The 64,801-nt window shown below is 40.5% G+C and overlaps 1 protein-coding gene across 1 annotated transcript; it reads right to left on the bottom strand.

Annotated features, from left to right (window-relative positions):
- Nucleotides 1–22,234: 22,234 nt before the first annotated feature.
- Nucleotides 22,235–49,528, bottom strand: LOC310643036 (uncharacterized protein; the record flags this gene model as incomplete). The annotated part of the gene is made up of 7 exons (XM_083367063.1): nt 22,235–23,977; nt 24,665–25,002; nt 38,788–39,387; nt 39,484–40,312; nt 43,950–44,861; nt 47,742–47,789; nt 49,475–49,528. 7 exons carry the CDS (start codon nt 49,526–49,528, stop codon nt 22,235–22,237), a joined length of 4,524 nt encoding a protein of 1,507 aa, XP_083223189.1.
- Nucleotides 49,529–64,801: the final 15,273 nt, after the last annotated feature.

Here is a 64,801-nt window from a genome sequence, read left to right on the forward strand (position 1 = left end):
TTAAGAGATTTGTGCAAGAAAATAGAAATGGCTCTTCAACTTCTTACTTAGAAGATCTTCCACTTTTCCCAAACTTGTACCTATTTACCTGTATCTATTTACTATTCAACTATTTTATAAATGGCAAGTGTATTTTAAGGAGCAGTTCACAGTGAAAGTAAAGCTTAGGGCAGGGGTGTCAAACTGCCGGCCTGCAGGCCGGATGCATCATAACAAAACCAGGCCCACCCCATTGCCGGCAATGGGAAAAAAAGTCACGATACGTCACGACACATCACGTGACGTTGCGAATTTGACACCCCTGGCTTAGGGAAATCTCACTAATCTCATGAAGTTAGCAAAGACATTTGTGTGTGTATGTGTGTGCATGTGTTTGTGTGTGTGTGTATAATTAAACAGATTCAGAAGCCCAATTCACCCCATATTGTGTTGGGTGAAAATGAGGCATTAAATATTAAAAGTTCTGATCAGGTTTATGGAAACTTTCTGTCCAACGAGGAACATGTCTGAACTACTCTAATGGTATGTGGGAGTGACCTTGGGAAACAGAGGAATAGTTGTAGTCAGAAAATGATTGGACAAGAGGCAGCTTAAGAGAAGGAATGTGGACATTGTTGTGTAGCAATAAGCGAGACAAGAGGTTGCAAACAGGAACATGCTTTATTTAGGCAAACAGGAACAGAACTGAAACAGAGGCTGCTGCGCAGCTACTTATACAGTTGGCCACTAGGCGGCGGCCAATAAAGGAACCCATTCCCACCCCAAATCATCCAATGGAGACAACAAGTCTGTCCTAGTCAGTGACCGTTACACAGACACAGCATGGAGCAACCTTAAGCAGCCTTCAAACAGACATGTAAAACAGTTCAAGTAAAAATCCCAATACGTTACAGACAATATGTTCCAGCGCGATCTAAAAACTTATTTATTTGAGCAATCTGACCTGGTTTGATGGGTTAGGGTTGGGGTTTTAATATGTTTTTAATTACTGTTTTAAACTTGGGCATAATATTTAATTGTTTTTTAACTTTTGTATTTTGTTTTTATATTTATTGCCCTGTACACCGCCCTGAGTCCTTCGGGAGAAGGGCGGTATAAAAATATAATAAATAAATAAATAAATGTCCTGCAAGATTCTGTTAATGTAGCCTTACAATAAAGTAGAATTAGTTTATCTACATGTGCTTCCTGTCTGCCCCACTTTGCAAGGCTGACAGCAGCTTAATTGAATGGGGACGTGCAGAAGTAAGCCAGAATCTCCTGGGAGATCTCTGTGTGATTTGCAGGAAATCACTGAAAGATAAAGAAAAGAAAAAACTCCCTCCAAATCAGGTTTCTGAAATCACGAAAACTGTTCTAATTCTGGTGCAGGCAGTCCTCAACGTATGACCACAATTGAGCCCAAACTTTCTATTGCTAACTGAGACATTTGTTAAGTGTGTTTTGCCCCCTTTTACAACTATTCTTCCCACAGTTGTTAATCGAGTCGCTGCAGTTGTTCAATTAGTAACACAATTGTTAAATGAATCTGGCTTCCCCATTGATTTTGCTTGTCAGAAGCTCACAAAAGGGGATCACATAACCCCAGGACACTGCGACAGTCATAAATATGAATCAGTTGCCAAACGTCCAAATTTTGATTACGTGACCACGGGGATGCTGCAATGGTCATAAAGTGTGAAAAACGGTCATAAGTCACTTTTTTCAGTGCTTTTGTAACTTTGGACAGTCACTAAATGAACTGTTGTAAATAGAGGACTATCTGTACTGAAAAGTTATTCCCAAACTAAGTTTCTACTCAATGCACTTTTTTCTGCAATCGTGTCAGCTTTTGATTTGATGAGTCTTAACTATGGTAAGTCCACATCGGTTGCGATAAAGCTTTTTGGTTGAGAAACAAAATGTCTTCTTCCTAAAGGAAAAAACAGTCCAGCTGCCTTTTGGAAAAAAAACCCTTTGAGACAGCTGTTTAGTACAGAAAACAGCAGGATATAGTTATGTAAACTTTGGCCTCGCAAGAGTTTAGAATTGAGAATAAAATTGGGGTTGCTAGACCATTAAAGTGATGCTGAAAAATAACTAATAAAGAAAGCTCTTTATGTGCTTTCATCTTAAGCCTCTGTTTTGCCTCTGGTCCCAACTGGGTTCAACAAAGGGCAAATGTGGATTCTTCCTTTAAAGAATTTATCTGATTTGAGACAGGTAGTATTTTAGGAGCTGGTGTTAAATTTGCTTAAGCCTTTTCAAATATACCTTTCTAAGCTCTAGGTTGTTTCTCCTAGCTGACAAATATTAATTCAGGATAAGGAGTTGCACAGAAGATGAGTAGAGCAGGAATTAAAATATTTGGATAGCCTTGGGGCCAAACCCAAAAGTGTATTTTTGTGCATGTTTAGATGATCACTGCAGTAGGAAATAGCATTTTATGTAACTGTCCCCTCTTGAAAGTATTTACAAACCAAACACAAGTGCTTTTTTGAATAAATGTGTCTTAGGGATGGGCTTCCAATGAGCCACAGCTCACTCAAAGCCCTCAGCTCCTTTTTCAAAGTCCCTCGATCTCCTTTAGTTTGTACTGTTGCAATTTGGTGCTATGATTATTCAGGAGTCCTCTTTACTAGAAATAAGGAACAAAGCAGAGAAGCTTGTTCTCCAGGTATTGGAGATTACAGGTAGTCTTTGACATATGACTGCAATTTAGTCTGTCATTAAGCAGACAGTTGTTAAGTGAGTTTTGCTTACAATCTTTCTTGCCACCATTGTTAAATGGATCGCTGCAGTTGTTAAGTTAGTAACATAGTTGTTCAGTGAATCTGGCTTCTTCATTGACTTTGCCTTCACAATAGTTGATCATATGACCCTGGGGCAATGCAAGCGTCATAAATATGAGCCAATTGCCAAGTGTCTGAATTTTGATCACATAGCCATGGGGATGTGCAATGACTAAGTGTGAAAAATGGTCATAAATCACTTTTTTCAATACTGTTGTAACTTTGACTGGTCACTAAACAATTTTTTGTAAGTCAAGGATTATCTGTATTCTTTAACATTTACTGTACTGTGAAAAACTCAAACATCAAAAATGTCCACTGCTATCCCCTAAAAATTAATTAATTCTTTCTTCTGATGTTACAGTGTCACTGCCATTATCCTTTGGCCCTCTAAGTAAAAATAAATCCTCTTTGACTCAAACATGATTTTGAGTGGCTTCCCATAATTTTCTTTACAACCGAATAGAATGGTTTGCTGTTTCCTTTCTATAGTTTTGGGATTTCCTAAATTTTTTATATAATATTTTGCACACACGCACCCCCCAAAAAGCTACATTTAGAAATAGACACAAAACTCTGCTGCTACTGTGTTTAGGTTGCAAGTATATGGGATCCTTCTGCAAAGCAAACTCTTTAAAGAACCTGAAATGTGACATGGAAAGGCAAGCTGTGGATAAAAATAGAACAGCAAGCAAACATCAGAGAGCACTTGTTCTTTTTGTGCAACAGTGGGAACACAATTTTTTAATGAAAGCAGTGTAGTTCTTGAAGGAAATAACCTTGCATAGGCAAATAGATGTGCAAACCACCAAAATTGTTGACAACCATATAATCACAGCTTTGCAATTTGAAAATGTGTGGGTGATTGGCAGGTCAAGCAATATGATATTGCCTAAGACTCACCAATAATATAGGTATTGCATCTGCTTTATACATAATAATTGCTTAGTATAATATAAATTGAAGTACGTTCACCATCTAGTCTGGCTCCCACTTTCAGCTATATTTGCAAGGAAGCCTTTTTATATGTATAAAAATGAATTTGAAGCCTTGTAACCTTTCTTCAATTATGATTCACACACCCCCAAAACCCCCCAAGCTTATACTTAAAAGTGAAAGAGAAATGTTCATTGTATGTATTTGAAACACAGATAGTTCTTGACTTACAATAGTTCGCTTAGTGACTGTTCAAAGTTACAACGGCACTGAAAAAAGTGACTTATGAACTTTTTTCACACTTACGACCATTGCAGCATCCCCATGGTCATATGATCAAAATTCGGATGCTTGGCAAATGAGTCCCTTTTGCAACCTTCTGACAAATAAAGTCAATGGGAAAGCCAGATTCATTTAGCAACTGTGTTTCTAACTTAACTGCAGTGATTCACTTAACAGGCTTGGCAAGAAAGGTCATAAAATGGGACAAAAGTCACTTAACAAATATCTCACTTAGCAACAGAAATGTTGGGCTCAGTTGTGATTGTTAAGCTTAGGACTACCTATACTTGAAAGTTGGGAAGGGAAGGGAAATGTTCATTGTATATATTGGAAGTATAAACTGTCCAAACTGCAGATTAGGCCCCCAGATTGCTTATAATTTGCGGTAATTTGTATGTTTATTTATACACATTTTCATAGACTCTCCATTTCCTGAGGCTGAGGCTGATTTATAATCAAGCAATAGGAAGCAATTTAAAAAACTATAACAATGTCCCCTAATTTAAATAAGCTAAGGGGGTCAGGCTTCCGGCAGTGCAGCAGGAAAAGGTTTTCAGTGCCTTCTCAAAGACAGCATATAAAGTGTTCAAAAAAGTGAGCAGCTATGAGAAGGCACGTTGATCGGCTTCCTCTACTTACCTCAGCTGTGAAGCTTCATCATACCTGCTCTCAAAGAACACACAAAGTGGGTGGAATCTAGTTAGGACGACAATCCTACAAGTACCTTGGTGCCAACCTTGTAGGTCTTTCAAGAGAATCACCAATACTTTGAATTGGATCCAGAAGCTATAAAATCCAGGCACAAGAGATCTCAGAAGGAGAGACCAAAGTGGACAAGAGTGATAAACTTCCTATCTTTGACATTATGGATGCGGCTGCTTTGTGTGAGGCTTTCTCTGGTGACCAGTGAGTTTAGTATGTTCTGTAATGTACTGTGTCTTTAATAAGTTCTGGCCTTTACAGCTGCATTACCTACAGTATAATAAAGGGTGCTGAGAGCTCTAAAGGCAACTCTGGAAAAGGATGTTAACCCTCAGCACAAACTTGTCTGTACGGAAAAAAAAGGAATTCAAAGCCTTTGAGTTCAAAACTATTTGCTTAAAGGTACTTTTATTCCTGAGTGGCTGTATCATTTTTTCTCTTTCACTGATTATAATTGCTATAAAATGGTTTTGAATAAGAACAGAATAACAGAATTGGAAGGGATCTTGGAGGTCTTCTAGTGACCCTATACCATGTCATTTGTTTTTATTTCGGTTATTTGTAATTTCTTGTTTTATTTTTTGTTATTTTTTTTCTCTGAGCTGCCCAGAGTCATGTATATGAGATGGGTGGTTATATTAACAGAATAAATAAATCAAAATTTCTGAGCTACTGGTTGAACTCACCAGAGAGACAAATACAAATAAAATGCAAATACGATCAACTGCAGATGTTAAAGTTACATGGTCTACAACAGGGGTCAGCAACCTGAAATAGTGAAAGAGCCACTCGGAACCAGTTCCCTCACAAAAGGAAAAACTGGGAGCCGCAAAAAAATGTGTGCGCATGTGTGTACATGCATGCATGCGCAGAACAGGGTTTGATTGAAGAGTGGAGCCAAGGTGAAATATGCACCTACCCTGCATATTTGAATTGATTGGTTGAAATTTTTTAGTCCCACTTTTTTTTTTTTTTTGGACTGTACATGGCAGAGGACTGGGAGCCGCGGGAGACGGCTGAAAGAGCCGCATGCGGCTCCGGAGCCGTGGGTTGCAGACCTGTGGTCTACAAGAACCAACAAAAGTAAACCATCCATTTGTCTGTCTAAAAAAACCAAGTTTCATAGATGAACTAATGCAGAGTAGAGAAAAGCAAAAGAAGAAAGAAACAAATCTGGACATTTATTTCATTACTTTCAAACAGAAAATCCATAGGTTGAAAGTGAACATTCAAAATCAAACCTAATGCAGAAGATGACAAAAGCAGACTTGAGTAGTTGTGGTATGTTACTCACAAAAATACAATACAGATGATAATGAGACATACATTCCAATAGTTAAACACACAACCAGAATGCTGCTGAGCCTAACAATGGCAAATGACACAAATGAAACATCTGGACATGAAAAAGCCATTTCTACATTGTGAGCTAAAAGAAGTAATCAATATGGAGAAAACATCAGATTCAAAGACTCAGAAAGAGAAAGTTCTGTGGACAAATTACAAGAGTATATATGGATTTAAACAAGCTACCACAGCATGGAGCACAAAAATTAAACAAAATACTCCCCAAAGAAATCACTCAAACCAAGGCCAATCCATATCTATACATAAAGGGACTGAATAACAAATGGAGTTTCATAATAATTTATGCTCCTGGCTTTGTGAAGCATCTATGGCCGTCTACAACCTACGCTCTCTCTATGAGAGAGAAGAGCTGTTCCTAAATGTGATAAATAAATTTGCTTTTAAAATTTACAGGACCCCAAAGGCTGCCTGCCTCAGTGTACTTCATGCAAGAATCCTGGGGTGTCTCTGTCTTGCACTCTCTCGGCTTCAGAAAACTTTGATGACTGAAGATGAATTGATTTAAGAATAAGAATAAGAACAGAGTTGGAAGGGGCCTTTGAGGTCTTCTAGTCCAACCCCCTGCTCAAGCAGAAAACCTGATACCATTTCAGACAAATGGCTGTCCAATCTCTTCTTAAAAGCATCTAGTGTTGGAGCATCCACAACTTCTGGAAGCAAGTTGTTCCACTGATTAATTGTTCTAACTGTCAGGAAATTTCTCCTTAGTTCTAGGTTGCTTCTCTCCTTGATTAGTTTCCATCCGTTGCTTCTTGTCTTGCCTTCAGGTGCTTTGGAGAATAGGTTGACAACTCTTTCTTCTGGCAGCCCCTGTGCACATTACAAAAACAATATCTGAAATCCTTTAATGTGCCTGGGTTGCTATGATTCACGCATCTACTCACAAGGTACAGCAGCAAAGAGAGCCTGAGGCTGAAAAAAAGGTCCTTTTTAAAAATAAGGCTACATTCCTGTGGTGTTCCCAAAATATAGTTCTCAATGAAAGGCCAAATGAAAGAGTGGTCTTTTGTACAGAACACTTTGAAATCCTTTTCCTTTTTTTTTGTTGTTGTTGTTGTTCTTGGTGGCAATATACTATTATATGGGGGAGGGGACAGGCATTAGGGATACATTTGTCTGGATAATTAAGTTTTCACATTGCATTTTGGTGTCCTAAAAAATAAAAAAATGGGAAGGGCCAGAGGCATGTATTTATAACAAAATAACAACAACAACAACAAAACCCCCAAAAATGACCACAGGACTATGGTGAAAAGCAAGAAACATATTTAGAACAACAAGAGCCCTTAGACAGAATGAACATCAGTGAGATACTGGTATTTTTTCATCAAAATAATCCAAGAGATAATATATTTTTTGGAGGGGGGAAATAGAAACTGAGAGGAGAATATAAGGGCTGCAGGAGTGTGATAATTTAAAAGTAGCTTTTCCTTTTTGACATGTCAAAGTTTGATTAAAAATACATGGAGCCGATATGTTTCTGAAAGACCCTGTTGTGCCACAATCATAATTTATCGGCAGTAATCATCAGGAACAAAAATCTTGGACAAATTGTTCATATCTTGCTTTTCCATTAAGATACTGTATTTAATAGCTGGAACAGTTCAGTGTACAATAGGCCAAAACACACAGTTGTAGCTGATTAATTGGAGAGTGCTGACTCATGCATGAGGCAATCTACGCTATGATTGGTTACGGTAAGTATAAAGGGGGAGTTTCCCTTTTTCCCCCGCCTTTTTCTTCTGTGTGTTCGGTATACCGTTTAATTTACCTCTTGATATTCTTGTATTCCTGACTATCTTGTGTTCTTTCTTTTGGGATGATGACAAAGACTGCTCTGTGTGTGTGTGTGTGTGTGTGTGTGTATACATGTTGTTGTTGTTAGTTGCGAAGTCGTGTCCGACCCATCGCGACCCTATGGACAATGTTCCTCCAGGCTTTCCTGTCCTCTACCATCTTCTGGAGTCCATTTAAGCTCACGCCTCCTGCTTCAGTGACTCCATCCAGCCACCTCATTCTCTGTCGTCCCCTTCTTCTATTGCCCTCAATCTTTCCCAGCATTAGGCTCTTCTCCATATACATACATGCATGTGTGTGTGTGTGTGTGTGTGTGTGTGTGTGTGTGTGTGTGTTAGATGTTTGTTAAGCATTCAGAATACACTTGCTTAGTCCCAGACACACGGGACAAATCTTATTTCCTGTTTCAGCCTAGCCCAAGGCCATCTACAGGCAGTAGCCACAGCAGTGGCAGCTCATATTTGTGTAAATTTTTTTTTTTGCTTGCTAACAAAGGTCTCCCTTTATTCTTTGTTAGCAAGCCAAAAAAAATATTTACACACACACACACACACACACACACACACACATGTTTGTCTCAGTGTCTCCAACTTCATATGCTTTTGCGCAATTCCTTGATACTATCCAATGTCCCAAATTTTAAAAAGGACCATTTGTTCTCCCAGCAGCTGCAGTTCACCTAAGAAGAACATGAAATTTGCCATAAGGATCTAATTTTGTATTTTGCCCATTATATATTTTAACATGTTTCTTTCCAGTTTTAGCTATAGAAGGGGGGGGAGCTTCAGCTCAGAAGTTTGTTTTTTCTTGAATAATATAGCAAACCAGGGTATTTTTTAAATTAACCAATAAAATTCTCAATTACAAAATGTATCAGTTGATAATAATATCATACTACTACCACCTCTGAACTGAGATTAATATGATAATATCTAGGACCAAATAGTTGAAAAAAGTTTTTAGATGAAAGGTTTTAAAGCACTTCTTTTGAAAACATCCTGTGAAGCAGACACCACCATGTCTCTGGGTGTCACTGAATTAACTGGTTCTCTGACAGTGCTTTTATAGTTTTCAAGATTTTCTACATTTCAGTTTAAAGCCATTCATCCATGTTGTTCATTTTGGAATGATTGAAGATATGCCTCAGCCATCAGTGTGATGTTTTTTCAGGTATTTGAAGAATACAGTATTATCAAATGGTCATATTTGCTCAAGACTATCTGCATCCAGCTCCTTTGTCTATCTAGTAGGATGGGCATAAATCAGAAATCAATATGGCAGCATTCAAAAACAGGTTCTTATTCTCTCTTGGGGGGTGGGGTTGCTTGGGGAGCTTTCCTTCAAGTCATCTGGTAATTGCCTGGACATATCCATGCTGTTTTCTTCGCAATATTTTTCAAAACGTTTTGCCTTTGCCTTTTTCTTAATATAGATAAAAAGGTAAAGGTAAAGGTTCCCCCACACATGCGTGCTAGTCGTTTCCGACTCTAGGGGCCGGTGCTCATCTCTGTTTCAAAGCCGAAGAGCCAGTGCTTGTCCAAGGACGTCTCCGTGGTCATGTGGCCAGCATGACTAGATGCCAAAGGCGCACAGAACGCTGTTACCTTCCCACCATAGTGGTCCCTACTTTTCTACTTGCATTTTTTATGTGCTTTCGAACTGCTAGGTTGGCAGAAGCTGGGACGAGTAAAAGGCGCTCACTCTGCTACGTGGCACTCGGGATTCGACCCGCCAAACTGCCGACCTTCTGATCGACAAGCTCAGCGTCCTAACGCACTGAGCCACTTTGTCCCTGTTTAATATAGATAGTGACTAAAAAAAGGTAAAGGTTTCCCCTGTCCAGTTGTGTCCGACACTAGGGGGTGGTGCTCATCTCTGTTTCCTAGCTGAGAGACTCAGCATTGTCCAATGTAATCCAGATGTCTTCATGGCTAAGACAGGATTTGAACTCATTCTCCAAGTTCCTAGCCCATTGCCATTAACCCTACACCAAACTGGTTTTCTTCAATCTTCCAAGACATTCTAGACTGGGAAGTCCCATGCTTTGGGTGAGAAGAAAAAGAAAAGTTCTTTTGTGAAATTGGCAAACTAGAATGCTTTCCCAATGCTTCCCAATGCTATTAAGAAGACCTCACTCAATGCTATTGAGTGAGGTCTTCTTAATAGGAACTATACATTCTACCCTGTTAGAAATGTTAAACTGAGGGATGGCCATAATTAGGGGTGTTTTTCTAGTGGTTTATTCATATGTTGCATATAGTATGTTTAAATGTGTGTTATGTATGTGTACACTTTTGAGAGCAAGTAACAAAATTTCATTTTTAATGTGTGCCAATGTGCCCACAGTAAAACATGACAATGAAGGTTATCTGTCTGTCTGTCTGTCTGTCTGCCTGCCTGCCTGCCTGCCTACCTACCTACCTACCTACCTACCTACCTACCTACCTATCTATCTATCTATCTATCTATCTATCTATCTATCTATCTATCTATCTATCTATCTATGGAATGGGACAACTAGTCCTGGCCAATTCACCCCAGCTGTCCTGCTGTAGCTGACTTGCTGTGAGTGACTTACTACAGCCAACTTGCCCATGGGACAACTTGCTGTAAGATAATTCAACATGGGATAACTCAAGAGCGGGAAGGGTAGAATTGCAGCTGACACAAGCCTCAAGGACTCCTAACTTAAGAAGGTGTCAACTTGACAGAAGGTTCAAATCTAAAACAAGACAAGGCCCGCTGCAATTCACTTATCCCTCTCTTGAGTTATCCCATGTTAAATTGTCTCTCTGTGAGTCAGCCAGGGTGAGTTGGGCAAAGCAAATCAGCCACAGCAAGTTGTCTTAGACCCACTTGTCTTGAATACAGAAACATTCAGGCTCTTAACATTCTTAGAAGAATCTGATACCAGGATATAGAAAATTGTCTTGTTACTGGAGATGCTGGAGAGCAGCCTCTAGTCTGAATAGCTACTTGTAGGCTAAATGAACAAATATTTTAACCCCATTAAGGTGTTCCTGTATTCCTACCAGTGTAGTAAAACTACAAAAGTAGGAAGTTGGTGATGTATTGTCATCAAATGGCACAGACATTTTAAGCATTGTATGGGTACAGTTCACAACAGAATTAGACATACTGTCCAAAAAATTGAGAATTTGGATTTCAGCCTCTGTTATGGGTAATTAGCAAGGAATTATGGGAGCTGAACTTCAAACCTTCTGAAAGGCATCAAACTGTCCTGTTCTTCCCCATTTCCAATTTTACTTTTTATACCAAATGACAAAAACTTGCACTTCTGACATTTGGAAAAAAAAATCCCCAAAGTGCATGGTATACATTTGTTTGTCTTTGGAGGTTTTATTTTGTTTTGGGTTCCTTTCAATGTCATATATTATGGAATGGCTACTACAGTGACAAATCTTCAATGACATTTTGCATAAGCCACAAAGAAATTCCTAGGTTAAGGATCAGTGAACTGAATTAGACTGTAGGAAAATCTCCTGATTGTTTGTGCACCACAGTTAGGACTGTGTTACACATCAGTCTGTTCCATATTTATGTGGTTTTGAGCCAACTCTAAAAAAGAGCCAAAGCATACTCAAGGTCACCAAGGAACTCTGGAAAAGCCAGAGTAAATGGAAGTATCCTTATTTTAGGAAATTGCTAATAAGTGCCTATAAAACAATTGGTAGGTTTCTTTTCAGAAATTTCAATGAGACTCTTATTTCAGCTTTACTGATCTGACCCAATTGCCACAACAGCCAGGCACACCGTCTTAACCACAATCATTCAGGAAGAATCCCTGAAGTCATTAATATTATAACCCACAGCACCCCAAGTATTTAATCTTCTGGGCTTGCCAAAGAAGGTAGAGGAATTCTGCTACATTAATCTGACCACCGCAGGGACCAGTCTAGGCAGTTGGCAGGAGTCAACCCTGACTTGAAGGCACCAGAAAACAAACAAATAAATAAAATTTGAAAACCCTAACACAAACTCTATGATGTATCTTACCACAGAGATCCTTTGGCCCAGTCATCTCAGGAGATTACATTTTGTCTGATTTCTAGTCATTACCAGGACTTCTCTTCCTGGTAGCTTGAGGCTCTAGAGCAGGGGTGTCAAACTGCCAGCCCATGGGCCAAATGCGTCACGCAGAAGCCGTGCCCACCCCAGCTCTGGCAAGGGGAAAAAAGTTGTGATACGTTGTGACACGTCATGTGACGCGGCAAGTTTGACACACCTGCTCTAGAGTCACCCAAGGTCCACAAAGCCTTGGTTCCATCCTCTGGAGAGCAGCCTCCAAATGTTAGCACCACATTATACTCAGTATAACAGAAAAACAGTTACATTATTAAATATATGACTGACAATGAAACATAAAATATATTTAATTTTAGCTAAAGGTGTATACTAATGATTTTTTTTCTTGGCATGCCATGCACTATTTCTTGGAGTTCAACCACCCAGAATCCTACTCTAACACAGCTCATAGCCTGGAAATGTGTGCCTTAAGCACAATGCTGGTGGGAACTACTTGTTTTTTTGTTTGTTTATTACAAGGTTTCTCTACAGCCCAGTCTCAAGATTCCACAACTTTGGTACTGCGATAGAAATATCTCCTATAGGTAGACCAGATGGCTACCACCACTTCAGGGATTAGTAAAGCATTTCTCATAAAAGGCCAAGTCTTTTTGTCAAGCTCCATCCCTGATGATTTTGTGGACACGGTCATGTTGTTTTTTTAGCAGTATTATTTATTTATTTATTTATTTATTTATTTATTTATTTATTTGTTTGTTTGTTTGTCTGTTTGTTTGTTTGTTTAAATTTATATACCGCCCTATTCCCGTAGGACTCAGGGTGGTTTACAGGGAAAAATTAAAAAATTAAAATACATCACATACAAAATTAAAACAAAACTAAGATTAAATTAAATCCCTGGATTTAGACCAAAACCCCATTAATTAAATAATTAAAACCCCTCAGTCTGGGCCAGACAGCTCGAAAAACCAGGTTTTCAAGTCCCTGCGAAATGAGCGAAGGTCGGGGGCAGTCCTAAGCCCCGTGGGAAGTTGGTTCCAAAGGGCCGGCGCACCCACAGAGAACACCCTTCCCCTGGGAATAACCCGCCGGCATTCCTTAACCGGCGGTACCCTAAGAAGGCCCACCCTGTGGGAGCACACAGGACGATGGGAAGTTGATGCCGGCAGCAGGTGTTCCCTTAGATAATCCGGACCTAAGCCATTTAGAGCTTTATAGGTCATTACCAGCACCTTGAATCTCACCCGGAGGGCAACCGGAAGCCAGCTCACGGAGAAGAGGTGTTACACGGGAGTATCGGGAAACTCCCATAACAACTCGCGCAGCTGCATTCTGCACCAGTTGAAGCCTCCGAGTGGTCCTCAAGGGCAGCCCCATATCGATGTGCTTTGCCATTATCATTATCAAGAAGTTCAGCTTGCCAGCCTAATCTACAATCCTGGTTCTTCTTAAAGTCTCTCAATCAAAAACAACTTTTCAGGGACATCCAGGAGATAATGGACAAAATCAGTTGGCTTCCATCCAACCTAGCACATTTATTTACTTTTTAAATATCAGGCATTAGAAGTTAGACATTCTTCCCATTTTTTCCTGTTGTGTCATAATGTAACTACTTTCCCCTTATAGACTATCTTCCTCAAGTTGAGTTCAAAAGTAAGAGATTTCATAAACAATTTTCTTGGCAACACCTTGGAAGTGGTATGGCATATTCATCTAGGAAGATTTTTCAAGCACTCTAGACTTCTACATAACCCTGATAATTTCAAATGATCAAAGCACTACATAGTTTAATCCAACATTGCTTATATCTTTAAAATGAAGTAAAGCCAGCTAATTATGGAACAAGGATGTTTTTAATAGATCCAAACCTGAGTGCCCAGATCTTCAGAATATGGTAATATACTGACACAGTCATCTAGGTATTACAACTTCTATAACTTCAGAAACCCCAGAACACCCTCCCTTCTCATATATAGATGGCTGACACATTACTTTGATGTGAAAAGTGAGTTAGAATGTTTTTTCTTTAGAGGATACATTTGTGAAATTTGCTGCTGTTGATTAGACACAATGATAGGACAGAGCATGACTGACTTGTCAGTTTTCCTTCCAGAAGAGAGATATAGAGACAAAAATGCAAATACTTGTAAAGTAGCATATGTTGCTTAAAAGACACAGAAATATATATTTTCTTATACACATTCAGTTCAGAATAGCCTTCTCAAAGATGAATTGGACATCAATTCCCAAATCCCATGCAAGTTCCAGATTCTGAAAGTTTGTTTGCTTGTTTATTCAAATTTATATAGCTTGTCTTCTCAAGAAATGACTCTGGATGGTACACAGAGTTAAAATAAAAACAATTATAATATTATAATATTTATACTATTTAAACCCCTTCATGGATTACTGCCTTGTCGTGGTGAAGGGACTTGTGTAATTCAATGAAGCTATGAGCTATGCTGTGCCGGGCCACCCAAGACGGACAGGTCATAGCAGAGAGTTCTGACAAAACGTGATCCACCTCCCTAAAAAACCTTGGTCCAGCTGGCCCAGCTGGTAGCATCTCATAAGGGCCCCTTTCCAGGGTTACAGGAGGAGACGGTCAATGGTTTTGAAGGCGGAAGAGGGCTCTATGCCCCAACAGCAGATAAAACGACAGAACTATCTTCTAGGAGAAGGGAAACTCTGATTTCAAACCTCCACTGCCTTGTGGCTATATCTACTACTGGAAAAGGCTTCAGGAGTCAACCTTGAGGTAAAATCTGGAGCTGGAGTCCCGGAAGCAGTTCATGACTGTGTACAATCATGTTCTGGTAACTCCTGTGACACAGCTGGAACTAATCGTATCGTCCTTGCTGTTCCATTGGACTATTTCAGCGACTTGGAGAGGGGGGATCTGCTGCTTGGGTAACAGTCTATCTTCCATATTAATCTACCCAGGCCTCATGCTCTGGAGAGGACACTCCAGCTTTGCATACAGCATTGAAACAACACAGGAAGTGGCAATTACCAGTTATAAATCTTTGCTTGATTGGCATAGAACGTGATGCCAGGGGCCACTTTCGACGGTGGGAGAGGTCATTGTACCTCACTGGGCAGCTACCGCCCGCCTTAAGCTGGGCAGCCCCCAGCCTGTAAGGTGCTGCCCTGCCGTGGTCTGCTAACCCACAGGGTGCGTGGGGTTTAGGGTCAAAGCCGACAAGCAGACTGATAACTCTGCACCATGCAACAAACATAACAAAATTTTAACCCTAAAGTTGGGCACTTGGAATGTTCAGACAATGACCCCTGGCCTTTCTGATGATTTGCAAGAAATAGATGATGTACGTAAGACAGCTGTCATCAACATGGAGCTGAGCAGACTGCAGATGGACATCATTGCCCTTCAAGAGACAAGGCTGTCAGACTCGGGATCTGTTAAGGAGAGAAACTTTTGGCAGGGAAAACCATCAAATGAGACTAGGAAATATGGGGTTGGCTTTGCGGTCAGAAACACCCTACTAGGATTCATTATTCCACCTGCTGCAGGAAGTGAAAGAATTGTGTCCCTGAAGCTCCACTCATCAACAGGGCTGGTTACTCTTATTAGCGCATATGCACCGACATTATCATCTTCAGTAGAATCCAAAGACAAATTCTACAACGATCTGGCTGCTACTATCAAGAAAATCCCTGAGAAAGAACCATTGTTTATCCTTGGCGATTTTAATTCCAGAGTTGGAGCTGATTATAGTTCTTGGCCCACCTGTCTAGGTCAGTTCGGCATCAGGAAGATGAACGAAAATGGCCAACGCCTGCTGGAGTTTTGCTGCTACTATGGTTTTTGTGTTAGCAATACATTCTTTAAAACAAAGCCTCAACACAGAGTCTCTTGGAGACATCCAAGATCGAAGCATTGGCACCAGCTTGACTTGATTCTTACTGGGCACTCCAACCTTCCAAGTATTACAATCACACACAGCAACCAGGGCGCTGATTGCGATACAGACCACCCCTTGGTGTGCAGCAAAATAAAACTGAAAACAAAGAGATTGCATCACTCGAGGAAGGAAAAAAGACCACGAATTGACATCAGCAAGACCCGCAATCAAGGCAAAGTGGAGGAATTTGCACAAGCACTCAAGGAAACTCTCCCAGGCCCGGCTGAAGCAAATGCATCTGAACGATGGGAATATTTCAAGAACGCTGTTTATAACACCGCCTTGTCAGTATTTGGTAAAGAGATCAGAAAGACAGGGGACAGATTGTATCTTCCCTCAGTGTGGAAGGGACTGCCACTCTTGAATTGGCCTTTTTAGCCACACTAGATGCTGCTTTAGGTACAGAGCATGATACCATAGTCTCTCGAGACTGAAGGATGCCAGTGAATGATAATATTTATGGTGGCCAGCCAACATCAGCCCAAATCACTAGCATAACCAAGAATCTTGAGTTCATAAGCATAACCAAGGATCATAGTCTTGGGGCTCCAGATCCAGGTTCAGTATCAGTTCTTCAGGGCTTTATGAAAGACCAGCAAGGACACTACAGCAAAATCCAGCATGTCTTATAGGTCCTCCCAACCAACATTCTTTGGCCAAGAGGCCAAAATCATGCCATCTGACTTGATCGAATTAGATAGGTTGAAACAACTGTGGAGAGAAAGTCCCTCAAGTATCCATGTCCAAAGGCATGAAAATCTTTAAAGGTGACAACCAGCACCTTGAATTACCTTGAAGTACACCAGCTACCAATGCAGCTCATGGAAAAGTGGTATTACATTTGCCAAATAACTGGGGCTATTTACTATCTGTGCCGCCACATTCTGTACCAGGTAAAGTTTCTGAATGCTTTTCAAGTGCATTTGGAGTGACCAAGGCCCTCCAGTCCAAACATAGACACAGCTGTCACACAACCCAAAGGTGTGCAAAGGCCCTCTGAGCAGGAGTTGTGAGTCCAGGAAGACACCCAGATTACCCACTGGGTTTGCTATCCAAGAGCAACAATGGAAGGTTCCAGGATCAGAAGGTGCAAATTCTGAAAGCCTCTTAGTTTTGCTTGAATTGAGCTGAAGCCTGTTCCACCCCATTCAAGCCCTCACAGCTTCCAGACACACTGGGACAGGACATGCATGGCATCACTCAGGTGGCCAAAGTAGAGATATAAAGCTGGGTATCATCAGCATAAAGTCAAAGTCCAACTCATTCAATCTTTTTTTCCCAAACTACTTGCAGTGAATTGCCAGGCAAAGTAAGGATGAAGGCTGGATAATAGGCAAGAATGGCAAGAAATGAGATGAACATTTACAATGAATGTTTGTAAATTAATTACATACATTAATATGTATGGTGATGACCTATAAAGCCCTAAATGGCATGGGTCCGGATTACCTTACGGAGCACCTGCTGCCAGCATCAGCTTCCCATCATCCTGTGTGCGCTCATAGGGAGGGCCTCCTTAGGGTTCCGCCGGTCAGAGATTGCTGGTGGGTGATTCCCAGGGGGAGGGCGTTCTCTGTGAGTGCGCCCGCCCTTTGGAACGAACTGCTGATGGAGCTTCGGACTGCCCCCAACCTTTGCTCATTTCACCGAGATTTAAAAACTTGGTTGTTTGAATTGTCTGGCCTGGACTGAGGGATTTTAAGTTATATAAATTAAATTAAATTAAATTAAATTAAATTAAATTAAATTAAATTAAATTAAATTAAATTAAATTAAATTAAATTAAATTAAATAAAATAATTAAATTAAATTAAATTAAATTAAATTTTAATTTTAATTTTAATTTTAATTTTTAATGTTATCTTAATTGTGGGCTGTATTTATTTTATTTTATTTTATTCTCTCTTTTGTATTGTTTTTAACTTGCCCTGTGAACCGCCCTGAGTCCTTCGGGAATAGGGCGGTATATAAATTCAACTAATAAATAAATAAATATATTTACATACATGGAAAATCAAGATGCTAACATCAGAGGTGTTTTCAAGTTTTGTGATATATATGAATTCCTTGCAAGTAGAAGACAGATTGCTTGGATATGGAATGCAGAACTGTAAATATTATAAAAGTTTATACTGGAACTAGCGTAGATTTGTCTCAATCAGTGGTGCTAGTGGTCGAAGTGGTCTTGAGAAAACTGTGTTTCATGCGAAGAAACTAATCATTGTGCATTGCTGTAGGGACATTTCTAAGTGGGCTCAGTTCTATAACTCCCATTTTTCATCATTTCTCTAGAGACAAAACATCTTGTATGGCTGGATGGAAACTTAATTAAGGAGACATCCAACGTAGAACTAAGCAAACATTTCCTGAGGGATGGAGGTTTACAAGAAGAGATTGGACAGCCATTTGTCAGGAATGGTATAGGTCTCCTACTTGAGCAGGGGTTGGACTAGAAGACCTCCAAGATCCCTTCCAACTCTGTTATTCTACATTCTAAACTTCTGTGAAATGTTTGCCCAGCAACTATTCAGCTCCAGCCAAAAACAGCTGGATAGTTACAAAGCTTGATTTACACAGCAGTGCCACTTTCTGGCTGTTTGCAAAGTTGCAATGAATTTTTACAACAGCTTTTTGGGTTAAAGTTAAATTATAGGCTTTTGACAGTGTCGTTGTCCTCTTGCAACACTGTGACTTCATGCCTTGCTCTGAGGAAGCATCCATTACTCAGGGTCAAATCTGTAAAGGAATACTTGAAGGGACTCCAGCACCGTGATGGAATCCTACTTATATGACAATACTTTGAAAAACTAGGTTTTCATACTAAAACCTAAACCCATATTAACTAAATACAGTTACTCTGTTAATGTAACATGCTATGCCCAAATAAAAAGTAACGGTAAAGGTTCCCGTGCACATGTGTGCTAGTCGTTTCCGACTCTAGGGACCGGTGCTCATCTCCGTTTCAAAGCCGAAGAGCCAGCGCTTGTCCGAGGACGTCTCCGTGGTCATGTGGCCGGCATGACTAGATGACAAAGGCGCACGGAACGCTGTTACCTTCCCACCGTAGTGGTCCCTATTTTTCTACTTGCATTTTTACGTGCTTTCGAACTGCTAGGTTGGCAGAAGCTGGGACGAGTAACAGGCGCTCACTCTGCTACACGGCACTCGGGATTCGACCCGCCAAACTGCCGACCTTCTGATCGACAAGCTCAGCATCCTAACCCACTGAGCCACCACGTCCCTTTATGCCCAAATAAAGAAACATTATTAGGCCTCTGCCTGCAAAGTTTCCTAGACTGGAATCACTTCTGGCCAAGGGATATTGTAATGTTGTGTGGTGTGGAAGAAGGAAATGATGGCATTTAATTTATATGATCTCAGAAATATACCAGATTGTTTTCAGTGAGTGGGAAGGAAGGGCTAACCCATTTTGTTTCAGCAGACGTACAGATATTGTGATACACAGTTTTTCCCCAACCTGGTCTTCTCCAACTCTATTCTAAAATTCCCAGCTAGCACAACTAATGATTTGCTGGGAATTCTGGATACTGCCCTCCCAACAAATCAGAAAAGTGCCAAGTTGAAAAAGAAAAATCTGTGTTATCACAAAACGTCTAGGTTGCTTGATGTCTATAGGTAAAGGTAAAGGTAAAGGTTCCCCTGCACATGCATGCTAGTCGTTTCCAACTCTAGGGGCTGGTGCTCATCTTCGTTTCAAAGCCGAAGAGCCAGCGCTTGTCCGAGGACGTCTCCATGGTCATGAGGCCGGCATGACTAGACGCCAAAGGCGCACGGAACGCTGTTACCTTCCCACCGTAGTGGTCCCTATTTTTCTACTTGCATTTTTTTTTACGTGCTTTCGAACTGCTAGGTTGGCAGAAGCTGGGACGAGTAACAGGCACTCACTCTGTTACGCAACACTCGGGATTCGACCTGCCAAACTGCCGACCTTCTGATCGACAAGCTCAGTGTCCTAACCCACTGAGCCACCACGTCCCTTGATGTCTATGGAGACACTTAATTATCCAGGTCATGGGTGTCCCAAAAGTATTTTTCAAAAGGCAACTGGACTTCCTTTGTTTTTCACTGAAGACGTTTTGCTTCTCATCCAAGAAGTCTCTTCAGTTGAAGAGGCTTCTTGGATGAGAAGCGAAACATCTTCAAGGAAAAAAAAAAAGTCCAGTTGAAGAGGCTTCTTGGATGAGGAGCGAAACGTTTTCAAGGGGAAAAAGAAAGTCCAATTGCCTTTTGAAAAGCACCTTTGGGACGTTCTAAGTTGCTTGTTCCAATAAATTTTGAAATGTTATCTAAGAGAATTAGATCTGGTTGTAGGCCTAATTTTTGAAAACCTGTTTCCCTCAAATTTTCATAGAATCATAGAACTGGAAGGACCTTGGAGGTCTTCTAGTCCAGGGCAGGAGGCAGGAGTCTTATATCATCCCAGTTAAATGGTTGTCCAGCCTATTTTTGAAAACCTCCAGTGATGGAGCACCCACGCCCCCAGGAGGCAAGCTATTCCATTGATTAATTGCTCTTACAGTAAAAAAAAATTCTCCTTACTTTTTTCAAATGTTTTTGCTTAAAAACTAGTATACGAGAAGGAAGCATTTCTATTTCCCAAATATATACGTGTTCTGCTATTATTGTGACACTCCAGAATTCAAATCTTAATAAAATATACTAAAGTCTCTCCTATCATAAATGTTAAAGCAGGCAATCAATTATTTGGTTTTAAAAAAACTTTAATTGCTAAGAAGAGGATTGCTTTATTTTTAATTTAAGTCCACTTGTATAAAAAGAAGGGATTAAAATATAATATTTTCCAATACAGCTATACATTTATTACAAAATATTACATACATCCCATATTATTAATGATATTTCTAAGGCTGCAGACCAGCTGAAGTGCGTTGGAATTTAACATGGGACATGTATTCTCTTGGTCTCCTTCTGTGCAGTCCCTGTAGTAACTAAATTTCTTTAAGTGCCACTTAGTCACAAGCCATTGAGTCTAATCTTAATACACAAATGTTGTACATATGTTGTTCTACTGTCATTAAGCATTCCGTGAAAAGGTGCAAGGATTCCTTATGAGGATGGGTTTGCTTCAAGGGGTAGCCTGCCCCTAAACACAAATGAAGCATGTTTGAGCACCCAGCCAGACAACCCATCTTGCAATAGATTTTTTTCATCTATATATTATCTAACATTTCAATAGAAATATTTATGACAAGCATTCCATGATAGGATAGCAAGAACCAAACACATTCTAAGATATTAACCTTCATTCTGACGGGTGGATCTTGATGGAGAAGATGTTGCATTAAGAAGCTAGCATTAGACAACTTTATGTGGCCAAGGGTTATTCCTCTTCTTCCTCTAAACCCATAGGTAGTGTGCTGACAATCTGTTGACATCATGACAAAGAATTGGGACTGAAATCTGCATTTTTTTAAAAAAGGTTGGATGTTTTCCAGCATGGGAGGATCTGTGTTGTGCCATCAGATTTCAGCAGTGCAAATTGGTGGAGCAGTGGGCTAATGCCTCCTTAAGTAACACCAGCTGCCTGCAATTATTGCAGGTTCGCATCCCACCAGGCTCAAGGTTGACTCAGCCTTCCATCCTCCCGAGGTAGGTAAAATGAGGACCCAGATTGTTGGGGGCAATTAAGCTGACTTTGTAATAATGCCGCTTGGGGTGTGTGTGAAAGCCCTAATAAGCAGGCATATACATAGAATGAAGGCTACTGCTAAGCTTGTAAGCCGCCCTGAGTCTTCGGAGAAGGGCGGGATATAAATGGAATTAAAATAAAAAAATAAAAATAAAAATTAAGGGACAGGGTATCTACGCTTATTAAAAAAAAATAATGGTGGTGGTGATGGGAATATTTAAGGAGAAAATTTCCTATTAAATTGATCATAGGCACAATTTACAACAACAGTCACCCACGTGTCTTTGGATTGTTGTGAACACATATGTGCATCTGTATGTGTGTAAACTGAATCTTTTTTTAGTAGGCCTGTGTGAAAGAAATGAATATCAGCCCCTGAAAAAGTATTGAATGACAGCTGAGTTTGTGAAGGAAACATACTGGCAGCTGCCATTGTTATCCAAACTCTCGGTTTCTGCAAAATTTCTCAGCTGTTTATTCTGAGAATTATAACCCAGCTTTAATTCATGTTTCCCTTTGAACTTAATTCCACAGCCATCAAAGCACATCAAATCTTGCAGAAACTGATTTCATCTTTGACATTTCTCAGGTGCATTTGTGCTTCATTGGAGACTCTAGAATTACCATTACTACCTGGCAACTTTCACATTCCTAAAACAATTAAATAAATTAAAAGAAAGAATCCTGACCTCCAACTACTGAACAAAGTTGGGTTTCTTTGTTTTTCATGCATTAAATTAATACCCATCCTGGCAATCATTATCATCATAATCACTAAAAGGTTTGTTATGGTAAAAGTCAAGCATTAGTTTTCGACTCTCAAGCTCCTTGCTTCTTGACCAACTGTTGTCTTCCATGCTGTCAGATTGGCTCATAGTATCCTCTCTGGATTGACTGGGTCTTTCAACAGAACGACTGACTTCCTCTGTGGATTCACTGGATTCTGCTGATCTACTCTGCTGATCGTTCCCTTCATTTGAATTACTGTCATCACTGCTGGCACTTTCTTCAGATACTTTGCTACTCTCAGATGATGCACTTTGAGACAATTTGCTGTCATCCTCAATGGATTCTTTTGTGTCTTCAGCTGACTCTTCGCTCTCTTCCATAGAAGAGCTCTTCTCACTTGATCTGCTCTGGTGCCACTTGAATTCTCTGGATTCAGCAGCTCTTGGTGGCATGCTTCCTGATTTTTCCACAGAGTGACTCTCCTGAGATTTGCTAGGACTGTGCTCGTTTGATTCCTCTTCTGTCTCTTTAGACTTTTGCAGAACTTTTTCTTGGGAGTTTCTGGTATCTTCAGTGGAGTCACTCTTTACATGTTCTTCAGATACTGTGTTTTCATTCTCTCTTGATTGTCTAGAGAGTTCTCTGGACTGACTATGAACATCATCTTCCTGTGGTGGGCTATGTTTGTCTTCTCTGGAATGGCTGCTCATGTTCTCTTTAGACTGGCTCTGACTATGCCCTCTGATTGCATCTTCTTTGGACCAACTGTGCTTATCATCTTCTCTGGACTGGCTGTGCTTATCATCTTCTCTGGACTGGCTCTTCTTATCATCTTCTCTGGACTGGCTGTGCTTATCATCTTCTCTGGATTGGCTGTGCTTATCATGCTCCCTGGAGCGGGCGTGCTTAACATCTTCTCTGGATTGGCTATGCATATCTTCTCTAGAATGGCTGTTGAGGTTCTCTCTAGATTGTCCCCTGCTTGAGCTCTCTACAGACTTCCCAGAATGACTGGTTTCATCTTCCCTGGATTGACTGGAAACATTTTCTATTGATTGACTAATATCTTCCACAAGTTGGCTGTCTACTTCAGAATTATCATCATCTTCTTTCAAGGATTTGTTCTGTTCATATTCAGGGCTGTTATCTTCATCCGAATCACCATCAACATAATGGTATGCTTTTCTTTCAAAATGTTCTACTGTTTTGCTATTGCTATGGATTTCCTGGCTGCTTTCTTTTGAACGAATAGCCTCAGGAAGCATGCGGGAATCACTGTCATGGCTCTCAAAAGTCCTTGGCTCATCTCCTTGCATTTCTTCACTTTGAAAATCATATCTGTCCTCTTGGCTGCTACTGTAACTATCACCTCCATGCCTTCTGCCATAATCAATAATGTAGTTGTCCTCTTTCTCAAGGTTTCTGCTTTCACTGCTGCTACTGCTACTGCTGCTACTATCATCAGAATGTCGGCCTCCGGTATGACCACCATCTTGTTCTCCATGAGTTGCTGGAGGTCGCAGAGCATCTGCCTCACTTGGAGATTTAGTGTACCCAGGGTCTTTATCATTATTTCCATCTAAAGAGTCATCACCACTGGTTTCTTCTTCAGCTGTTAGATCACTTCCCCCTTTCTCCACGAAAGTATAAAGGACTTGTTCTGGGGTATAAACCATGCCATCATTCTCGACATCAAACTGTTCTTTGGATTCTTTGTTAGCCCCCAAAAGATGGCCGTCACTTCGGTCCTCCTGTGCGACAAGACAAATAAAGGGAAAAACAACATAGGCTCATTATAAGACTTTATAGGCTTCATAGAATAATTGTAGCTCTGGCTTCTACTCAGCTTCATTCACAAAAGTGCATCTCATAGCTGCATTTTTAAAGTATAGAACATTATTTCCTATTTTACTGAAGGGCCTTCCTAAAACGATGGCATAAAATTTATGATTTATAATCATAATAATAACACTGCATATTTAATAATTTATATTTACACTATTATTTTTGTTTCTGAATAGCTGGCAGCCACTTCCACTTATATCATCCATGGTGCCCCTTGAAATTCATTTTGCAACTCTAAAATCTTTCACAAATCATAATGTCAAAAAATAGGCACACACCTTCTTATAGTTTTTCATATACCTTTGGTCTCCTTCCCTATGCCCTAAATCAGGAGTGTCAAAGTCGCAACGTCACATGACGTGTTGCGACGTATCGCAACTTTTTTTCCATTGCCAGCAATTGGGTGGGCGCGGTTTCTCCATGACACATCCAGCCTACAGGCCAGCAGTTTGACACCCCTGCCCTAAATTAATTGCATTTTGAATCACTAAATATTGACTATTCTTAGCTTCCTAATTATTTTTTTTCTAATGTCAAAATAATTCCATCCATTGCACTTCACTGCTTATACAAGAATGTTTTTTAAGACCTACCAGTGACATTCTGCCAGCAGATTCGTCAACAGAGCTCTCCTTATTTATTTCCTTTCGGTGATAGTGGGAATCCTTGTTGTCTGCCCTTTTCCTATGGATCATCTGATGTCCAAAATAACCTCTCTCTTCATTGTCTTGAGTGCTCCATTCGTGAGCTTCTGAAAAGCTCTCAAGGCTACTGCTGGAAACCTCCTTGGTGAAGCTGTTGCTTTCACAACTTTCACAGCTGCTGTCACCGAGATCTCTTCTTCTGTCTTCTGTGCTTGAGCTTAGTCTGTTTCCAGCATCTTCATTGCTAAGATCTGTGGAATCAGCTCTTTTGTTCAAGCCTTCTTCAACTGAAATAGACTATCCAAGAAATGGAAATAAGAGGATGCATTGCTAGATATATCTTGTACATATTCATATGATAATATAGGAACAAGATAATCTTATTGTCATTCCCAAGAGCAATTGAATTATCAGATGTTTCAAGGAATATACCCCACCTGATGATGTTCTGCTGGCAAGACAGAACTCAGAAAGGAGATTTCATCACCTTTTTTATGTAAAGAATCTTATCTCATTGCTTACAATTGTTGTTGTTGTTAGCTGCGAAGTCGTGTCCGACCCATCACGACCCTATGGACAACATTCCTCCAGGCCTTCCTGTCCTCTACCATCTTCTGGAGTCCATTTAAGCTCACGCCTACTGCTTCAGTGACTCCATCCAGCCACCTCATTCTCTGTCGTCCCCTTCTTCTATTGCCCTCAAGAGCCTTGGTGGAGCAGTGGGCTAATGCCTCCTTAAGTAACACCAGCTGCCTGCAATTAGTGCAGGTTCGCATCCCACCAGGCTCAAGGTTGACTCAGCCTTCCATCCTTCCGAGGTAGGTAAAATGAGGACCCAGATTGTTGGGGCCAATAAGCTGACTGTAATAATGCCGCTGGGGGGGGGGCAAAAGCCCTAATAAGCAGGCATATACATAGAATGAAGGCTATTGCTAAGCACATTGATTTGTGCTTAGATTGTAAGCCGCCCTGAGTCTTCGGAGAAGGGCGTGATATAAATGGGATTTTAAAAAAAATCTTTCCCAGCATTAGGCTCTTCTCCGGTGAGTCCTTCCTTCTCATTAGGTGGCCAAAGTATTTGAGTTTTAGCTTCAGGATCTGGCCTTCGAAAGAGCAGGCAGGGTTCATCTCCTCTAGGACTGACCAGTTTGATCGCCTTGCAGTCCAAGGGACTCGCAGGAGTCTTCTCCAGCACCACAGTTCAAAGGCCTCAATTCTTTGGTGCTCAGCCTTTTTTATGGTCCAACTTTCATTGCCATACATTGCAACTGGGAAGACCATAGCCTTGACTATACACACTTTTGTTGACAGGGTGATATCTCTGCTTTTTAGTGTGCTGTCTAGATTTGCCATGGCTTTCCTCCCAAGGAGCAAGCGTCTTTTAATTTCTTGGCTACAGTCCCCACCTGCAGTGATCACTGCATCACTTGCTTACAATAGGAGTGAATATATCCATAGTATCTTTAAGGCTGATTCAGAATCTTGGCACACCACAATCCATTGAATTTGCAATGCAGCCCTCATGAAGAACAAGTCCACCTCACTGACTCTGCATGTTAGTCTCATTACTACAACTTGCAGTCTGTGAGCTGGGAGATAGGAGGTGAGGATTATTTAACAACTTCCCTCCATGTCCACTTGGCTGAGCTCACAAGAAGAACTAGTTAGGCACTATAAGAGTTCTGAATTCATTAATTAATTAATTTGCCACCTAGCTCACTATCTTGAGTGACCCTGGGCAGCTTACAATAGCATAAAAAATAGATATACAAACATTGAAAGCATTAAAATTAACAACAGTTAAACAAAAAGGTTAAAATCAAGAGCACGAACAGTATGGATTTTCTCTCACTCAATTCATCACCTCCCGCATAGTTGGCCCAGGCCAACTGGCAGAACCAGGTTTTAAGGCCCTTCTGGATAGCCAGAAGGATGGATGCAGATGTCACCTCAAGAGGCAAAATTTACATGGGTTAGATGAACTCTCAGAAGTAGGAAAGTCCACTCCCTGTGTCAGAAGCCCCCACTGCAGCTTTAAAAAAAAAGAGAAAGCAAGGTAAGGCTGCATGACAGGAGAGGATGGGTTGTTGTGTAAGAGAGAGGATGGGTGAGATGTCAGCAGTGGAGTGAGCAACCAAGGAAATAGCAGAGCAGGTGACAGACTGAATGAATGAGGGAACAAGCAATGGAGCAGATAAGTGATAAGCAAGAGGTAGATCAAGTGAGCAATAGAATGAGACAGAGTGAGCAAGAAAGCCCAAGACAATAGGTGAAGGAGAGAGAAAAAATTGTGAGTCAGCATAGGAAGAATAGCTGAAAGTAGACAGGAAAGAATAAGGGATATGAAGAGTCGTCTATGGAGATTTTCAACCATCAGGTCATGATTGTCCCAAAAGGCAACTGGTCTTTCTTGGTTTTTTTCTCTGAAAATAGTTCACCTCTCATCCAAGAAGCTTCTTCATTTCTAACTGACTGGAAGGGAAATGGAAGGATTTATATTCTTTGCAGTCAGTCTGAGGATCAGTTGTTAACTTTCTGAGAGTTGTTGAGGCCATTTGGGGGTTTATCCGTATCTCAGGGTCACTTGAATGGAATTTTCTTGGGACTGCTGAAAGGACTGTGTTGTTGACAGGAGACAGGTTGTGTTGTATTTCTCCCTCTCTGTTGAGGGAGGGCAATTCTAACATAGACGGGGGGATGTCAATGAAGTTATCTATGTTAAAACTATAATAATAATAATAAGTTGGAAGAGACCTTGGAGGTTATCTAGTCCAACCCCTTGCTCAGGCAGGAAACCCTATACCAGACATGTCAAAAACAAGGCCCGGGGGCCAGATCCGGCCCGTGAAGTGGTTTCATGCGGCCCGCGAAGCCATCCTGGAAACAGTGAGGGAACGGCCCCCGCTGCCTTGGCCCTGGCCCAGAGACCCTCCTTCTGCCAGAGACCCCCAGATCTGTCCCACTCCTGCACAGGACCCCATAGGCATCCTTGATGCGAACTATGTAGAGCTGGCCATGTCCACCCAGTAGGCCATACACACTCTAGCCACGCCCACCCAGTAGGCCACACCCACCCAGGCCATACCCACCCGGCCCCCGAGGGCAAATGGAAATGAAATTGAGTTTGACACCCCTGCCCTATACCATTTCAGGCAAATGGCTGTCCAGTCTCTTCTTAAAAACTTCCAGTGTTGGAGCATTCACCGCTTCTGGAGGCAGATTGTTCCACTGGTTAATTGTTCTAACTGTCAGGAAGTTTCTCCTTAGTTCTAGGTTGCTTCTCTCCTTGACTAGTTTCCATCCATTGCTTCTTGTCCTGCCTTCAGGTGCTTTGGAGAATAGCTTGACTCCCTCTTCTTTGGGGCAGCCCCTGAGATATTGGAACACTGCTATCATGTCACCCCTCGCCCTTCTCTTCGTTAAAGTACACATGAAAACTGAAGAGCCCTCCCTCAACAGAGGGGGAGGGATACACCACCACCTGTCTCCTATTTAAATACAGTTCTTTCAGCAGCCCCACACCTGTTTACCCTCTGATTTTGCACAGAAGTTATTAACTACAATTTCTTAAATAATCTCAGTTTGAAAACAAATATTGAAGTTGATTTCCTTACCCAGTGTTCTTTGGAGTTGCTATGGTGTGCACCTGGATGTCTAGATACCTGAAAATATTAGAAGGGGGAATAAATATTTTTACTGTACATCTATTATTATTATTTTTAATTAAATTTCTATACCGCCCTATTCCCGAAGGACTCAGGGCGGTTTACAGGGCAGCATAAAATACAATATAAAAGATAATATAAATTAAAATAAATTAAATTAATTAAGCCCAACAATTAAAACAATGTTTAAAAAGCTAAAACCCCTTCAGTCCAGGCCAGATAGATCAAAAAGCCAGGTTTTCAGGTCCCGGCGAAATGAACACAGATCGGGGGCGGTCCGGAGTTCCGCAGGTAAATCATTCCAAAGGGCAGGCGTGCCCACAGAGAACGCTCTTCCCCTGGGAATAACCCGCCGGCATTCCTTAACCGGCGGTATCCTGAGAAGGCCCTCCCTGTGGGAGAGCACGGGACGAAGGGAGCTTGATGCCGGAAGCAGGTGTTCCCTCAGATAACCCGGACCCAAGCCATTTAGGGCTTTATAGGTTATGGGCTACTCAGAACCTGCTTTTTAAAAGAGTGGCTGTACAAATGTTACCAGTCAATCAATCTCTTAAAAGGATATTCGGCTTAGAGGGTCAAATGTCATTTCAAGCTTTTGGAAGAATATTTTGAGTCACGCTAAAATGTTAAAAACTACTTACAGGACGAGCCCAGGAGAAACTCCATAATGAGATGAGCAATAGACCAGTTATCTTCATTTTTTATTTTACAATGTCTGTAACAATAAAAGATACATTCCCAAATCAGCTATCGTTTATAGCACTGGAAAGGATCTCAGATTATTGCTTTCTTTTTTATTATGTTGAGGTATATCTTAGCTGATTCAGAGCAAAAAGGCTATTGATAGGATGGCATAAGTAAATAGGATAGGCTGCCAAAACTAGCTTTCCAAGACACAATTTTCAGAAACAACGTCTGATCAGATGTACCATATTTACTATAGGAAGACAAAGACTTTTCTTCCCAGATCATCATTTGTGAATTGGGAAAGTTGTCCTTTTTTAAAAAACAAACAAACAGCTGTTAGAAAAAAATAGGCAGAAAGTGCAAATGACTGTGACTACAGATGTTGAAAATACATCTGTGAGGAAATTTGAAATTTGCTCCCATAGACGTAGAAAATGTGTCAGAATACTGATCACTAGGTCAACAGAGAAAAGACTATCATAAATGTTTGTTATGTATATAAGTTTATATATACTTTTCATAGTGTATTGAGAGCAATGTTTAATGGTTGTCTGTTTATATGCATCCTGGTGCCATAAATTAGACCCGCCCTTTCCTTCCACAGAACATATACAACCACAACAACTCAGAATGTTTTTGGTAGCTTGAATTTTGTCCCAACTAAAATTAAGAAATCTGCAAGTTTTCCCCTTGTCCCATTGATTGATATTTAGGAATAAATTTTCCTGCTTTTGAAAATCACTTATTTCTTGTAGAGAAATAGTTCCACAGTTATTAATTAAATCTAAACAAATCTTATTTATTGTGAATAAATCTTAGTCACAAAGGTGAAATTTGTTTACATTCAAAATTTATTTGCTCTATTTACACTCATTAAAATTTCATTTCGGTTTTTCAAAAAAATATATAATAGATGTTTTAATTATTAATTATTAAAATATTTTTTAGAATCTTACTTTTTAAGAGTACCTTCCTTTAAGGTTCTCATTCTAGACTTTTACATGCTATCACATTTGAAAGATGAAATAAGCCGATTTTAAGGTGTATAGGCTTTTACAGTTAAGAACGATCTACTTATTCTCTAATTTCTCTCACTCCCATTACATATCAGCAGCTGTTTTCTGCATTAGTTTTTTCATTCTTAACAATTTCAGAACAAAAAAGAGAATTATTATTTTTTTACCTTTGCTTTTACCTTTGCTTATTCCAATGGCCCAATCCAGAAAGTCCTTGTCTTAAGAAAAAAAATAACTCCCCTACAGCATCAAAAAAAAAGAATCTTATTTTCAAATCCCAGGAATTAGTATCCTCTATGACAGTGCATGAATTTAAACTCTGCCGCAGTAAAGAGAGGACCAATCAGCTGTCTTGGGAAAGAGGGTGATGTCATCACTTGTCACCATCCATCTAGCCTCCTACGCTTCCCTTCGGCCCCCAGGATAGTTTTCCTAAAAATAAGCTGTGGTTCTCAAAATGACTACTAGACTGTCTTTTTTTTTTAATGAGAGATCTCACTAAGGGTTCATTTGGATTTCTAAAATTATGGTGTTTCACCATAAATCTGAAGGCAGGTTTATGACTATAAACAATTGCAATGTCACCCTTGTGTACAGCCAGGGTGCTCTCATACCTGAAAGAAGGATGCTTCTTGCTAACATAAGTGATGTACAAACAATTGGTTTGTCTCAAGAGCTGCTTTCAATAACATTATTTGAAGGCTATCTTGTCTTCTGGCTTGACAGCCATTAAGTAATAATAATAATAATAAAGTTGGAAGGGACCTTGGAGGTCATCTAGTCCAACCCCCTGCTCAGGCAGGAAACCCTATACCATTTTGGACAAATGGCTGCCCAGTCTCTTCTTAAAAACTTCCAGTGTTGGAGCATTCACCGCTTCTGGAGGCAGGTTGTTCCACTGGTTAATTGTTCTAACTGTCAGGAAGTTTCTCCTTAGTTCTAGGTTGCTTCTCTCCTTGACTAGTTTCCATCCGTTGCTTCTTGTCCTGCCTTTGGGCGCTTTGGAGACTAGTAGGAAGATGCTTGGAATATCTTTTCAATTAAAAGGCAACTGCTGATTTTCCCTTTATGGCATTAATGCCATAAAGCTGTATGTTTGCTGTAGACAGATATGGAGAAGTGGGAACTTCAGGTGGGATTTTACCTGATTGTATTGCAGCTGTTTTTGTTGCTGACGACTCGAGCTATTTTGAAAATCTGGCTTTATGGCTTACTCCAAAAAGTAGCTTATCTTTTTAACATAGAGGAGACATATTGAGTGGCTCTGAATAATACAGATAGTTCTCAATTTACGACTACAATTGTTGCTAAGCAAGACAGTTGTTAAATTAATTTTGTCCCATTTTACGACTTCTCTTGCCACAGCTGTTAAGTGAATCACTGCAGTTAAGTTAGTAACACGGTTGTTCAGTGAATCTGGCTTCCCCCATTGACGTTCTTGACAGAAGGTCATAAATATGAGTCCATTGCCAAGCATCTGAATTTGGACCAGGTGACCATGGAGATCAGTGCCATTGTAACTTTGAATGGTCACTACTGCTAAGCTTGTAAGCTGCCCTGAGTCTTCGGAGAAGGGCGGGATATAAATGGAATTAAAATTAAATTAATTAATTAAATGAACTATTGTAAGTTGTGGATTACCTGTATTTGGAAATAAATCTACAACTGAAGAAACCCACTCACTAATGAATTATTTTTTAAACTACAGGAGTATTTGAAAGTTGTCAAATTACAGGCCCCAGAATTTTCAGGGTGTCGGTGGGAACATGGAGATATCTTGAAGTCATAGATGGAGAAAGGTAACTGATATACGTTAAAGTGATCTTTATTCTCATTGGTCTCCTACATTCCCAAAACATTCTTTCTTAAGTTAATAAGTGTACAGTAAAGATCAACCCTGACTGCTCTTTAGAAGGCCAGCTCCTGAAGTTGAAACTCAAATACTTTGGCCACCTAATGAGAAGGAAGGATTCACTGGAGAAGAGCCTAATGCTGGGAAAGGTTGAGGGCAAGAAAAGAAGGGGACGACAGAGAATGAGGTGGCTGGATGGAGTCACTGAAGCAGTAGGTGTGAGCCTAAATGGACTCCAGAAGATGGTAGAGGACAGGAAGGCCTGGAGGAACGTTGTCCATGGGGTCGCGATGGGTCAGACACGACTTCGTAGCTAACAACAACAAAAGTATTGTAGTAAGAAGCTTCAGGAATAAAACTGATGCAATCCCACTTTTACGGCTGAATGAGATATGTTATCAAACGTTGAATGTCTCCCGCTGTTGATGTGTATTTTTAGCTATGTTTAAAATTTAAAAAAAATGTTAAAAAGTAAAGATTTAATATGGAAATAGGACAGAAAGGAATGAACCGATGCAAATACGACAAGACCCTTCCTAGAAGGTTTGCCCATGGTTACAGAGAAGCCTGACACCACCAACTGCTGGACTGAAATAAAACCTGGCCACATCCTGTTAGTGAGACATGAGGAACTGAGGCAGAAAGGTACTTAACCAAGTAGGGGAACTGTGAAAGGAACAAGCAGTTTCCTTAATTCCCCACGCATAGCTCAGCCACTTCCTTGTAACACCCACAAAGAATGTTAGGAATAGCTTCCAGGAAGGGCTTCTCCCAAACTCATTTGAAAAGCCAGGTTTTCTGATACATTATGGGGACAAGCTTCCATTTAAAAAAAAAAATCACTAATAGTCTTCAGAAAAGATATCACCTCCCAAACTGGAAGTGGTTTCTGTTTGGGCAGCTTGCGATTTAAAAGTCCTTCTCCATTATGCTTCTTGTTGTTGTTGTTGTTTTTTTTTAATCCATTTTTATTAACTGTTGGTTCTAATAAGGCAGTGGTGGGATTCAAATAGGCGAGCAACCGGTTCTTGGTGTGGATGCCACTTCCGGAAGTCCATTCTGGGCCTGGGCAACAAAAAAATTAGCTACCGGTTCTGCCAAACTGGTGCGAAATGGCTGAATCCCACCACTGTAATAGGTTGAAGTTTAGTTGTGCTGCCAGATCTTTTTTTTCCTTTTTTGTCTTACTGTTTTCATAGTTGGTATTTATTTATTTATTTTATTTATGGGACTTATATGCCGCCCTATCTCCCGAAGGACTCAGGGCGGCTCACAACAATAAAACAGCTATAAAAAACACTAATACAAATATTAAAAAAAGAATTAAATTACAAAGCCCCATAATTAATTACTAAAACCAATAAAATTATTTTAAAAAACCCCATCCTCAGTCCAGGTCGGCCAGTTGGAAAAGATACGTCTTTAGGTCGCGACAAAAGGACGGGAGATCTGGGGCCATCCGAAGTTCTCGGGGGAGCTGATTCCAAAGGGCAGGCGCCGCAACAGAGAAGGCCCTCCCCCTGGGGGTCGCCAGCCAACATTGTCTGGCCGACGGCACCCTAAGGAGACCCTCTCTGTGTGAGCGCACAGGGCGGAGGGAAGTCATTCCTGGCAGCAGATGGTCCTGTAAGTATCCCGGACCTAAGCCATGTAGGGCTTTATAGGTAAGAACCAGCACTTTGAACCTCACCCGGAGGACAACCGGCAACCAATGCAGCTCACACAGGAGGGGTGTAATATGGGAGTATCGGGATGCTCCCATCACAACCCACGCGGCCGCATTCTGCACCAGCCGAAGCCTCCTGGTGGTCTTCAAGGGCAGCCCCATGTAGAGAGCGTTACAGTAATCTATATGGGAGGTAACGAGTGTATGAGTGACTGTACGTAAGGCATCTCAGTCCAGATAGGGGCGCAACTGGCGCACCAGGCGAACCTGGGCAAATGCCCCCCTGGCCACGGCTCCTATATGATGATGTAAGTCGAGTCGTGCATCCAGGAGGATGCCTAAGTTGCGTGCCCTATTGACGGGAGGCAACACCTCTTCCCCCATAACCAAAGATGGTAAATCTTGGACAACATGAGATGCCGACACGTAGAGCCACTCGGTCTTGGCCGGTTTGAGCTGGAGCCTGTTCTTCCCCATCCAGATTTGTACTACTTCCAGGCAACGGGACATCACGTCATCACTGGGTTGGTTCGGAGTGGAGATGAAAAGCTGGGTATCATCAGCATATTGTATATATTTCATTGTTTCATTATTGGTAATTATTGCTTTCATCCTTGGATTGTGAGTTGCCTACAGTTTAATTTAAGAAGGGCATGTTAAAATTTAATTTTGTTTAATTTAAGAAGGGGATATTAAAAATATTGTTTATTAGACAAATTCTGCTATAAGGTGGAACTGCAGCTTGGTAATTGAACCGTGCTTGGCATGATAAATAGGCTTGATTCAAATCTTAGTATTTCCAGTTTTTGAAGGGCAGAGCATGAGAGATGATATGAGGGATTATTGCAGGAGAAAATGGACACATGCCTAATATGGTAAGAAGTTAACCATGTTTGCATATTCTATGTCATATTGTGGATTGCTTGATGTTAGCTTGCAAGTTGTATGAATCCAACTAGCATATCTTATTTATGGCTTAATCATCTATGTGATCACAACTTATTGTGGTTCGTTGAACAAGACTGGGTTTACAGATGCTGAACCATGTTTTAATTATGGCTTGTTGAATAAGTCACAATTGGGTGAATTACTTGTTTAGAAGGTCAGGTTACAGCCAATTTCAAATCACATTTCATCATGGAATTGGCACCCGTGTGATTTATACATAGTATCAAGATTTCTTCAAAGTTGCAGTTTACATATTGTACCCATTGTAGGTCTACTCTGATAAATAAAAGAGGTTTATTGCATGGGTTTGCATGCCAAGGAGAGCAGACTCATTTCCGCAGTTGTATGTTTACCCTGTTCTGATAATTATGAGGTTCAGAATATAAAAAGAACAAATGCTCTTAAAATATATTTTTCGTATCTTAATGTGGTGCTCAGACACAGACTGTTGAATCTTTTTTTTCTTTATAATGAATTTTCCAGACACTTCTTTATGCAGTAGCATCTGGAACTATATTTTAGCTAGGTCAGAGTTTCAGAAATATTTTGTATCTGTGGCTTATGGTGCTATGAAGAACATTCCTTTTGAAACATTTCCTCTGCCTCCCACAATCATTAATAATAATAATAAAAGTTGGAAGGGACCTTGGAGGTCATCTAGTCCAACCCCCTGCTCAGGCAGGAAACCCTATACCATTTCAGACAAATGGCTGTCCAGTCTCTTCTTAAAAACTTCCAGTGTTGGTGGATTCACAGCTTCTGGAGGCAGGTTGTTCCATTGATTAATTGTTCTAATGGTCAGGAAATTTCTCCTTAGTTCTAGGTTGCTTCTCTCTTTGGTTAGTTTCCAACCATTGCTTCTTGTCCTGCCTTCAGATGCTTTGGAGAATAGCTTAACTCCCTCTTCTTTGTGGCAACCCCTGAGATATTGGAACACTGCTATCATTTCACCCCTCATACTTCTCTTCATTAAACTAGACATACCTAATTCCAGCAACCATTCCTTATATGTAATATCAATTTCAGGTCAGCTCTGCAGTTCTAAAAAGAAATGGCAAATCATGGAATAATAAACAGAAAAAAAACAGTGGCCCCCAACCTTTTGGGCACCAGGGACTGGTTCGGTGGAAAAAAAATTTCGATGGACTAGGCATGGGTGGGCATAGTTTTGCATGCTACATACATCTGTGCATGCGCATATGAAACGTCACTCACTTGTGCTGCCCGGTTCATAACATGTCACTGCCCATATTGGTTCATGGCCCAGGGGTTGGGGAATCTAACAATAAATAATAATTGGAAAGATTCTTGAATGAAATAAAATGTCTTTGCTGCAGGATGTCAGTTTTGGAAAATCCAATTCCAAACTAGGTGTTTTTGAGACTGATTACAGATAATCAAATTTGCCAATCTAAGTTTCTCTATCTAAAAATTGATAGTTTGATTTCTCCCAGACTATATTTTTTAATTGAAAATGTGGTTCATTCTATGCCTATATTAAGCATTATTTTAAATATTTGTATTTTTCTATATAACATTGCCCAACATGCATTTTTTACCAGACAAAACCCTTTTAACGTTACTTTCATTTGGGGTTGATATTTCTCTATGTGTATTTAACTTATATTTAACTTATATGCAGAGCACATCATGAGAAAGGCAGGGCTAGATGAATCAAAAGTTGGAATTAAGATTGCCGGAAGAAATATCAACAACCTAAGATATGCAGATGATACCACTCTAATGGCAGAAAGTGAAGAGGAACTGAAGAGTCTCTTGTTGCGAGTGAAGGAGAATGCAAAAGTTGGGTTGAAACTAAACATTAAGAAAACCAAGATCATGGCATCCGGCCCTCTCAATTCCTGGCAAATAGATGGGGAAGAAATGGAGGTAGTGACAGATTTTATTTTCCTGGGCTCCAAGATCACTGCAGATGGGGACTGTAGTCAAGAAATTAAAAGACGCTTGCTCCTGGGAGGAAAGCCATGGCAAATCTAGACAGCACACTAAAAAGCAGAGACATCACCCTGTCAACAAAAGTGCGTATAGTCAAGGCTATGGTCTTCCCAGTTGCAATGTATGGCAGTGAAAGTTGGACCATAAGAAAGGCTGAGCGCCAAAGAATTGAGGCCTTTGAACTATGGTGCTGGAGAAGACTCCTGCGAGTCCCTTGGACTGCAAGGTGATCAAACCGGTCAGTCCTAGAGGAGATCAACCCTGACTGCTCTTTCGAAGGCCAGATCCTGAAGCTAAAACTCAAATACTTTGGCCACCTAATGAGAAGGAAGGACTCACTGGAGAAGAGCCTAATGCTGGGAAAGATTGAGGGCAAGAAAAGAAGGGGACGACAGAGAATGAGGTGGCTGGATGGAGTTAGTGAAGCAGTAGGCGTGAGCTTAAATGGACTCCAGAAGATGGTAGAGGACAGGAAAGCCTGGAGGAACGTTGTCCATAGGGTCGCGATGGGTCGGACACGACTTCGCAACTAACAACAACATTTTTTATATATTTTTTCCAATTTGTGAATATTGTGTAATTCAGAGATGAAATATTTAAGTTTAATGCAAAATACAATATTTGGTAAAGGTAAAGGTTGCCCCGCACATGCATGCTAGTCATTTCTGACTCTAGGGGCCGGTGCTCATCTCCGTTTCAAAGCCGAAGAGCCAGCGCTTGTCCGAGGACAACTCCGTGGTCATGTGGCCAGCATGACTAGACGCCAAAGGCGCACGGAACGCTGTTACCTTCCCACCGTAGTGGTCCCTATTTTTCTACTTGCATTTTTACGTGCTTTCGAACTGCTAGGTTGGCAGAAGCTGGGACTAGTAACAGGCGCTCACTCTGTTATGCAGCACTCGGGATTCAACCCGCCAAACTGCCGACCATCTGATCGACAAGCTCAGTGTCCTAACCCACTGACTCACCACGTCCCTTAAATACAATATTAGTTAAACCTATATTGAAAAGCAAAGTAAGCAAACTGCCCTCTCCCCCTGCTCAAATGAAACAATGTCTGAATTTAATTGTAACTTGAAAATGTTCCTTGTAAACAAAGGGACTATGTAGCACAAGTTTGAGGATCTTCAGGCAAAAGGCATTTGTCAGCTTTTTCTTTCCTTTTTCTTTTCATAAGAGTTTATCTTAAGAAAAAGAGGAACTCAAGAAGACTTACAAATAAAAGATTATGCAGTATTGCATGCTAACTCACTGCTCACTGCCAGGAGTTTGATCCTGATGGGTTGAAGATTGAGTTGGTCTTCCATCCTTCTGAGGTAGGTAAAATGAGGACCCAGATTGTTGGGGACAATATGCAGACTCTGTAAATCACTTAGAGAGGGCTGTAAAAGCACTACGAAGCAGTATATAAGTGCTATTGCTATTGCTAAAGCAGGACCTTTATGTAATCAAAGCTCTTTGTGGAAACTAAGTGATGTTTGTATCAGAGTTTCCCCTGACAAATTCTATTTAGGATAAAAATCCGGATGCAGAGAAAACATTATAGCGTCTGCCCAAAGATACGTGTATGCAGCTTATGAGCTTTCTTTTTCTATTTTGAATCAGAAAATAAAAATTGGGTGAGCCATTCCTAAGAAATATTCCTGAGACATCATGAAAAATAATAATTTATTTTACAGTTTACACAGGGGGAATATGTAGAGTTAAACATGTGATGTTGGAACCGTAATACTAAACAAACAAATAAATCAGATCCACACTGGGTTGTTCAATGTGGAGATATATCAGTAAAGGCTCATTCACGCTTGCAAGTCATCACTTCATGTTGCAATCAAATAATAAGTATGCTTATGTAAACCAAGCCCACCCTTTTAAGAGCAGATATGTAATATCAAGAACTGAACCTGAGTTTTAATTTTATTTCCTATTTACTGACAATCAAAATTCCACAGGTGAAGCTACATATTCATGGCAAGCAAAATGGTTCTACTTAAAAACAAAAGCTTTGAGCGTTGTTGGCTCAGGTCTACCAAAACCTGACATGATTTTCTCTTAATGGCCCATTAATTTGCCTTAACTGCACTTGTTCTGAAGTGTGATTGATCTTTGGAAAAGCTTCAAGATAACTGGGTTGAGGACTATTGACTTGACTTCTACAAATAGGCTTTATATTCCCCCCCCTCTGCCATCTCTGCCATCCCTACTGCTATTGCGGTGAATGTATTTTCATCTGCTCATTCTTCTCTTTGGTTAGTAATCGCTAGTTAAATCGCTGCTCTCACTGCCTTGACTTAGAGATTCACTGTCGGAGGCTGCACTGTCTGAATGACTGCTGCGGCTGTTATCCTCACTTGCTTCAGATTCAGTTTCATTTGAATCCTCCCTTGTATCTGCAGCACTGTCGCTGCTGGACTGATTTGCTGAATCACTTTCATTGTCACTGTTGGATTGGCTGTCATTTTCATTGCTGCCTGCTTGATTGTTATCTTCATTCTCACTGCTACTCTCAGCATCACTCTCACTGCTGCTGCTGCTTTCGCTTTCACTGCTGCTATCAGATTTGCTGTCACTTTCACTGCTGCTACTTTCACTCTCACTACTGCTACTCTCACTCTCACTGCTGCTACTGCTATCACTCTCACTGCTACTACTGCTATCACTCTCACTCTCACTGCTGCTACTGCTATCGCTCTCACTGCTGCGTTTGGATTTACTGTTGCTCTCGCTGCTGCTACTGCTATCACTCTCACTGCTACTACTGCTATCACTCTCACTCTCACTGCTACTACTGCTATCACTCTCACTGCTTCTTTTGGATTTACTGTTGCTCTCGCTGCTGCTACTACTATCACTCTCACTGCTGCTGTCAGATTCACTGTCACCTTCACTGCTACTGTCGGATTCACTGTCGCTTTCACTGCTGCTTTCACTTTCACTGCTGCTCTTGGATTCACTGTTGCTTTCACTGCTGCTTTCACTTTCACTGCTGCTCTTGGATTCACTGCCGCTCTCACTGCTGCTCTTGGATTCACTGTCGCTCTCACTGCTGCTCTTGGATTCACTGTCACTCTCACTGCTGCTCTTGGATTTACTCTCACTGCTGCTCTTGGATTCACTGTCGCTCTCACTGCTGCTCTTGGATTCACTCTCACTGCTCTTGGATTCACTGTCGCTCTCACTGCTGCTCTTGGATTCACTGTCACTCTCACTGCTGCTCATGGATTCATTGTTGATGTCACTGCTGCTTTCAGATTTATTGTCACTTTCACTGCTGCTCTTGGGTTCACTCTCATTCTCATTGCTGCTCTCAGACTGGCTCTGGCTGCTGTCTGGTTGACTCTCACTTTCGCTGCTGACAGATGGGCCACCGTTCTCACTGTCATCACTGCCTGGGTGACTGCTACTTTCATTGCTTTCCTGTTGGCTTTCACTGTCTTCACCTTTGCTATCTGACTGCTCACTGCCAGCATTACTGCTTTGCTCCTCTTCCTCTCCTAAAGATGTGCTTTCCCCATCTCTGGCCTGACTGGGGGGATCTTGCTGACTGCTGTTTTCTGAGCCTTCAGAATCTTGGCTTTGGTTGGGTTCATCCCCTTGCATTAATTCATCACTGAAGCTGTACAAACTGTTGCTCTCATTTTCACTGGTGTCTTCATGACCACTGTTGCCTTCCCCATCACTTCTCTGTAGAGTCCAGGTGGTATCATGATGGGGAGTTGCATCGCCGGGTATATGCTTACCTTTATCGTGCATGCTACCACCACTTGTAGTGCTATTATTTACAACTGCAGTGTTATTCTCTGTATCCTGATGACAAAATTTAAAAAAAGCATAAACTTAAGCCTATGAAGAGGCAACCTTAAAAACCTTAAAGCCACATTAATCAAAGTTTTCAATGCAATCATCATCACTGAAGCAGGTAGATATGGAGCTTCAGTCTGTTGTGCCCAAATATATTTCTAGTAGGCTGAATCAATACAGCCACATCTTACAAAGCAACATGTGTCAAAATACAATGAGATAATAATATAAATGTGATGAGTACAGAACAGAATAACAGAGTTGGAAGGGACCTTGGAGGTCTACTAGTCCAACCCCTGCTCAACGGGAGACCCTATACCAGGGGTTCCCAAACCCTGGGCTGGGTCCTCTACTGGTCCTTGGCCTATTTGGAATTGGGCTGCATGAGTGGCTGGCTAGAGCATAGGCATGCACATGCTGATCAACTTACATGAATGACAGGACGGCAGGCAATCACCCGCATGCATGCCAGCCCATTTGTGCAAGATGAGCTGCACGCATGCCTGCCAGCCCACCACTCACAAGGGCTGTGTGCACATGCGCATGACATCCTGTCACTCATTGGCCCAATTCCCCTCTCCCCCCCATCATCTGGGCCACCAGCCACAAAGACTGGGGACCACTGCTCTATACCATTTCAGACAAATGATTGTCCAATCTCTTCTTAAAAACCTCCAGTGTTGGAGCACCCACAACTTCTGAAGGCAAGCTGTTTCACTGGTTAATTGTTCTCATTGTCAGGAAATTTCTCCTTAGTTCTAAGTTGGTTCTCTCCTTGATTAGTTTCCATCCATTTGTGGCAGCCCCTTACATATTGTTTATCTTCTCTTCCCCAAGGCTTCTTCATTAGATTTGGCCTAATACTTTGGCATAGTACCCTTGCCTACCATTGTAACGTGTTGTAAGACTTTCAGTTTAATCTGAGGCAACCTCAACACAAACATCTGTTTATGAAACTGGATCAAATCAAACTCCTGAAATTTGCAGACATCTTTTCTTCCTATCAAAGAACCAGAACTTCTTTCTGGAATCCTAGATAATGTGCTGACTGTAACTGAGTTGAAATGCAAATTAATTACCAAGTCTCCTTTGTAGTCATTATTTCTTGCCTTTTCTCCAGTATACCCAGGACTTCCTTCTCAGTGAGATACGTTGGGCTGAGTGCTTAGTCCAGAATCACCTAATTCTGAGGCTGAGAATGGACCAGTTGAGTTTCTTGATCACTGCAAAAGGGCAGACGGCCTGCAGAATAGCCAGCATCTAGGCTGCTGTTGCCCTCCCTTTAAAACCTCTCCTTAGCCAGTACACCAACTAGTGGCTATTAAAGCTAAACAGATAGGCAGCTGCGGTAATAATGTTCAAGTTGGAATGAAAGAAAAGTTGGTTTATGTTTGTTTATGGAAATAAAGCCTGAAACAGCTTAAGACAAATAAGAAGAGATGCTGTTCTCCAGCAGTAAGACTCACAGTAGTAGTGAAGGAGAAGTAGTAGAACTGGGGAAGAGTGGAGTAGTGAGCAGTAAGTACTAGCCTTTGAGTGCTTGTGTGGGTGTTGTCTAGAAACCTGTGTAGTTGTATTGTTTCTCTTGGGTTTTGGGGCCCACTGACCTGGGTATACAGTATTGTAAAGAATGTATGACAAAGTGATGGCAGAGGTGGGATATCCATTAAAAGAAGTGGGATATCCAACACAAGGGGGAAACCACACAAGTAGAGACAGCTTAAACTCAAGCAGTTCGGTACAGACACACAATGAAAAGAAAACAAGCTTGGCTTAAAAGGGAGCTGTAATGTATTGCCTTTTGTATATGTTGTAAGTGTTTGCTCTTGTTGCACTGCTTGCTAATTGCTTGCGTTCAATTGCTAAGTGTTAGTTCACATGTATGTTGTAACGGTTGCTAGCCGGCCCAGACTGGTTGTCTCCAGCCGGCTAAGTAGGTCCTTGGGTGGGAAACCTATGCTTCAAACCTATTGGTCGCCGCCTATGGGCCAACCGTACAAATAGCTGCACAGCAGCTCCCTTGTTGCTTCAGTTCTGTTCTGACCTTCAATAAAGCATGTTGCTGTTTTGAACCTTCCATCTCGCTCAATGCCTGCAAGAACCGGGCTACACAACAGGAGCTGTAAAGAAGGAAGGGCCCTTTGCAGAGTTCAGACTTTGCAGGAATTAACCAGCATTCTGACTGCAGAAACCAGGTCTCTTACCAGAGCCTACACCAAACACATTGACATGGAAAAAGCAGAAATGATGGATTCTCCCTCAGAAAAAGTTCTTACCTTGATAAGAGACAGGTATCCACCTAGACCTGTGGTAAAGCCAAAACAAAGGGTAGACTAGCCAGAAATAGGGGTAGACCCAGATACTTGTACTAATATGATTATAGAACTGATAAGGTAGCAGCAAGAGGAAAGGCTGTGATTAATTAAAGAGGAAGAAGAAGAGCTGCTTTGGAGGGAGAAAGAAAGGAAAGATTGGTTGGACCGAAAGGAGTGCAATAGAGGTAAGAAGGGAAGAGTTTAAGGGCCTGATGGACCTGCTTAAAGGGATACAGTCACCAGAAGAGAGAAATTCAGTTTTCAAGTTTCTAGAACACACAGTGAACTGCTTGAATTGAAGCCATCTCCATTTGCATGGTCTCCCCTTGTATTGGATATCCCACTTTTTTTACGGATATCCCAAAGACATAAAACATTCCAAGTTGTCAGAGGAATAGGACATAGAAGCCTATTTCATAATGTTTAAAAGGCTAGCTCAGGGGTAGGCAACCTCGGCTCTTTTATGACTCATGGACTTCAACTCCCATGCTGGCTTAGGAATTCTGGGAGTTGAAGTCCATGAGTCATAAAAGAGCCGAGGTTGCCTACCCCTGGGCTAGCTACATCTTGTAAGATGTGTGAGAATGAATCGGTGGTCAGAATAGCCCCATGTTGAACAGGAAAGGCTTTGAGAGCTTATAGTAGTCTTCCAGCAAGAAAAGAAGTAGATTACTCTCATGTCAAAGACCTAATCCTATACAGATATGTCACTCCCTACACCTATACGCTGAGGTTTAGGAGTTACGCATACAACAAACATGGAGAGATTCATTAATAACGGGCCAGGTTGGAAGAACTAGGCAGGAAATGGACAACCTTTTGTCTGAAACGGTATAGAATTTCCTGCTTGAGCAGAGGGTTGGACTAGAAGACCTCTAAGGTCCCTTTCAACTCTGTTATTCTGTATTGTGAAATGGTTGAGGCCAGAGCAAAGAAAAAGTGGTAATTTCCCAGAATCCCCAGCCCATCACATCCTGAAGATCATGAATATCAAGAACTTCCAGTTTGAATACAGTATTTCTGACCAGCATCAGAGGTGAGAGAAACTAATTTAACAGTTAAATGTCTTTCAAATCATTGAGATTGTAAGCTAATTTAACCTACAAAATATAGCACATACGGGGAAACTTTCCTTTTCTTTATTTCTTCCTCAATCCCTAGTGACTGTTTACAGGCCTGAAAAATCAGTCTGAGGAAAGCAGTGCAAAGAACAGCAAAATTGTATATACCATGCTGCTAACACCACTATCATCTGTAAAATGATGGTTTGATCTTTTCTAGACACAAACAGGAAGTACATCTTTTGGATAATTAAATAAATAGCTCACCTTAGTATTGCCATTTGAGTCCAGACCATCATCTCTTTTCTTTTCAAGACAGGTCACATGCTCAGTTTCGGGACTTACATCACCACGACCTTGAAAACCACCTTCATTATCCACAGGGCCTGCATCACCCTTTCCTTCATTGTTTGGGTTGGTTATTTTTGTACCATTAACACAAGCCTGAATGTTGTTCCTATCACTATGGGTTTCCGTCGCATTTTCTCCAAGGTTTGTTGTACTTTCTGAGGCTCCATCTCCCCAACCATCACTAGAACCTTCTTCATTGGGATCTCCACCATTACCACTTCCACCTTCATCAATGTACGCCCACTGTATGCTTTCCCCATGGACCTCACTTCCCATCAGTATATTTGCTGTGTTATCTCCAGGGCCATAAATTGCATATCTATGTCCATCCAAGTCAATAAAGCTTTGAATGTGATTGCCCTGGAGTCCTCTACTGTCTCTGAACTCTTCTCCAGTTTGATCATCAATTTGATCTTCAGTGCCATGCTGCTTATCATTTGGGTCACTCTCAGAAAGTTCTCCTGGTGTTCTATAATCAATATTCTCTTCCCCATTTCCATAACTCGAATCACTGAAATATTCACCTTCTAAAGTAACTTCCTGTATTTCAGTAGCATTTTTCTCTGCAGGCATATGTTCTCTGTTTTCATTTATTTGCAGATGATCTTCAGATCTTCTATCTTCATTTTCACTGACATTAGCAAAATCAGCAGTTCCATTAATTCTATCTGCACTTGGAGTAGAGACTTCTGTTTCGCATTCTTCGTGGCCAGGGCCAATACTCCTTCCATATATACAATTAATATTTCCACTAGTATATCCTAAATTGTTGAATAAAACTCTGAGGTCCTCTCCACCGTTGTCATTATGAACAGCATTTGATGTATCCTATAAAGGAGTGCAATATTAAGAAGAGTAAAGGGAAATGAAAAGTGTGACATTTTAAAGGTTGAATTTGTGTTACATTACTATCAGTGGTGGTTGTCAGAGGAGCATTAAAAACCTAAGCAGTGTCTTGGAGAATCATCCCAAAGCTGAGTTAATCAGGTTTCTGCTCTGAGTAGGAACATAGCAACACATGAGCCTCCCAGCACCTTTGCAAAATTTGTAAATGATGTAAAAAGATTAAACCTGGAGCATAAACTAACTAGCTGTTATTGTCAGGTTCCTAACCTACAAGCCATACCTCAATTCTGGCACAAGGAGGTAAGTAGAAAATTATACTATCAAAAAACCCAGAGCCTTACATGATGTCATTAAGGTAATCAGGTCTTGTTTACTTACTGACCTGAACAATTAATTGCCTTTTGTCTTTGCTTGTTTTGGTCAGATTGAGCAAAACTCTAACAAATGCATGATGGCATTATTAAATTGGGTGTGGACAATCCCCCACTTACGGGTTGGCATTGAGATCTGGCTGTCCCATGGATGTTTAGTTTTCCAGTGAGAAAGTAGCCATCTTACTCAGAGCACGGAGCCATGGTTTCATATTACCAGTAGCACATGGAAACAATAAGGAAATAGAAGTTGTTTTGATCATTTTTTTACAAATTAGTACCTTGTTTTTTAATATTATCTGTATGCCTCAATAATAACCAAACACAAGAGGACATAACTAGGTTGATTTAAGAAGAAGAATTTTAAAACAAAAGTTAGGCAGACTTCCTAAATAAAAATGATTTGCAAAGAAGGATGGTAATCAGTTTCCATGAAAAGGGAGATGCTGAAATTGAAACCTGTGGCAAAAGGGCCCCGTCTCGGCTAAACAAGTTTATTTAAGTCATTAGAAGCAGCCTGGGCTGGTTTTTATTCCCTCTAGATGACAAAAAGAAAGCCATAAACAGGACACAAGTTTGAGATAAAGAATATTGGGGAGCAGAGACTGAAATAACAAATATAAGCATCAACAACAGTCGTTATAATTAAGAGCTTAGTTCAGGGGTAGGCAACCTCGGCTCTTTTATGACTCATGGAATTCAACTCCCAGAATTCCTGAGTCAGCTGACTCAGGAATTCTGGGAGTTGAAGTCCATGAGTCATAAAAGAGCCGAGGTTGCCTACCCCTGGTCTAGTTTATTAATTATGCTGATTCTTTCTGCCACATTCTTTACTCTTCAATATAATCAGTACATTGCTTTTATGGAAAAATATCTTTAATAATATCTTTTTAGTGCTTTTTAAAACTCTTGTTAAGTTCACTCCCTGTTGATCAAAACAGTAGGATTTCCCATCTTCCAACTGATGGGGCTCTCTTGCTTGATCTGAAGGATGACAACGGCAGATGGGCAGAGTGCTGTTGTTAGGTTTAAGCCAAAATACTGGCACCTGGGTTAGAAACTAAAACAGGAGTTTAATGTGGCACAGACAGGAAAACCACTGTTCCTTAAATATTAGTTTGTCAGGAAGTACCAAGTTAAACCTGGACAGAATATCAGAATTCAAAGGCGTGCAAGATCAAAATGACACAGTTGGTATAAAGATAGCATCACCTGTTCCATCTATTTTTGTCACTAAGAAAAATGCCAGAAAAGTAGTTGCATTATTTGTTGACTTTTCCCCACCCACCCAATTCGCTTCTCTTAAACGAGAGATGTATCCCAGCTAGGACACCTTTGGCTCTGAAAAGGCATAACACAGTAATCAATTTCTACTGTGAATGGAGAAAACAGTATTATTGTATACTGGTACTATGCCCCTCAAGATTGGAACCCTTTGGGGGTCCCTGAAAACCTTGATCTAGCCATGTCTACCTTTGCCACCAAACTGCATGAGTTCTGATGGCAATTATTAAATATACAGGCAGAGAGAATGTTTGTACCTTAAGCATTTAATTAATGTAAAGGCATTTAAAATTGATATGGAAATAACTATAATAATAACTATAATCAAATACAATGTTTGTCCTTGTCCCACTCATTTTCTGGACTTGTCCTGTTTACTTTTGGACATTTCACCCTTGGCACACCACTCAAAGTCCAAGGGCTTTTAAACGAGTAATCTAACCTTATCCTGGTAGCAAACGTTTGGGTTTTTTGACATAAATAATACGGTGAATATTAGGAGCAGGATTTATTGTCTCTCTTCTGTCTTACATAGCACAATAATTCCTATTTTGCCTTCAAGAAATGTTTGGTATTTGTTCTTACTCCTATGCCAGTCATCTCAGGATAAACACCTTGCAATTTGGATGAATTATGCAAATGAATTACTGTGTAAATTATCCAGGATAGAACCAAGATAATTTCTTTCTCAAGATGAATTAGTTAGATGATACCTGAGACTGAAAAAATCCAAAACACTTTTCTGTTAAAGTGACTGTCCTTTCATTAGGATAGTACAAATTCAGAGAATGTTATCTCAGCCTTTGTAATAGATTTGTGAGAACTATAGAAGATATTTCTGGAACAGAACTCCCACTTTAATAAATTCAATACTGTACAGAAATGTCTTATTTATTAAGCTGTTATTTCCCTACTCTTAATCATATCTGCGGTGTAATGTAGGATGGCTAACACTTTTTCTTTTTAATTTGATGAATTCCTTGATAAATTATATTCTGGAGAAAGGCATGAAAACACATATATATGAGTTCTTAACAATAAGAAAAGCAGTATAGAAATAATATCCTAAACCAATAAACTATAAACATATTTTAAAGGAAAACTGATATGCCATTGTGTGAGATGTGTTTGAATATTGTATTCTTGTATAATTTGTTGTATAATTAAGTCAGATACACATGCTAAACTTTTATAGGAATTTACTCACCTTATTATCCCCAGTGCTCATAACATCCCTTTGTTCATATTGAAGGAGCTTGTAAATCAGAAAAAAAAATTGAAAGAGCAATTAAAGTTTACCGAAAATAATAAACAATACAGAACATCCAGAATATTTCTGCTTGATTTGTAAATGACATTGCAGGAGTTTATGCAATATGACATAATAATCTGGTAAAGAATGGAGAGGAAGGGCTTAAACAAAAGCGGTTGTGATCACGTCATAAAAATAATCTATTTAATTTGTAGTTGCTCCAAGAAAAGTTATTTGATTTGTCACTTTTTGCACATTGTCATCAGTTCTTTGAATATTTATTTCTGACTCTTTCTGATATGATAATGATTAACAGATTACCAACTTTCAAAATGGAGCACTCCCCCAATAATGAATAGTAAAGTAAATAAATAGCACACTACTAAATAATAAATTACCAAATAATTAATTCCTCCTGAACAGGAGTTATGTTCTCTTTGACCAGATGTGGAATGATAAAATAATTGCATAACAATTGAGTATGGAGCATTTTCATCAAGAGATTGATGTGATCCATAAGAGCAGAATGAAAATTCTGGGCCACATTGTAGTTTACACGTACAGAATTGTGCATGTGTAACTTTGGCATGTTGCTGAATTAACTGTCAGGCAACATTCTGGAATCTCCTAAGTATATTCCTGATGGATGTTTACCTACCTCTAGGCACAGCAATGGATTGGGGTGGTTGTCAGGTTTTATACAAAAATATCCAATTTGCATCTTGAGCAAAATACAAATTAGCACAACTTCTTTGGACTGGGCAGTATCAAAATTCATTGCAAATAAATAAATGGACAAACTGGTGCTCTAAACCTGCAATTTTCAGAATTTAACTGTGCTGTTTGCAACTTGAATAAATGCACACAAAAGTGAAACATCCACAGAAAAGTCACTTGAAAAATGGAAGCATGCTAGGAAAAGTACTGTAGTTTTAAAAGTGAATTTTCAAAGAATTGCACTAAAATATGCCAACATCCTATGGACTATTTTTACTGAATTCTATGAGTGATATGGAATTAAACCAAAAAGGGAATACCTATATATTGACAGTCAGTTCTATGAAAGAACAAATGCAGGAACTGGGCATGTCTAGTTTAATGAACAGAAGGACTAGGGGTGAGATTATAGCAATGTTCCAATATCTAAGGGATTGCCATAAAGAAGGGGTCAATCTATTCTCCAAAATACCTGAAGGCAGAACAAGAAGCAATGGGTGGAAACCAGTGGTGGGGTTCAAATATGTGAACAACCAGTTCTCTGTGTGGATCCTGCCATTCTGGGCCTGGGCAACAAAAAATTAGCTACCGGTTCTGCTGAAGTGGTGCAAACCAGCTGAATCCCACCACTGGCAGAAACTAATCAAGGAGAGAAGCAACCTAGAACTAAGGAGAACTTTCCTTACAGTGAGAACAATTAATCAATGGAATGGCTTGACTTCAGAAATTGTGACTATTCCATCACTGGAGGTTTTTAAGTATAGATTGTACAGCCATTTGTCTGAAATGATATAGGCCAAGGTCTCCTACTTGGTCATGGAGTTGGACTAGAAGACCTCCAAGGTCCCTTCCAACTCTATTATTCTTTTGTGTTACTTTCCTGTAGAAGAATATTCATTTCCCTCCATAAATTATGGCGTTCCTAATGAACAGATCTGACATTAATTCAATGAAGCAATAAAATGACTTACCGGGAGTGCCCAGGCTGTTACAACAATGCAAAGAAACACAATTGTTTTCTTCATCCTCACCGATAGGCACAGCCTGACCTTGGAAACAGGCAGCAAATAAAGACATCATTCAATGAACATGAAATACAAACACATTGTAGAAGGTCTACAGTGATATATACCATTTTACAACATGTACTGTGCTGTACTATTTAAAACACAAAGGAAAATGGAACATTAAAGAAATGGGATACGCACATTACTATATTAACACTTTAGAGTTCTTCTCTGGATAAAAGCAGGATAGAAATGAAATAAAAATAAAAATAAAAAATATTCCATTCCATCCCATCCCTTCTCTTCCCTGGCAGCTGACCAGCAGTATTTGTCTATAGAACATGCTCTGAACTCAGTGATCTTTGTTGGGTCTCTCACCAACCCTTAACCCAAAGATTTTTTTAAAAAACAAACCTATTTTATACTTTGCAAAGTTGGGGTGCCTATAGGTTTGCTGCTCACTGTCTGTGTGGATGGTGGGGGGCGGTTTGTATGGTTGTGGCTACATAGGAAACACATTTACACAGGCAAGCAACATTTGGTGAATGAGGAGTACAAAGTCTATACAAGTCTAATGATAGAAACTGGTTGTGGCCACCTTACTCATGTAGGATTCACATTTTTTTCTTGTTGGTTTCCACCATCTTCCCTCCCCTTCCTCCCATTTTAAAATGCTGATACTGTTTATCTCAAAATATTCTGGCTTAGTGAACTGACTTTTACTGAGTTTGCTCTCTCTCTCTCTCTCTCTCTCTCTCTATATATATATATATATATATATATATATATATATATATATATATATATATATATATATATAGAGAGAGAGAGAGAGAGAGAGAGAGAGAGAGAGAGAGAGAGATAAGATAGATAATTAAAGAGAGGTAAAAATAAGAGACTAAATTACAAATTCAGTGTTGTTCCCTCTGTGTAAACTCTTCAGGAGTATTGATTTAAAACAGATCTTTCTCAATTTTATTGAGACCCAAACATTTCCCATTCCATAATCTCAGCAACCCTTTCTCAGCTAGTTCGGTCAACCTCAATTTCTGTCAACAACTGCTAATAATACTTTTTTTTAACCATTTATAAATGTGTGATTGATCAAAATAGCCATTGCTGTGGTTTAAGTGTTGCTTATACTCGAGTCTAGCTGAACTAAGGATTTAACATGAGTTACAATTAATTAATTAGCACCATATTATATTAATGTGGTGCAGTTTATGGGTTACGGTACTTCTTTAGAAACATATTGGGTATAGAAGACAGGTTGCTACTATTGTTGCTACTGCTGTTGTTTCCTAAACACTTTTCACTGAAAGACTTAAATATTAATAGACATTTTGAAGCCCTGTAAGTCACTCTAAGAAAGCAGAAGGACCAACACCACCATCTTTGATGTCATTCCATTCTTTATAGTTGCCTGGGATGTGATTGATTTAGCTGTATGGAAGAACTCCATTCTCATTGTCAGAAGTTCCAAAATAAAACATTTGAGACTTGTTTTATTGAAGATACACATTGCTTCAGTTCATATCATGGATATGATGCAACTGCTCTGTGCACATTAACAGTTTCTGCCTTCCAAAATAAAGTACATGAAAGCTTAATCTGATAATCTGCTTCTCCCAATTTGCTAAATTAGCACACTGACCTATAAAATAACCTACCCAAGAGTGCATGAACAAGCTATATAAAGCCATCAAGTGTGCAGCGATATTCTGCATTTAAATTGAAACATTTTAGTCTTGCAATAGCTACTTCACCTCTCTCGCTGGAAGTAGCTTGATGCCACACGATATACAGAGAATGAAAACAGGTCGGATAGAGTGAGTATTCCTTGCTCTTTTTTTCCACAATCCTGGTCAGAGTTATGACTGTATTTACAAAGCCTTGTGATACCGATTTGCACATTGTACAATTTAATCAAGAGCCTTTCTTCGGAGTCATTCAAACCTTTTAACTACAACATCACTGTAGATTCAGTGTGACTGTTCAGTACTTTCTCCTTTACATTTTGACATGCATCTCATCTCATATAACGAGTTATCTAAATTATGCTGCATCTTTTACTTTAAATTGGACTCTGGTCCAGGAAAGCAAATGTCCCAATAAATCTATTAACCTCTAAGATACTGTGAATCCTTTCTGTTGTTCTAACAGAAATGAAATAGGTGAGGGTCAAACTCTGTGATTCCTTACCTTGACTTCCAAGAAAGGCGCTACTTTTGAGATCTCAAATCACTGCAACAGGTCTGGTGGAAGGTTTCCCTGTCACCTTTGAACCTTCTGAAATTTAAACGCTTGCCTGGGTAAGATCCTAACCAATCATTGCTCTTGGGGCACTGTACGATGCAACTTTGGTGGTGAAGTACATATTAACTGCCCACGCTTCCTTAACTGGACAACAGGCTTTCCTAGCCCCCAAAATCAACCCGGTTCCAGTGTGACTAGACCGCTTTCTATCCACTTAATTAAAAAGCTCACATTAAATGAGTTTACTCTCTCTTAAATATATAGAATCAGTTGGCTGCAGTAATGAGCTGTGCTAGACATGGTGACCTAGACATTTTTTTCTCCATTGTGGTCATTCAGATTTATAATCAACTTTCTCCAAGGAATAGGCTTTCTTAGTGTATTCCCCGGCTTGTTTAATTATTGAAGAATTAATTAACAAATAGCATGATAAAAATTGCTCAACTGATGTGTCACAATACACATCATAGTACTCTGAGTCATAGTACTCTCCTTATGCAAAACAGATACAAGCGTGGGAGTGGATGGAAGTTAATAGATTATCCAGTAAACCTATTAATATGGGGAGGCAGAAACTTCTGCATGTAAATTTAATCTTATATATATATCTATGAAGTCCCAAGTCCTAATTAGTTCAGCAAGACTTACTCTCAGTTAAATAAGATTGTTCTAACTTACAAGAAGTTAACTTACAAGAATTAGATAAAGCTTGTCCAAGGGTTATTCTTGTTTCACCATCCATCTCTGAAAACTGTATCTGGAGAATGTTTGCAGCTATGTGAGGGTATATGTTTTAAAAGTAATCAAACTGCTATCCTTTCTCCATCATGGTTAGCCAAAAAGTCCTGGATAACTCACATCTAGAGTGTAAAGACTTCCAGTGGTTTGTCTCCAGTGGACATATTCCTCTGTGATGGTGAATGCATACCAGTGCATAATGGAGAATATGGGTGCAGGAGGTCTTTGTATAGTGCAATGTAACATGTATTATCTGGGTGACAACCAGACAGTGGGAAAGTTTATTGATCTGTCTTATTGATCTTATATAAATGAAAAAGTATCTTACAAATTTAACCAAAAGAAGTGGCTAGTGTCTTTGGTAGAGGGCAGCAGATAAAAACACTGAGCTTGTTAGCTAGAAAGCTGACAGCCCTGGTTTAAGACCCAAGCACCACACTACAGGTGAGTTCCTGTTATATGCCCCAGCTCCTGCCAGCCTAGCAGTTCAAAAACATGCAAATGTGAGTAGATAAATAGGTACCACTTCAGTGGGAAGATTATAGCATAGTCATGCTGGCTACATGAGTATTGAAGTATCTTCAGACAACACTGACTCTCTCAGCTAAGAAATGGAGATGTTGGGGAGATGGGCACTGCCCCCTAGAGTTGGACACAACTGGACAGGGGAAATGTTTACCTCTAACGTCTTTGGTATCAGATTTATTGAACCATACAGCTGGAAGAAACCCTTTAAGTCATCCAGTCTAACAGGAATTGCTCAGAACAGGAATTCATTAAACCATTCCCAGTAGATAAGAGTTCACGCTGTGCTTGAATGCATCCAATGAACGATGATTTAATTCTTTAACCATTATTACTGGCAGGGAGTTTCTTCTAATAGAATCTGTATTTTAGTAACTAGCAGACTTAGTGATGCAAAGAGCCAGGTCAGGGTCATATTTCAAGGCTCATGATTTTAAGGTTATTGGGCAATGCCTCAACCAGAAAAGAGCACCGAAGTATTTAAGCAATGACATTACCATTCTTTGAAAAGACATGAGATATACAGTTTCCCATTTGCCTTAAGATTCCTTGGCCCACAGAAAACATGTTTTTCCCACTTTCAAATATAATGCAGGTCTCAACTTCCCTAATGTCTTTATTAACATACAGGATTACTTCTTTTTGCTGGATTTAAAGTTGGTATTGTGCCTTGGTATTGGGACGCGGTGGCTCAGTGGGTTAGGACACTGAGCTTGTCGATCAGAAGGTCGGCAGTTTGGCGGGTCGAATCCCGAGTGCCGCGTAACAGAGTGAGCGCCTGTTACTCGTCCCAGCTTCTGCCAACCTAGCAGTTCGAAAGCACGTAAAAATGCAAGTAGAAAAATAGGGACCACTCCGGTGGGAAGGTAACAGCGTTCCGTGCGCCTTTGGCGTCTAGTCATGCTGGCCACATGACCACGGAGATGTCCTCGGACAAGCGCTGGCTCTTCGGCTTTGAAACGGAGATGAGCACCGGCCCCTAGAGTCGGAAACGACTAGCACGCATGTGCGGGGGAACCTTTACCTTTACCCTTTTATTGTGCCTCAGAGAGCTGAATTATGTAGAACACACACACAAACACACAGGCAGGAAGATCTGTCGATTTCTATTTTCTTCAGTTTCTCACATTTGTGAATCTCATTTCTATCAATTTTTATGTTTTCATTTCTATTTTATTTTATTTCTATTTTATTTATTAATTTGCTGCCCATCTCAACCACAGGGCGATTCTGGGCAACTTATACATTTTATTGGGTCCCTTCCTTTCACATTTCTAAAACTTTGCGATAATAAACACAATTTTTCAAATGTATTCGGCACATTTCTCTAAACAAGAATTTTATTTGCATTGTGCCTCATGTACACATTTTTTGCAAAATAAATAAATTTTTAAATTATTTTAAATTAATGAACTGATTTGCAAAATTAAAGGAGATGCTAGTTTTAAATATCTGGTAATTGACCACAATAAAGATTTTCTTTTTTATACTTTAATAATTCATTATTTTATTTATTAATATATATGTGTGTGTGTGTGTGTTTGGCAAACTCCCAACATTTTACTTCACTCTTCTGCCAGGAAGGAAAAAGGATATACAGAAATCTTCTTCAATGACTTGTGCTCAAAATTCAATGTGAATAACAAAAATGCTTCTCAGAGCACAGACAATTGAAATGGGACATTCTAGGTTTCTGTTGCCCGTGTATAGGCAACCCATGATCCTTCTACACAGCTGACCATAAAAAACCGCAATGATGTCATGAGCTGAAAACTTGAAGTAGTCAAAGGATACAATTGCGAAATGGTGCATGTGAGGTCACCTGTCCCTTTTTTAGCTGAGGTTTTGTCTCCTTGCTGATCACTCTGGATACCTTGGGAAAGCTAGGAAAAGTCATCAGTTCAAAGTTCTACATTTCTGCAGCTGAGTTGAGATAGGAACTGACTTCTGGAAACAACAAACAGACCTCGGCAGATAGAAAAATGAAGTCAAGGCGTGTGTCAGATTTAAAATGCAAATAAAGAGAAAACCATAAGGATGCCAAGAGGGAAAAGAACATTCCTATTGCCTATTCTCACAATAGAAGCCAATGTCTTCTGGTTTTTTGTACTATAATTATGCCTCCAGTAGAGCTAAATATCTAAATATGTAAATTAAATATGTAAGTTTTCTCGGTAGCAAACCAGAGAGTAGCACCCAAGCCTGGGAAAGTGGTATAGCTAATGCCACCAACTTTCTCGAGAAGCTTACTTTGGGTAGTATGCTTTTGCCTATCCCTTAATTTATTTCTTAACAAATATTCCTCTGCATATCCAATATAATGTCCCCAAACCCAAAGAGTTGCTGGTGAAAGTCTATATAGCAAATGCCATTTAGTCCTCAACTTATGACCACAGAGGAGCTCAAAAGTTCCATCATTAAGTGAGGCAGTTATTAAGTGAGCTTTGCCCCATTTTACGACCTTTCTTGCCACAGTTTTAAAATAATAATAATAATAATAATAATAATAATAATAATAATAATAATAATAATAATAATAATAATAATAATACCACCTTAATACCTTGGAGGTCATCTAGTCCAACCCCCTGCTCAGGCAGGAAACCTTATACCATTTCAGACAAATGGCTGTCCAGTCTCTTCTTAAAAACTTCCAGTGTTGGAGCATTCACCGCTTCTGGAGGCAGGTTGTTCCACTGGTTAATTGTTCTAACTGTCAGGAAGTTTCTCCTTAGTTCTAGGTTGCTTCTCTCCTTGACTAGTTTCCATCCATTGCTTCTTGTCCTGCCTTCAGGTGCTTTGGAGAATAGCTTGACTCCCTCTTCTTTGTGGCAGCCCCTGAGATATTGGAACACTGCTATCATGTCACCCCTCACCCTTCTCTTCATTAAACTACACATACCCAATTCCAGCAACCGTTCCTTATATGTTTTAGCCTCCAGTCCCCTGATCATCTTTGTTGTTCTTCTCTGTAGTCTTTCTAGACTCTCAACATCTTTTAAACATCGTGCTGACCAAAACTGGATGCAATATTCCAAATGTGGCCTTACCAAGGCATTGTAAAGTGGTATTAATACTTCACATGATCTTGATTCTATCCCTCTGTTAATGCAGCCTAGCACTGTGTTGGCTTTTTTGGCAGCTGCAGCACACTTCTGGCTCCTATTTAAGTGATTGTCCACTAGAACTCCTAGATCCCTCTCATAGTTGCTACTATTGAGCAAGGTACCTCCTATACTATACCTGTACATTTGGCTTTTCTTGCCTAAATATAAAACCTTACTTTTTTCACCATTGAATTTCATTTTATTAGATAGCATGCAATATTCAGGTCTGTCAAGATCCTTCTGTATCTTAAGTCTATCTTCTGGAGTGTTGGCTATTCCTGCCAGTTTAGTGTCATCTGCAGATATGATGAGTTCCCCATCTATCCCCTCATCCAAATCACTGATGATGTTGAAGAGCACTGGGCCCAGAACAGAGCCCTGGGTCACCCCACTACACACTTCAGTGAATCACTGCAGTTCTTAAATTAGAAGCATGGTTGTAAAGTAAATCTGGTTTCCCCATTGATTTTGCTTGTCAGAAGGTTACAAAAGGTGATCACATGTCCCCAGGACACTGCAACTGTCATAAATATGAGCCAGTTGCCAAGGGTTGCAATTTTGATCATTTGACTATGAGGATGCTGCAACTGTTGTAAGTGTGAAAAATGGTCATAAGTCACTTTTTTCAGTGCCGTTGTAACTTTGAACAGTCACTAAATGAAAGATTGTAAATTGAGGACTACCTGTAATTGGTGGTGTTTAGCATTTGACAGGCAATATTTGATATCATATTGGTATCATACTCCAGATTCCACTGTCTGGAATTTTTTAGGAGATGCAGCCGAACACAGGGCCCGGAGAGAAGAGAAATCTGTCTGTTCTCAGATATTTAGGAAATTAACCTGTAGAGCTTCATGTTGCCCTTCAGAATTCCTAACCATATTGTTACAGAGAAGAAGGTGGCTGTTTTTGGATGTGGCCAAACCACACATGGCTAAAGCAGGTGTCCAACTTAATGCCCTCCTAAGGGACATGGTGGCTCAGTGGGTTAGGACACTGACCTTGTTGATCAGATGGTCGGCAGTTTGGCGGGTCAAATCCCGAGTGCCACGTAACAGAGTGAGCGCCTGTTACTTGTCCCAGCTTCTGCCAACCTAGCAGTTCGAAAGCACGTAAAAATGCAAGTAGAAAAATAGGGACCACTCCGGTGGGAAGGTAACAGCGTTCCGTGCGCCTTTGGCGTCTAGTCATGCCGGCCACATGACCACAGAGACGTCCTCGGACAAGCGCTGGCTCTTCGGCTTTGAAACGGAGATGAGCACCGGCCCCTAGAGTCGGAAATGACTAGCACGTATGTGCGGGGGAACCTTTACCTTTACCTTTAAGATGACACCACTGAATAGCTTCTTTAAAGACTTCTTTCCAGGTGCTGCCAAAATTATGCCCTGAGTCCATTGCTTGCAGACAAGTAACTAGTGCCATTTGCAAGAACACATATTAAGAATGGCACAAGGGGTAGGTGGTGGTGTCACCTACTACTGATATGTCCAGATACCACATCCCCTGGCTCTAAGAAGCCTTCCCTCCAGCAAAGCATTTGTACCTGCCTATATTTCCCTTGCTTATGCTGTCCCCTTTAAATATGATTTAACACAGTAAACAGAATACTAGAGTTGGAAGGAACCTTGAAGGTCTTCTAGTCCACCCCCCTGCTCAGGCAAAAACCCTATACCATTTCAGACAAATGATTGTCCAATCTCTTCTTGAAAACATCCAGTGTTGGAGACAAGTTGTTCCACTGATTAATTGTTCTCACTGTCAGGAAATTTCTCCTTAGTTCTAGGTTGCTTCTCTCCTTGATTGGTTTCTATCCGTTGCTTCTTGTTCTACCTTCAGATGCTTTGGAGAATAGATTGATCCACTCTTCTTTGTGGCAATCCCTTAGATATTTGAATACTACTATCATGTCACCCCTAGTTCTTTTTTTCATTAAACTAGACATACCTATTTCCAGCAACCATTCTTTATATGTTTTGGCCTCCAGTCCCTTAATCATCTTTGTTGCTCTTCTCTGTACTCTTTCTAGAGCAGGGGTGTCAAACTCAATTTCATTGAGGGCCGCATCAGCATGGCGGTTGCCCTCAAGGGGCCGGGTGGGTATGGCCAGGGTGGGCGTGGCCTACTGGGTGGGCGTGGCTAGAGTGCGTATGGCCTACTGGGTGGGCGTGGCCAGCTCTACATCTTTGGCATCAAGGGTGCCTGTGGGGGCCTGGGCAGGAGAGGGACAGATCTGAGGGTCTCTGGGCCAGGGCCAAGGCAGTGGGGGCCGTTTCCTCACTGTTTCCAGGATGGCTTCGCGGGCCACATGAAACCACTTCGCGGGCCGGATCTGGCCCCCGGGCCTTGTGTTTGACATGTCTGTTCTAGAGTCTCAACATCTTTTTTACATCATGGTGACCAAAACTGGATGCAGTGTTCCAAGTGTGGTCTTACCAAGGCATTATAAAGTGGTACAGACATTTCATGTAATCTTGATTCTATTCCTGTGTTAATGCACCCTAGGACTGCTTTGGCTTTTTTGGCAGCTGCAGCACACTGCTGGCTCGTATTTATGTGATTGTCCACTAGGACACCAAGATCCCTCTCACAATTACTACTATTGAGCCAGGTACCACCTATTTTATACCTGTGCATATGGTTTTTCTTGCCTAAATATAGAACCTTACTTTTTTCACCACCCAAGCCCTGCAGATATAACATGACATTGGAATAAAATAAGTGTCAAAGCCCAAAACACTTTCACCCAGGAATTAGCCACCAGAGATATCAAGAATGGAGGCTGAAGTGAGACAATGATGTAAGCAAAGTCATGCTCTCATAACACAAGCTCCACTCCTTTTGATTATGTGTGGTGATATCACACACATGTAGAAAAAGAACAGAGCTTATGTCGTGACGGTGCAACTCTGCTTTGCCAAAAGCCTTCAAGTCCTATGGAAGATCCTGGCAAGATGACCATTGCACAGACTGCATAATTTGATTGCTGGGGAAAATTTTAGTCCTCCCCTGCTCGTTCATTTTCTCACAACAATCCTGTAAGGCAGGTCAAGCCAAGAAAGACCACTGGCTCGAAGTCTTGGCAAGTGTTGAATGTGGGGCTTGAATTCACTTCTCTTACAAGTGGTGTTTCTCACACACTCTTTTCCTGAACTCAAGAGTTAAGCAGGAAAAGCTGAGCTGGTGGAAAGCTGAAAGAGACAAGTTTATTTTATAAAGTTACCTTTTTTTGGGACACAGTAGGATCAAAAGAGGTGTGCAGTCTAAATAACTCTGCTCACCCCAGTCATTATCTGTCTGGCAAAACAATATTCATGTGGGATGAGACGGGCTTTAAATAGATAAACCACCATACATTAAACAAGGGGGTGAAGATTTTCTTGCAGGTCATTTGGGGAAGGAAACAAAATAGCTCCAGCCACACAGAAAATATATACATACATTTTAAAATATGAGCTTATCAGAAAAGTCCTTTTACCTGCCGATTTAAACAAAACTGAAAGTCATTCTACAGGTAGTCCTCCACATACAACCACAATTGAGTCCCAAAAATCCATTGCTGAGCAAGACAGCTGTCAAATGAATTTTGCTCCATTTCATAACCTTTGTTGCCACAGTTGTTAAGTGAATCACTGCAATTATTAAGTGAACCATTTAGTCATTAAATGAATCTGGATTCTCCATTGACTTTGCTTGTTGGAAAGTCTCAAAAGGTGATCACATGACCCCGGGACTCTCCAACCGTCATAAATACATGAAAGTTGCCAAGCATCCAAATTTTGATCAATGGTTGTATGAAAATGGTCACACAGTGTTGTTGTAACTTCTGTCAGTCACTAAATTAATGGTTTAAGTCAAGACTTACCTGTATCTTACTGCTAAAAGTGATACTTCTCAGGTCAGGTAGCCAGAGTGATGCACTTTCCTCCCATCCTTGAGATACCATAAAAGTTATTCTAAAAAAATAATAGCAAAAAGTCTTTTTACTGCACCTCTGCAACAAGGTTGGTAACATGACTGCCTTTCCACAAGGCCATAAAAGTAGCTCTTCAGAAGAGGTAGAAGCTTAATTAGTCTAATGTTCAGTTTATTTTTTTAAAATAGTTTCTTTTTATTTATTTCCAACATTAAAATACAAAATAAGAGGAAAAAAGAAAGAAAGAACAAACACCAAACACTAACCATAAAGAAAATGTACAAAAAAGAAAAAAAATGACAAATTTAGTTAGTTAGTCAGTTAGTTAGTTAGTTAGTTAGTTAGTTTTCTATACCGCCCTATTCCCGAAGGACTCAGGGCGGTTTACAGGGCAATATTTAAAAGACAATATAAATTAAGATAAAAATAGAATTAAAAAGAATTAAATTAATAATAGCCCAACAATAAAACAATGTTAAAACTTAAAACTAAAAACCCCCTCAGTCCAGGCCAGATAGATCGAAAAGCCAGGTTTTCAGGTCCCAGCAGGTCGGGAGCAGTCCGGAGCTCCACAGGTAAATCATTCCAAAGGGCAGGCGCGCCCACAGAGAATGCCCTCCCTCTGGGGATCACCCACCAGCATTCCCTGACCGGCGGCACCCTAAGGAGATCCTCCCTATGGGAGCGCACAGGACAATGGGAAGTTGATGCCGGCAGCAGGTGTTCCCTTAGATAGTCCGGACCCAAGCCATTTAGGGCTTTATAGGTCATCACCAGCACCTTGAATCTCACCCGGATTAATTGACATTAAACGTAAAATATCCACCCTTGTTGAATGCTGAAAAATATATTGGAAATATCTGGTATGTTCTCCTCCCCTTACATAACAAGTCTAAAAGTAATTATAAACTTTCCCATGCGTATTTAATAAAAATGCTATGTTGCATAGAACAGGCATGTTAAACAGGCGGCCCACAGGCTGGATGCAGCCTGTGTAGACCACGCTCAGCCCGGACCCACAAAGGCAAAAAAATGTCCTGATATGTCCCGATACAGCCCTTGATGTGATCGGGTTTGACACCCGTGGCATAGAAAGATGACATTGATGTGGAAAACTGTTTATCTATCAGTCAAGTCGACCGACCACTATATATATTTCTTAAAAGCAGTCAACAGGTAACCCCCAAAATAAAACTAATCTACAAACTCTAATGTTTGCTTTATAATGTTTAAGGTTGAAAACCATTTAGCTTTCTTTCTGTCCCTCCCTTGGAGCTCTGGAATTGCATTCCTAGTAAGCAGCAGCCAACAGAAGGATAGGAAGGAAGGCAAGAAGTGGGTCTTTGATCTCATGGGTGTTGTCACCCTGTTGGCTTTTTTTTTGACCCCTTTCCTGCAAGGTGGGCTGAATATGGAATATCGGCTTGGTGAATAGGACTGCACTGACTTTTTGGGCAAAATATGCTGGCTCATATTTTAGTGATTGTCCACTAAGTCTCCGATATCCTTCTCACAGTTACTACAGGTAGTCCTGGACTTACAACAGTTCATTTAGTGGCCCTTCAAAGTTACAACGGCACTGAAAAAAGTGACCTATGACCATTTTTCACACTTACCACTGTTGCAGCATCCCCATGGTCACGTGATCAGAATTCAAATGCTTGGCAAGTTGTTCATATCTGTGACGGTTGCAGTGCCTTGGGGTCATGTGATCCCCTTTTGCAACTTTCTGAGAAGGAAAGTCAGCTTAACAACCGTGTTACTAACTGAACAAATGCAATGATTCATTTAACAACTGTGGCAAGAAAAATCGTAAAATGGGGCAAACTCAAACGTTAACAAACGTTTCACTTAGCAATGTAAATTTTGGACTCAACTGTGGTTGTAACTCGAGCATTAGCTGTACTATTGAGCCAGGTGACACCTATTCTGTACCTGAGCATTTGGTTTTTCTTGTCTAAATGTACAACTTTACTTTCCTCACCAGTGAATTTCGTTTTGTTAGATAGGGACCAGTGTTCAAGTCTACCAAGACCCTCTTGTATCTTGTGCCTCTCTTCTGGAATATTGGCTATTCCTGCCAGCTTGTTGTCATCTGCAAATTTGATGAGTTCCCCATCTATCTTCACGTCTAAATGACCGATATTGAAGAGTACTGGGCCTAAGATAAAGCCTTGGGTGCCCCACTGCATACTTGCCTTCCTATAGATGTAGTTCCAATAAGGACTATGCACTGAGTGTGGTTGGTCAGCCAGTTACGAATCCATTTGGTGGTAATGCTTCAGTAAATGATATCCACAGCATTTCACTGGTCCACTAATTTTGTTACTTTGTCAAAGAATGCCATAAGACAGTGATGACGACCCTTTTAGAGACCGAGTGCCCAAACTGCAACCCCAAACCCACTTGTGTATCGTTGGGTGCTGAGTGGGCGTGGCCATTGGTTGGGCGTGGCTGCAGTAGTAACGTCAGACTGGGTGGGACTAAAAAGTTCAATCAATCAATTCCAACTTTGCGAGATCTTTTTTCTTCCCACGAGAACTTGAAATTGATTGATTGGTTGAACCTTTTTTTTTTTTTGCACATGGTGGCGGAGGCCTAAAGCGAAAAGGTTTTATAAAACCCAGCTGAAGGCCTAGGACTGGGGCGACGGTGTGGGTGCCCATAGAGAGGGCTCTGCGTTCCTCCTGCGGCATGCGTGCCATAGTTTCGCCACCACCGCCATAAGATTTGCCTGGAATGATCTTGCTTGCAATTATTTTATTGTATTTTATTTTAATTCTGTTTAGAAACCCATCTCACCAGACTCACTTGTTGAGATAAGCTTCTAAATTCTGCCTGTGATCCAGATTGTTTTCATGTGTGATCTTTTTCTGTTTTCCCAGGGAAAACCCTACTGTTGTGCCTTGGCCCAATTTTAGGTTGACATCCATTGAGAAGACATGTCCTCAAATAGTATTTGTGCTTCTTTGAACCTGGGCAAGGAGGCTGGGTGGATGAAATAAAAGTTATATTATTGTTAACTTTTATTAAATTAAAAGTAAGATTTACATTGCCATCTGTAATTTTATAATGGGGAAATATGCCAGCCTTTTTCTTCCTTTCCACATACTGGTAGTCCTCAATGTATGATCACAGCCAGGGCTTTTTTTCTCATAGAATGCTCAGAACGGAGTTCCAGCATCTTTTTTGGATGGAACCTTGTAGGGTAGGCAAAGCGGGTTGTATGACACGTGTGAGTTCCGGCACCTTTTTCTTTTACAAAAAAAGCACTGACCACAGCTAAGTCCAAAACTTCTCTTGCTAAGCAAGACAGTTGTTCAGTGAGTTTTGCCACATTTTACAACCTTTCTTGCCACATTTGTTAACTCAATCACTACAGTTGTTAAGTTAGGGACATGGTTGTGAAATGAATTGGCTTCTCCAATTTGCTTGTCAGAAGGTCGCAAAAGGTGACTGTGGAACATCATAAATATGAACCAGTTCTCAAGGGCCTAATTTTTGTTCATGTGACCATAAATATGCTACAATGGTCATAAGTGTGAAGAATGGTCATAAGCCACTTTTTTCAGTGCCATTGTAACTTCGAATGGTCACTAAACAAATGGTTGTAAGTCGAGGACTACCTGTATATGCAAACATATGTATTTTAAACAGTAGTTTCCTTCCTTCCTTCCTTCCTTCCTTCCTTCCTTCCTTCCTTCCTTCCTTCCCTGTCAGAAATGCAAGGGACAAAAGCTCTGCCCTCTTTAAATTCATTACAGCTGACCTTAAGGAAGCATTGTTGTTAGCTGCGAAGTCGTGTCCGACCCATCGTGACCCTATGGACAACGTTCCTCCAGGCCTTCCTGTCCTCTACCATCTTCTGGAGTCCATTTAAGCTCACGCCTACTGCTTCAGTGACTCCATCCAGCCACCTCATTCTCTGTCGTCCCCTTCTTCTCTTGCCCTCAATCTTTCCCAGCATTAGGCTCTTCTCCAGTGAGTCCTTCCTTCTCATTAGGTGGCCAAAGTATTTGAGTTTTAGCTTCAGGATCTGGCCTTCTAAAGAGCAGTCAGGGTTGATCTCCTCTAGAACTGACAGGTTTGATTGCCTTGCAGTCCAAAGGACTCACAGGAGTCTTCTCCAGCACCATGGAAGCATGAACACTTCCAAAAAATGCTGGCCTCTATCCAAATCCATTCTATACTTGTCTACCTACTGAAAAAGTATTCTAAGTTTCTAATCTTCATCTAGTTATCATTATCCTTATTACTTCATTAAGAGCTGCAAGTCTTGTTTTTAAAATGCTTCTCTAAATGCAGTACAGTGAAAAATTCTACTTAGTGTTTATGTAATATAAATTAGTATAAAATACCTGCATCCTTCACTAAAAAAATAGAACTAGTGTATTTATCTCTAACATGGGAGGATAAAACAAACACATACTCTTCATACAAGTCCATACACACCTTTCACAAGCTGATACAGTTGTCTGTGTTGAGCCTGCAGTAATTACACAGAACCCACTCTGGTTGCCCTCAAGGAAGTGGAATAAATACAGCTTTCTTGGAAGACATTTTTTGGAGAACCAACAGCAACAGTAAGGATGCATTGCCATATAAGGACTTCCTTGTCATAGCTGTGTCTCCCTCCTGGTTTAACAGCCAAAGTAAACTGAGGACTACCATGTAGGAATAAGGGTATAACCCAGTCACTTACACACTTATGTACACTCATTATTTCCAACTGTGTGGGCAATCAAGCCCAAA

Source organism: Vipera ursinii, assembly GCF_947247035.1.
Source record: "Vipera ursinii genome assembly, chromosome: 7".
NCBI classification, from domain to species: Eukaryota; Metazoa; Chordata; class Lepidosauria; order Squamata; family Viperidae; genus Vipera; species Vipera ursinii.